The sequence below is a fragment of the Bidens hawaiensis genome, unplaced genomic scaffold (genome assembly GCF_021521415.1).
Source record: "Bidens hawaiensis isolate Kalapana, Puna unplaced genomic scaffold, B.hawaiensis_p1.1 tig00014412_1, whole genome shotgun sequence".
Classification (NCBI taxonomy): domain Eukaryota; kingdom Viridiplantae; phylum Streptophyta; class Magnoliopsida; order Asterales; family Asteraceae; genus Bidens; species Bidens hawaiensis.
This window is the reverse complement of record NW_027492252.1, coordinates 384,263-456,351: the sequence shown is the minus strand read 5'-3', so window position 1 is coordinate 456,351 and position 72,089 is coordinate 384,263. Positions and strand designations below refer to the sequence as shown.

General features: G+C 35.5%; 1 long non-coding RNA gene and 2 pseudogenes across 2 annotated transcripts; 2 read left to right on the top strand and 1 right to left on the bottom strand.

Moving 5' to 3' along the window:
* The first annotated feature begins 13,936 nt into the window (after positions 1-13,936).
* On the top strand, positions 13,937-16,678 carry LOC143546680 (putative cinnamyl alcohol dehydrogenase; annotated as a pseudogene). Its single transcript, XR_013137633.1, has 5 exons — positions 13,937-14,043; positions 14,200-14,313; positions 14,396-14,623; positions 15,211-15,649; positions 16,233-16,678. The product of XR_013137633.1 is annotated as a putative cinnamyl alcohol dehydrogenase (transcript).
* A 2,923-nt stretch (positions 16,679-19,601) lies between these two features.
* LOC143546689 (aspartic proteinase nepenthesin-2-like) lies at positions 19,602-34,772 on the top strand (annotated as a pseudogene).
* A 31,672-nt stretch (positions 34,773-66,444) lies between these two features.
* LOC143546679 (uncharacterized) lies at positions 66,445-67,823 on the bottom strand. The gene is made up of 3 exons (XR_013137632.1): positions 67,026-67,823; positions 66,557-66,651; positions 66,445-66,475 (listed from the first exon to the last, which is right to left on the bottom strand). It is a non-coding gene; the product is annotated as an uncharacterized LOC143546679 (long non-coding RNA).
* Between the last annotated feature and the right edge of the window lie 4,266 nt (positions 67,824-72,089).

Below are 72,089 nucleotides of genomic sequence, written 5' to 3'. Positions count from 1 at the left end.
TCATCATTTTTGAGGAACTTTTCTATGGAAGTCATCCAATTGGGACCTTCTTCAGTGATTACATCTTGAACCTCTAATTCTTGAATTCAAGGAGTTTTCAACACTTCTACCAACACTTTCTTGGTGAGGTGTGTAAATGTGAGGGATGCCAGTTTGCTCAGGGCATCGGCTCTTTTGTTTTGTGATCTTGGGACTTGTTTAATGGTGAATTCTTGAAACATGTTCATCAACTCTTTTGCCTTATCACAATACTTCTTCATGTTGGGATCTTTTGCTACATAGCTATCATTGACTTGTCTTGAAACAAGCAACGAGGCTGTGAAGACTTGTAGCTTTTGGATCTTCATCTCTTTGGTAATTTTCAGACCAGCGATCAATGCTTCATATTCAGCTTCGTTGTTGGTGGTCTGAAATTCAAGTCGGAGAGCATATGTGAATTCTAAACCTTCGAGGTTGATTAAAATGAGCCCAGCTCCTGACCCTTCAATGCTGGAAGCTCCATCGGTAAAAAGCTTCCAGGCTTCCGGGTCAGAAGGTTCAGTGGCAGTTCTATGTATTTCAGGAATGACTTGCTTCGGGATTTCTACAATGAAATCCGCCAAGACTTGGGCTTTGACGGCTTTTCTTGGGACATAGGTGATGTTATGTTCACCTAGATCCACAACCCATTTGGCCAATCGACCTGAATTTTCTGGTTTTTCAAGCACACTCTTGATGGTTTGGTCAGTGACCACTTGTATAGGGTGTGCTTGAAAGTACCTTCGAAGCCTTCTGGCAGTTCGAATTAAGGCCAGGGCAAGTTTTTCCAAAGGAGGATATTTGATCTCTGCTAGTTTTAATGTTTTACTAAAGAAATAAACGGGTACCTGAACTTTTTTTCGTTCGATGGTTAGGATCGCGCTTAATGCTTCTTCAGCAATCGAGAGATAGACAGAGATCAGTTCTCCTATTTCGGAGGCTGCAATAGCTGGAAGTGAAGCCAAGTGTTGCTTCATTTGATTGAAGGCTTCTTCTGCTTCTTCCGTCCACCTGAAATCTTTTTTATTGGTGCAACCCTTTAGTGTTTTGAAGAAGGGTAGGGATTTCTCAGCGAGCTTGGAGGTAAAACGCTTCAAGGCTGCAAGCCTTCCATTCAGACTCTCCACTTCTCTTTTGCTTTGTGGAGATTTAGTTTCAAGAACAGCCCTGACTTTGTTGGGGTTGGCTTTTATGCTTTGTTTCCCTACAATGTGTCCCAAAAACTTGCCTTCTTCGAACCCGAATGAACATTTTCCGGGATTGAGTTTCATGTTGTTCTTCCTCGGGTTTTGGAAGGTTTCTTGTATGTCATCGAGCATTTGATGCTCGGTCTTGCTTTTTATCACCAGGTCATCGACATAAGCTTCCAAGTTTTTGCCATTTCTCAGACCGAAAGGCATCTTTTGGTAACAAAAAATACCCTTGTCCGTGTGGAATGCGGTTTTCTCTTCATCTTCCACTTTCATGAGAATTTGATGATAACCCTTGTAAGCGTCGAGAAAACACTTAAAGGGATGGCCGGTTAGAGAGTCAACCTTGAGGTCTATCTCGGGTAGGGGATAGCAATCCTTCGGGCATGCTTTGTTTAAGTCTTTGAAGTCGATGCACATCCCCCAAGACTTGTCGGGCTTTCGAACCATGAATGGATTAGCAACCCAAGACTGATATTTGACCTCACGTAAGATTCCAGCTAGGACAAGCTTTTCAACCTCTTGGCATGCTACCAAGCTTCGTTCAGGAGCTAGGCTCCGCTTCTCTTGGACAACAGGCTTGACATCGGGGGTATTTTTAGCTCATACTCTGCAATACTTCGAGGGATGCCCGTCATGTCTTCCGGGCACCAAGAAAAGACATCGTTATAGTGTATCAACAACTTCTCAAGGTGCGAGAGAGTTTCTTTGGAAAGGCTTGTGTTTACCCGTACCCTTTGTTCAGGATACTTTGGGTTTATGATCAAGCCTTGTTCGTCGTCTTCGTTTCGTGAACTTTCCCCTTCAACCGTGTAAACCTATTGGGTGGGTTGAAGGGTTGCAATTCCCCTATCGGTGGGAAACTTTACGACACCTTGACCAACCGAGACAGCCGTTTTGAACGCACATTGTCCTGGCCTTCCTATGATTACATCATAGTTGGAAGGTATGTTGATAACCACAAAAGTGAGTGGTTTGGTTTTATTCATCTTGCCTTCGCTCCAGAGGCTTCAAGGGTATATCGGCGATACCTTCTATAGATGACCCGGAAGGTTGAAGCCTTGAATGCTCTTCCTTACTTAGGCGGTTGAAGAACCTTTCATACATGATCTCTGTGGTCGCCCCTGTGTCAACGTAGGCTTTGCTTGTTTTGAGTGTTCCCACGTTCGCTTCTACCACCAAAGGGTTTGAGAGTAAGTCACCTTGAGGTGGTGGGAAGCAGACGCATTGAAGCTCCTAAGCCTCCAAGCGTTGTCGTTTGTGGGGAACACCTTGGTCTATATTCACCATGTTCACTTCTTTGCTTTTTCTTTCGGCCATCTTGTCCTTGAACCCCTTTACCAAATGGGCCAATTCTCCGGACTTGACAGCTCCCTCAATTCTTCTCTTGAGTTGAAAGCAATCGTTGGTGCGGTGACCTTTTTCTTCGTGGAACTCACAGAACTGGGTGGGGTTTTCGTTTTTCTTGCTTTTGGGCAAGGGTCGAGGAGGTCGGAAGTTGTGTTTCACTTCTTCGGTGGCAAGGATCTCCTAAGGGGTTTTCATCATATCTTTGTTTTATCTGGAAAATTACCGTGGCATCCTTAACTTACCTCCTGTGTTGTGAAAAGTTGGCCAAGAATCATTTGCTCAGATCATCGAAGCTTCGAACACTTTGGGCAGAAAAGTCGTTGAACCATATCCTGGCTGATCCGACAAGTGTCTGGATGAACATTAAACAACATTCAGCTTGGGACCACTTTTCGATTCTGGCAGCACCGGTAAAGATCTGGAGGTGGTCTTCGGGATCCTCAGTCCTGTCATATGTTTTTATATGGGATGGCATCTTGATTTTCGTTTGAGAGTCATAATCGACGATTTGTTGAGAGAAATAAGACAGATTACCGGGCTTATAGGGCTTTGCAAGGTCTTCTTCTACCCTTGTAGCAAGATTATGACTTGTTGCTCCTTGGTGGGTACTCAGCACTTGGTTGATGAGCTGGGTCTAAGGGAAGTGTGCCATCATTTGAGCCATCATCTGAGGCATGAGGTTAAAGCCTTGAAGGCTTTCAGCAGTTGCTGCTGTTTGGTTTGTTCCCATGGGGGTGCTCATTGCTGCACTCCGATCCAAGGGCAAGGCCGCCATGGCCTGCTCCCATGTGGTGGCTGTAGGAGGAGGAACACTTGAAGCTGGTGACTGCCATATTTGTTCGAGAGTGGTTTCATGCCCGAGGGGTTGTGAAGTAAACAAAGGGAAGTCTGTTAGGCTTGGCCTCTTGTAGGCTTAAGGAGTTGGGTTAAAAGGTTGGCAGGTCACGCTTGGACCAGCTTCCAAATGAGAAGCAGCTGGTCGTGAACCGGTAAAGAGGGGAGGTGGAGGTCCGAGTGACAGTGAGGGTTCCGGGTCATCATAATCCTGCCTTATTCTTATCCCTTTTTCTCTTTCTTGGCTCACGTGTTGGTTAAGAAGAGATTTTAGTTGTAAGAAATGTCGTGCTACCCCTTCCGGTGTCAAGTCGACACGCTCCGGGATGTTTGTGACTCCTACATGAGGAGAAGGAACTCCAGATCGTGAAGGGGTTGGAGTTTGGAAAGGTGAAAACTCGGTGAACAAAGTTCCCGTCGAAGTACTGATATGCTAAAAGTAGTTATATATTTAATAACTAAAAATAAGCTATTCTAGACACTAAGTAATAATTCTAGACTCTTAACTTAACTAAAACTACTAACCGACAAGTGAACCGGTCGACTCTAGTACAGCTAAGTAAGTCCGGATATCGAACCCACGAGACTCTTTTAATTACGTAAACTAGCTAAATTAGACTCTACTAACTGACGCGACTATTTATTTATATTGTTATGGGGGGGGGTACTAAAAACTAATATCAAATTAATATTAAATTAATTACTATGACTTAAAAACGACTTAAACTAGGATTTAACTCAGTTGATAACAAGTAACCACCTAGGCTAGAATCTCTAATGCATCAATTATCAAATTGTAGGAAAAATGCTACGTTATGGAACCGGGATCTTAAACTATTCACTTAATGGGAAACCGAACAGGACCCTTGACCCTTTTCAAGAAGACACCTATGGAATCCTAATAAGCTATTAAAACTACCGGTTTTAATTAGACTCACTTACGATCGCTAATTTATTTTATGACAAGTACCTCGATAAGAAATCCTACCTTACAGCGTGGAAATCAAAGGTAGTTTAATGAACTCACTCGACTAGATAGACAAAGCTGATAAATCAAACCTAGACGGACTCCTTACAGAGAACTAAATCTAGCAACTTAACCAACCAAGACCTATCACATAATCTATCACCTTACATCTATTTAGATTAGCAACACACTTAGGTCTACTTGATTTATTAATATAGTTCCTATGGTATTATTGCAAATCAACCATAAATTAGTCAAAAACACACAGTAGATGACCTAACAGAATCCTATTATATGACAGACAATCACCAAGGAAACTGTGAAACAATAAAATTCGTCAAACAATCTTAAGCACACATATGCATCGAATGAAAATCAATAAACCTTTTACTTAATCATAAATCCATTCATGAAAACAAAATCCAAACCAAAATCCAAAATCAACAAAAGTTCATCATAAGCCTAGGCAGTCTAAGGGTTTAGCCAACAACCATACTCAAGAACAAAAGAAAATAAATTGGTTCAAATAATGAATTCATAAAGATAATAATAAATTCAAACCAATAGTAATGATATTTGGTTGAGTAGGTGTGGAACCCAGATGCTCTCCGTACAAACCAAGATGCTCTCTCTTTTTGTTGTTACCCTCCTTGATGTTGAACCCTTCTGTTCGTCTCTTCTTATTTTCGGCCGTCCGGTCCCTTCCTCATGTAATTGGCTCTCCTTAAATAATGTTCTCTGACTTCCGTCTTACTCCAATTCTTTTTTGGGCCCACATATATGACCTAAAATTCAAGCATTCAAGACAACTTTATTATTTATGGTTGCCAGTAAAATTACTCGCATTATATACCCCATGCATATGATTATTTTAACTTTTAGTTCACCACAATTATTTTCTTTTCAACTGATGGGTTCTAAACCATTTTTCTTTAGTTTTCTTTGTTGAAAGAAACTCTACAAAACAAACAAACAAATGTTATTTAAGTAACGAAATTTATATAATATTAATTCTCACAAGATCACATAAGACTTTAAAGAAGTGCAAAAATGAGATATATTTTTATTCATAGCCCATACTGAGTTTACTATTATTGTTATTATTATTATTATTATTACTCTTTGGTCTCAAATTTAGTTCAAACGCCTTGTATTAGCTCGTTGTCTCATGAAATATTTAAAGTTCAAATATAAGCCAAATAAGAGTAATGTTCAATAAAAATCAAGCTCAAAGTATTGGAAACTGTAGGAAATATTTATATAATAATATGTATATTTTAGACCACATCAAGTACCTCCCGGAGTGGAACAAGGTGTGGTCGCAGCCGGAATTTGTGGGCTAGCATTTGGTGTCGGTGTTCTTGACACTGATCAACTTCTTCGGGAGATTCACTTTCCGACATGACGATTTTGATGAAAATGGAGCTACACTATTTGTCTTTAAGATAAAGTAAACGGCGTAGCACAACGGTGGGCGCCAACTTGTTGCTACAACAATTATAAGACCAATGATAGTGAATAGACTAGTTAGGCTAACAGACTTCAAGGGTTACAGTTAACCTAACGCAGTTTGTCGGGTCCCTCTACGTTTGCAAAACGTAGAGAGAGGTTCACTAGTTTAGTTTTTATTTGTTATAGTTCACTAAGGATCCAAGACCGAGATGTTGGAACCAGTTTTTGGATGAGAGTTCTTAGTGAAGCTATGTAGTTTTTGGAGTAAGAAAGAAGCATGCAAAGTGCAAGCTTCTCTAGGAAGAACATCAGAGAGTATGTGTTAACTCCCAGATCTGGTGTACTTCATGACTGAGTTTACATTCTTTATATAGAGAAAGGAATGTAAGCTTTTTGTTCGATGGGTAAACTAGTGAATCTCTGTGGTAGAGGGCTGACCCTTTTATTCGCGGGAGGTTATTGACTTATGGTTAATGATATGTAATAATATACTTTTTTGTGCATATCCCCTCTTTTACGGCTGAGGGATGATGTGAACAGTTATTTGACGTGTTACTGTTACGTGCTTTTACTGTTCACGTACTTGTTTTTCTTTATTGGGCGGGAAAACGAACCTTTTAACCTTCTAACATTTTTAACGTTATTGTGTGAAAGCCATGTCACCCTAATGAAACGTAGTTCATCCCTAGTGCTAATTATAAAACCAGATATTAGATAAAAGAAGACCTGCGCCAGTTTGGATTAATAACCTTCTGTGTGCTTTAATTAGTTGTTGCCATTGGTTTCCATATTCTAATATCATCATCATCATCATCATCATCGTACTCAGCATATCCCACCAATAGCAAAGCTATGACAGGGTCTGAGGAGGGTAAGATGTAGACAGCCTTACCTCTACCCCATAAGGATAGAGAGGCTGCTTCCGGTGAGACCCCCGGCTCGATAGTAGTTTTGCATCAAGCCTTGGACATAAGGCACATAGCACTCAATCATCGGGACACCGGCTGATCGGTGCATGTACCCTTGTCTTTCGACTATCAACGCCACCACATGATGCCTGATTAACCTTCCGCCACTTTTAACGTTATTTTCACGAGATTAGTAAAATAACGTCAAAATTAGTGCAATTTCACTTTTGCCCACCCGAGGGTTCACACATAGTTAATCCAATTTATTAATATAACTTGTGCCATTCCTACAGAAAACAATGACCTCTTGAAAACAAAATACAAAGATATTTAAAAAATTAAACTTTTTTGGAAGATATGATAAATATGGCTAGAGCAGACATAAGTAATGGTTCAACGATTCACAACACAGCAGCAAAAAGAATATTAAGCAATAAAATTGTTGCAGGGAACAAAAATTATTACAATAAATGTTAAAACCTTGGAAACGCAGTGATTGTATTCAGTCCAAAAAAAACTCGATTTGCATTAACATTTCCTGTTTTTATTCCACCAACGACGGTTCCTATCATAAGGTAAGTCAAAATGAAGAACCAATTAGCAATATTACTTTCCTGTTTTCAACACTCAACCTAAAAAAGACCACTAAAGCTAATGCCACTTAGAAATCAAAGAAGCACAAACAAAAGACGATCAATTCAATAAAAAATAAACGAATAATTATATTCCCTCAATACTGGAACAGTTCATCCATAAAAGATCAATATGGGGTCATTAGGTCCGCTTACCAATAATTTAACTGAATCCAACTCTTGTGTTAAAACCCTTTGTAACTGAAACCGCTCTCTTTTGTCTCATACTTCACAAAGGCACAACCTGCCAACACGGAGAATAAATGTACGAAACCTAACAAACTGTTACCTGTTTCGCTCACTTTCCAAATACGAACCGCACAACGTCATTCATCAATATCGTTACTCTTCCGACTTCCATTAGGATAGCTACAATGGACAAGCTTTAGTCAAGTTCCCATTTCAAAATATACCAATGAAGTTTTGGCAAAAGGAGATTAAAGGAAAAAAGACTAACCTTTTGGGTACCAATGTCACAACAAAATCAATTGCAATCAGATGACGATCAATAATTAACGAAAAATAAATCTTAATCAAGTAATTTCGAACCTGGATCCAAATCCATAATATAGGTGAATTATGAAGACGACGAAGGTGATTGTGAATGAAATGGAAATAAGTTTGTGTTGTTTTGCATAACTGAATAGATTTATCAAAACAACAAAGAGAAAAACAGAGCATAATTGAATCTGTATGAATGAGATGAACCCTAAGCTTGAATCAGAATGATCGATATTTGGGGAAATAGGAAACTGCGGGGAATGGTTGGTAACAGACTTGTTAATGCTGGTAACATATAATACCTTGAATGCGCCTGTTGGAACTGACGATGTCTTGAATGCGCCAGAGATCAACATTACGGCGGAGACATGCCGGAGAATTAATGAGGGCATTGAATTTTAAGGCGTCTTAATGAGACTGATTGAATTTCCACCCGTTTCAACTAAAACCATTGATTGCGCCGGAGATCATTGATGTTATGACGGAGACTTGCCTGTGAACTTAATATTTATTTAATTAATACAACCGCGTCTCCTAAAATGTTTTATATGTAAATATATATATATAGATATAGATATAGATACTATAGTAAAGAAAAATCATATAATAACTAGGTTATTGTCTCGTGGGCGTCACGGGTGGAAATATAGAAATCGTCTAATAAACACATATAATTTCATATAATTTTCAAACGACAATATTTCCCGTCCTCGAAAGTAAGTTAATAGAACTTGTCTAACTTCGAAGGATAGACAAAGCCTATTAAATCAGATATTGGATATAATGAATTGTTAATCAGAAGATCATCGGAATTTGTACATTCATCTGTCGTCATTTGAAACCCCCAACATTATTTTACAAGGTGTAGGAAGAACTACTTGAAGTGTAATTTAAAATAAACATGAAGAAATTTATATACAATTTAACTATTTATTTACAAAAGTACCATAAAAAATATTAAAAATAATATCAATTGATATTAATCTTCACAAGTGACCTTCAAATTCGTAGGACTTTGAGAGATGGGTCTCGGCTGTGAAACAAAGTTTGTGTGGGCAGTCGATATATTTGTAAGTAGACATATTTGCACCGAGTGAGGCATTCCGAACAATCAAAGATTTATTCTCCGCAAGCCAAACATCATATTTAGGAATGCACGCCTTCCTTACATAGGCTTGCATTCTGTTGCCCTTCAAATTATTATTAAGATTAGTAAAAAGTTGTATGAATAATATAGTAGATTAATGAATGAGTTAACAATACCATTTCGTCTTGAACAATCATTTCGATGAACCAATCTTGCCCGGGCTTTGAGCTGTCCTTCAGCCGCCAAAGTCTCAAAATACGCACCTTTATGATACACTCACTGTTTTGAACATCCAGTTGGTTCAACATGGTGATAATTGTTGGCTCCATATTGCTAGTGGTGAAAATTTTAAAAAAACAAACAAATCAGTTACGAACAATAACACTTTTAACCAATAAAATTAATAAGAAAATGGAAGATATAAAAACAAGAAAAAGTAAAAACCTTCGTACAAAGCTAATCGTTTTTAATAAAGAGGCTATGATGGTGTAAGAATTAACCTATCAAATGTATGTATTTATACCAAATGAATTAGGGTAGACTAAATTATAGAAGGAAGGTATAAAGGTAATTGATTGCAAACATAAATTTAGTAAATTTAAATATTTTTCAAATAAGTTATAGTAAGAACGAATAAAAAGGAATCCGTAATTAATGGATTTTCAAATTTTGAAATTTCTATTAATTCAACAATTCCACTAAGGTTTTAAATTTATCTTTTCATATAATTAGATTAGTATAAATATTAGATTAGTATAAATGTCATATTATTTAATTTAAATGTTGATTATATTCTATTGTAAAAATATAAGTTACTAATTATATTATTTACAATAATATAATTAATCATTAATTATAACACCATATATTATGTAATGTAATTCATATAAGGTGTAAAAATAAAAGTTAATAATTTTGTTATATATATGTAAGTAAATTATTAATTATATTATTGTAATTATAAGTAAATCGTAATTATAAGTCATGGGTCAATGGGTCAACAATGGATTTGTAACTCAATTGTTATTGTTAAACAATAATAAGACAATGGATTTTGGTTATAATTCTTAAAAGTTAATGACCGTAATTAAGTAAATGGGTCAATGGGTGAACATCCGTAACTATAGTAGAACTTAATCATTGTTAAATAATTCAAATTTACATTCAAATTTACACCATAAGTAATACAATCATTAATTCTAATTTACAAATTAATTACATTCAAAGAATATACAATAATTAATTCAAATTTACAATTTAAGTAATTAAACCACTTTCTTAATCAAATGGGTCATCCTTTCCTAAATTTAACATGAATGATATAAACCTTTACAACTTTATGAATTTGATAAACTTAAATAAATATAATATTTTAACAAAATTTCAATATTTTATATCGGTAATCTCTATATATTACATATATACTATCCGTAATCTCTATATTAAATCCGTAATCTCTTCTATTGATGAAATATCAAATAATAATCTAAATTATATATTATATATTATCTAAAAAAATTAATAAAGGTGGTGAATAAAATCAACCAAAAATAATAAAATGTTCAAAATGAAATTTTGAAAATTTGGTTTTGGAAACTATAGCTACGATTTTAAAAATATGAAATTAATTAGGTTCCTATATAAATGACAATTTTAAGTATTCAAAATGAAAATGAAAGATAATACTTTAATAGTATTGATGAATCTAATTTTAATATATTATTGATTAATTTAATTAAGATGAAAATTAGAGAAGACCTGGATATAAACGGAAAGTATGAGAATCAACAAATAGGAAGGGAGAATTTTGACATAAAGCTTATTGCTTTAATAGTATAGTTAGATTTTTAAAAGAACCGTGAAATTAATTTTAATCTTAATTAATTATTAAAATTTATTTTTAATAATTATCATTAAAAGAACCCATTTTATCAAAATTTATTTAAGAATCAACTTTATTTTAAATTAATTATCAATCTTATAAGATAATTCAACTTCGTAATTGATTTAGCCAAATTGGTAAAACTTAAAAATTGTTGCTTAGTGCAAAATTCGAACACAAGGATGCGCCTTTGATAAAGCTCAAACAGCATTAGGCCTACCAACTCCACCAAGTTATGTTTCTTATATTAAATTTGAATCATATAATATATATACAAACCAATTATTGCTATAGTGTTTCGAACACACATATGCATGGCTTACAACTTTGTTTGTTATTAAGACTTTTTGAAAAAATACCAATTAACAGGCACATTATCAGCGCCTAAGATGTTATTATTGACATGAACAACACCAGATTAAGACAATAATATCTGCTTGAAATATAATAATGTGGGTTGGGTGATGGAGTCGTATAGAATGGATCTACTTGTTGATCTTGAAGCATGGCTACAACATGAAGGAAGGAAGCCATTAAAAAAAGAGTCATGAGGTCGTGGCACCCCTCCAACAATCAAGTGAGTTATCATAGCTTTATTATTTACGAGATATAAAGTTTGTAGAGAGAGGGAGAACTTGTTGGAATCATTAGAGGAAAATGAGAGGTAGAGGAACCCTGTGTTGTGACTTGTGTATATAAGTTGACGGATGACTGGACCGGGCCTCATCTGGGCCCAGATCCAAGCATTAAGTTTGACTTGAACATCCTTCACTCCTTCAGGGCATCAGGCCTTCATCACCAACTATTTAATAAGATTAATACCCCAAGGACTCATTTATTCAAGATTAGCCACATCTCCAAGTAAAGCCTCTGATGTTGTATCCAATGTTTTTAGATCCTGTCTGGTCGTCGACTCGGTCACCTTATCAGCTCAAAGGCCGGATCGGTGTTTAGCCCGAATGATATTATAAATAATTCAAATATATATATATATATATATATATATATATATATATATATATATATAAAATAATAGTAACCAAAAATAATAATAATTAAAAACCCGGCCAGGTTTTTAGAAAACAACCCAAATACCCTGACCCAGCCCGGTATAAGGACCGGGTCCCAGTCCAACAGGCCGGGCCGGATTTCAAGTTGTACTTTGTGGTTAAAAGAATTTTTTTTAAACAACAAATTCCTTTTAATTCTTGTCATCTATGGGGCTCGAACCTAACCCAAGTGGCGGAGCTACATTTACGGGATCGGGTTCGGATTTTCGGTTTTATATAGAACGTATAGTACCGTATTAACGAACGAACTTATTCTTATTCTTTTTCGGCGATCGAACCTATTATTATTTTAAAATGAAAGCAAGAGAACATTGAAGATATAGTTATAATGGTGTTTTTAGTTTTCACGACCGCGGAATAACTCTGGTTCTAAATAATAAAGATAAAGAAGAATGTTTAGAAGAAGACAGAGTATATATTAAGGCCATTCGTCAAAAGCCAAAACCAAGCTTAAATAACAACAAACTGAATCGAGAAGCGGCTGCTTTGCGCACACATCATTTAATTCAATAGTTTAAAGCAATTTTATAATATTTCTTATTTCCTATAAATTGTTTTATGATATATCTATTTTAGTATTTTTATCTTCTTTATTAGTTAATCAATAACCTTGAAAAGTTTCATACAATGATGTTAATTTATGTTATTGTTAAAGTAATCGGTTCGGTTAACATTGGCCTATAGAAAACCGTTAACTATTTGTTAACTTTGTTTTGTTTATTGTTTAACTTTGTTTTCTTTATTGCTACAATAACTTTGTATTTGTGTATTGTTTTCACAACTTTTATTGACTATGAAAAAAAAAAGAAATTATGTAAGGGCACATTTTTAGTACTCCTTCGGGACACACAAAATCGTGTATACAACCCTAAATAAATGAAGGACCGTAAAACACCAAACCCGTAAAAAACAATTCATTGTTCCGCCACTGCCTAACCTAAAGCCACCCAAGCCCTCCCAACCTAAGATGTTTAAAGATTCACCAACCCTATTGACGGTTAAAAGATTTAAACCCATTAATTAAATTAGATTATTGCACGTGAATCGTACCAATTAAATGAGCATGTGCCTACTTCCTTTGTTTTGCTAGTATAGTACATGTGGGGTTGAAAAGGTATATAACTAATAAACTTACTTTAATTACTTTTCTATTTTGTTTTGAAAATATAAATACAGGAAAGAACTTTACTTTTGTTTAAATGGTTAACTTACACAATTTCTAAACCTACTCTTAAATCTACACTATATCTAACATACTATATCTAACATATGACTAAGAACTCTCAATCGTTTGACGAGAAACAAATATATAAGCAATTTGATAAACACCCACTAACTATTTATGTTTTATATGTATAAACTGACAAGATATGGTGTGGTTCATGAAACATGCATAATCAAGTGTTATGACATTTTAAGAGAGACATTAAGACACTATACAACTTCACTATACGTTTTTTTAAAGGAAATGAAAACTAATTACCATTTTTTTAGTAATTATCTTTCATTTTCATTTCACTAAAATTTCCATCCATCAAACAAACAATTACCAAAAACATATATATTTTAAAACTTAAAATGCAGATGGTGGTCAACTATGATGGCCGACGGCTGCTATTTTATTTTCTCAATGAAACGGACCTTATCATGTTTTATGATAACATAACATATATTTATAGTTTTACTTAGTAATAGGATTTAATCTTATTCTGATAACTTTCTATACCATTTCATGCCACAAAGTTTTAATTTTTACACGTTAATGAAACCGATTAGAGGTGACGTGCCCGTACTCCAACTGGACCCCACCTGACCCTACCTGAGCAACCAATCTAGACTGTATATGATGAAAGCAAAACACCAATTTAATTTGTTTCGTTATGAGTAACTATATATGAAGGAAATTGACGTCCTCAATGTCTTCACAACCAACTACTTTAGCAGCCGTCTTTGAGTCCTCCTTTGTAACTTATATTTTATAAAGTTGTAACACACACTCACATATATAATGACACCACCTGCTTTCAGAAACTAGCAACATATTGAATTTGTTTGTTATATAAAATCAACGCATGATGGAGGGAAGAAAAGTTACCGGTTGGGCAGCCAGAGACTCATCTGGCATCCTTTCGCCTTACTCTTTCCATCTCAGGTCTATCATCTATATATGTCTATGCAATTTATACAACAAAAAAACTATGAGCAATCTTTAATTATATCCTAAAACATATTTACACGTAATATGTATATTCAACACGTTAAAGGATCATATGGGAATTATAATGACATGCTGGTTCCAATTGTGCAGGAAAACATATCCAGAAGATGTCGTGTTCAAAGTTTTGTATTGTGGTGTAGACCACACTGATCTTCATACAATCAGGAATGAAATTCACTCGACTACCTACCCTTTGGTTCCAGGGTGCGTACGGTTCCTAATTTTATTACCAAGTGTTTACTACTGTACCACCCCTTAACCGTATTATTAATTGTTTGTCTTGCAGGCATGAGGTGGTGTGAAAAGTTATTGAGGTGGGCTCGGAGGTGAAAAAATTCAGCGTAGGTGACATAATAGGGGTTGGGTGTATGGTAGGATCTTGTGGCGAATGCGCGCGTTGTAAAAGCAATAGAGAACAATATTGTAGCAACATGGTGTTCACTTATAATGGCATCTATAAAGATGGAAGTTTTACACAAGGAGGCTTCTCTTCTGTCATGGTAGTCCATCAAAAGTAAGCAATAACCATATCCCTAAAGCTATATTTCAATTATGGGCAGTGGCGGACCAAGAAATAATTTCGTAGGGGTCGGAAGAGAACCAATGTCAAAATTTTATTAGCCATCGATCGAGATTTTAACATATCTATGCATTTAAAAAAAATTTCACAGGGATCGGCCGAAACCTACACCTTTAGTGTAGGTCCGCCACTGTTTATGGGAAAGTTTTTGACTAATTGAATTTGACTTTTTAATATTTGCTGTTTGACTTTTTGTCTATATAAAAATAGCTTGATTATTTATAGTATGCTATATGCCAGCTACTATCCTCATATCAAATCTGTTGCTCCAATTTTTTTTTCTATATTAACTATCTTTTTACACATAGTACTTTTCATATTATTTTTTATTTCATTTTACAAATAACATTTTTGTATTAATTATTATTATTTTACAAATAATCTTTTTGTTTGTTGATTATTACTTTCTACAAAGAATATTTTTATGTTGATTGTTTTTATTTTTTAAATGATGTTAAGACTATTTAGTCGATATTTCGGGTCAATGTAACTATCTAATTATACAAAACTAAAATCTGCAGCTATGTAGTTAGCATACCAGAAAAGCTAGCACCAGAGCAAGCAGCACCATTACTCTGCGCAGGAGTAACGGCTTACAGTCCGTTAAAACAGTTCATTGGTTCTAAAAAGCCGATAAAAGCAGGAATCATGGGGTTGGGTGGAGTTGGTCATCTGGGTGTGTTAATAGCAAAAGCAATGGGTCACCATGTGACAGTGATCAGTTCCTCTAATAAAAAGAAAGAAGAGGCACTCACTCATTTGGGTGCAGATTGTTATTTAGTGAGCTCGGATTCAACTGAAATGAATAAATTAAGAATAGTCTTGATTATATACTAGACACTGTGCCAGTTAACCATCAGTTACAAGATTACCTTCCTCTTCTTGATGTTGAAGGAAAGATATTTCTCGTTGGTGCCGTTCCTGAGCCGCTGCAGTTCAGTGCATCCGGTTTGATTTTAGGTATGCGTCCTCGTTTCACATACAAGTAACTCATTCGATTGTTCGTAATTTTTAAGGGAGTTTATTATGCATCATAGTTATTGTTACGGGAAAATAACAAAAGTAGCTAGACATTTTGAGTTTTTGACTCAAAGATTTGCACTTGGATTTAACTTTTGCGGACACGAAGTGCTTTTCAACATTTTTTGTTGGTTGAAATCTAGCCTTTTAGCCAGCTACGCTTATTTGGCGTTGCAGAAATAGTGATTTGAATATGTCTATTTTTTTAAAGGCTAAAAGTTAATGACTATTTTGATTTTAAGAAAAATGTCTTTTTGGTGATTTTTTCTATTTATTATTTGATTTATTGTTTATCATTAAGTATGTTTGTTTGTCATTAATCTATCTGTAGTTTTAATACATGATAGTCAGTGACGTTTTATCATTTCGTTAGTTGGTTGCTTGGTATTTTCTGTATGCAAGAGATCTTATTTTCATTATTCAGCATGCTTGAAATAAAATATTTACCAATATCGTTTTTTAGTTGTTTTGAATGATTTGATAAACAAAATGAATTTAGACTGAAGTTTGTTGAAATATACAGCAAACACGTCGATAACTGGAAGTTTCATCGGAAGCATACAAGAGACACAGGAGATACTTGACTTTTGGGTGGAGAAAGGTTTGAAGACAATGATAGAAGTGGTGAAGATGGATTATGTGAACAAAGCATTTGAAAGGATGGAGAAAAATGATGTGAGGTACAGGTTTGTGTTGGATGTGGCTGGGAGCAATCTTGAGTGACAGCTATTTTCATGTTGTTTGATTTTACTAAATTCAATCAACTTTTCGTGTTTATGGAAAAGATAAATAATAATAATGAGCCAATAAAAAGAACTATAAGCTATTGTTTTCATTAATCATGCATCACATTCTAGTAAAAAGCAGAAGTTGCTAAATGGACCAAACAACCGCTGTTGTAATAAAATTTAACCTCAGTTAACATTGCGGACATTTGCAAATTCGAAAATCGTATCGAGTAAGGAAAATATGACCATATCCTTCATGAATTTCATGTTGAAAGGCTAGAATATCTTCTGAAACAGATGATATGGAAAATAAGAAGCAATTGTTAATTGCAAGTTTGCAACATAAATGTACAAAGATGCATGTATGACTTGTTGAAAAATTACTATAGAATGTTTCTTCACAACACGTCTGTGCATAAGTGAAAAATTACTGCTGAATATAAGTGCCAAACGCTTTTGAGTGTGTTTTCGGGATTCTTTTGACCTGCATTATATAAAAATGTACACAGTCTTAATACTACAATTGCAGGTATGTGAGAATTTAACAACTGGATGGATTTTCCCCTAGTTGCTACAAGTTTTTTTAAAATATATTATAGATAAAAGTACATTTCGTTATTTAATAAATGGAACAGATTGTCTGATATAATATTTCTATTTTTTTATTAAACTTGAGTTAAAAACTGATAAATGCAAAGAGAAATTTGATCACCTTAATAAGTGTACTATCTGCAAGAGAGTTGTACAAAGCATCCAACTTATCTATCTCATCAACGGATTATAGACCATTCTCCAAATATTAGCCCAACACACTTCTGTAATCCTTCATAGTATCTAAATAAAAAAGCTTAATTATTTGTTTGGACCCTGTATCATGACAACAAAAGGTTCAATTTAACTCGGTTAACATAAATAAGATCTAAAAAATAATAGAAAGAGAAATCACACGGGACTACCGTCGAGTCAAAACCGTAACAATAAAGAAAGGTAGAAAGTAATAGAACGAGAGTCATAAAATATCACCAAATAATCTTTGGATTTCACAAGAGGATTAAGGTTTACAACAGGTTTCTACTAAGTTAGAAACCTTGAAAAAAAAAACAAATTTGTTAAAAACCTATTTATCCGTGGAAAGCCCCATGAGGTTTCTAGTGAGCGTACATGCCAAATTACTAGAAACCTATGCCCATGTAAAAAAAGGGCTCCCACACTAACTACATTTTGAACAAACAAACCAAAAACTATATATACATACAATGCTTTACAATGATGATAATGAATGGCAAAGTTATTTATCAAATACAAAGTTAAAAGCGGAATTAACTTGGCAGAAAAAATAAGACCATGAGTAGTCATAAAGTCCCAACCCTGGGCGTTATGCGCCACGTGGCGCCCAGTCAGCGTTATGTTTTTTACAAAAACATGGTGTAGTCATAAAGCCCACCCCTAGACGTTATACGCCAAGTGGCGTCCAGTCACTATTAATTGTTTTTGCTTTTAAATAATAATTCAATTAAATATAAAATTATATCTATATCTTCCTTAACCCACCCACCCAAATATTATGTGCCATTCTTTTTACACCTTCAACTTACCTTAACCTAATTCTAGAGCCTCGTAAACCCTTCATCAATGTTCTATGGATCCCCCGTAATGACCCGTTCCCCAACCCTCTTCAACCCCTCATCTTTGATTTCAAGTCGTACATGTTGGAGCCATTCCGGTGAGATCCAGTCAAAATTCATGAATCCATGTTGGAAAAAGCTAATTTGAAGAATCAAGCCTTGAAAAATGAGCCACTTCTCGCGTTATATACAAAACGCTGGAAAAAAAAGAAATACCCAAAATGCCGGCGGGGGCGGTGTGCCCCCGACGTTATAGGGCAAAACGCCGGGACTTTTCATGGTCTAATAATAAATCAATAATATTAATAACAATAATAATTAATGTATGTGTTAAAAGATGATTTATTTTCTTGGCCCCTCTATTTTTTATGATAAAAGTTAACAGGGTTTAGGGTCGGACACAAAGTGAAAGGAAACGTAGACGCTACTGGGTCAAATTTTCAAACTAGGGTAACAACCTTTATCCGTCCTTTCACAACAAGAACACAAAGAGTACTTTATTCTTGAATTTATAAATTTGGATGGCCGATTTTTACAGACGATCCACTTGTTTTTAAAAAGGGATCACTTGACTAGGTAATATGGATTCGTGTGTGTATATAAAAAAGTGGCAAGATGGATTGGTTGGGTGTTGAGTCATAATTAATGAGTTTAAGTCAGGATGTATATGAGTCAGGATGAGTCATTTAAAAAAAATAGGATGGGTTAAAGTCAGTACGGGTTAACTAAACTTCTTTTTCGAATAGTGGTTAATTATGCATTATAAAAACGCGTATTGACGCCCGTTTAAGGGTCACGTGCACATCTACGTCCGGTTACGCCTTACGCGCGTATTGGCGCATGCACATGTTTCACGCGTATCGACTCCTCGTTAAACATTTTTCAACCCATTTTTATCTTGAACCCACTTGGCCATTCCAACTTTTTTTCATTCTTTTAGTTTGACCCAACCCATTCTAATTAAACCTTAAAATACTCATGAAGTTTTTCATGACCCAAATGGTTTACATTTACCTAGCCTATTAATATATATACAAAACAATTAGGGTTTGTACGCTTTCATCCTCAGCCATTGTATTTGCACTTTAGACGAAGAAAGGTTTGTTGTCTTGGCAATCGATTAGGATTATTAGGTTACATATGTATGTATATATGCTTTGATTCTTGTTTGTATTTGTATAGCTTATCCTTATAAATCAACAAGTTTTATAGTTTATCTCATAATCTCTGTATGTATTTTTGTGGCCTAAATCATAGTTGTCATCATATAAATAAATTTCCTTCCTCCAGATTTCTAAACCCATGATTTATTTTTTTAAATACAGGGGCGATTGATTGTCACAATGCCGTCGTCATCCGACGCTGATGACATGTTGGTTTTTGAGGACTGGATGAAAGAACACAACAAAACGTATATCAATGATGAGAAGGCAGGCAAGGCGATTCAAAACGTTTCAACAAACTCTCCGTAAAATAGAGAAAAACAATTCTTCACTTCCAATACCTCCTTTTTGGCTGGGGCTCACCGCATTTAGTGCCATGACTGATGAGGAGTTCAGAAGCGAGTTCTTTGTACCCGAGAGTTACTTTAGTAGTAGTGACGACGACAACGATGAGGAGCTTGAGCGTCGAGCTAATCTTTGCAAATTCTGTAAGTTATAATTATCATTCAACCCATATATATGATTCGATCATTATAGACATGTGAATAATAAATGTTAGATGACGATAAAACACATGATACCAAAGAAGATGTTACACCGCCTCCTCCGGTTACTGTCAAACGCCAAACAAGAGGTTGTCCCATTATTATTATTATTATTATTATTATTATTATTATTATTATTATTATTATTATTATCGTCATAATAATAATTATCATCGTCATCGTCATCCTTCTTCTTCTTCTTCTTCAAGCCAGATGATATCTTTGATAATAATAATTACAAGATTCAGTGATAATATTTGTACTATTTCTTTGTAAATAATAAATGTTAGGTGATGAAAAAGACACCAACGTGGATGTTACACTGTCTATGGAGCCGAAACCAAAAAACCCAAAAATCTAAAAATCATTGTTCAAGTAAGTTCTGTTCTCTCCTATGCATGTGACTGACTATGTGTATATATGGTGTACATCTAGTCTTTATGGCTCGGTTGTGCGCCTAAGTTTTGTTGTTTGGAAGTTGTCTGTATGCAAGTGAAACCGAAAACAAGACATGAAGAAATGAACTGAAAAAAACATTGTTTTGTGTTTGCAAATACATGTTTTCACCAAAGTAGCACATCACATCTTGATTGCACTATTTTAACCCCAAAAAACGCTCAGCATTTTAACCAAAATCTGTGCAGAATTTGGCTCATAACAATGCATAATTTTTACCCATAGCAGTTGCTTTCGATCCTCTTAATATACACACACGCATATCATGTTCCTTTTGTCTTAATTAGGAATGGTAAGCATTAAAAACAAAAAAATAAACCGTTGCTTTAGTTGAGAAGTTTAATCATGGTTTACTCATATAATTCTATCTGCTTAATGATGTGAAATGCAGAAAGCTTTCTCTTGGAAGGGGCAACTTCGCTTCAACAGCTTTCCGTAATGTTATCATCAGCAGTCTTTTGTTTTTTTTATTAAACTTGGTTGCAAAACTTTGATTATCATGTGTAGTATTTGACTATAGGATAGAATTCAATTGTGTATGAAGCCGTAAGTTAAATGATTCTGTTGTCTCATGGGTCGAGGTTTTTGCTTAATTTCTTTCTTTTCAGTTGTAGTGCTCTACTTACTTGACCATTTAACGACACTGACATTTTAAGAAGCATAATAAATTCGAGAAACACAAATATGTAGGCCCTGTTTGTACATGCCAACCTGTTCAGGAAGGCTTCCTTCCAGCCCAAGCTTTCTAATAGCTTGAAAAGCATAGCAACTGGCAAAAGAGCAAATGCTTTCGACTCGTTTAACAAAGATCACCAACTTTTGAAAATGCATTTGACGTATAAAAACTTGCTTTCAAGAATTATGCCAACATAAGCATGGGCCACATGCATGCTCTTTTGTGGTCCGGAAATAAGAATTGCTCAGTTAGTGTCTAGAGAACGTAACAAGCTTGTATGTAAACTTGAAATGGTCATTGGTTATGAGCTGCTGAGGTTGAGGTGGCATTTTCATCCGTGGCACAGTTAACAATTTGAGGATGTTTGTAGCTTTAGACATATTTATACATATTCAATTTGGGTTGGGGGGTGAGGGGACATAAACTAACTACTCACACTTACTCGGATGTACATGACTCAACCAAAACTAGAGACTTTAAAGGACCATCCAGATTGATATGAATAATATTCGTCATCGTGATTTCCCTCAACGAAGTTGTACAAGTAAATAAACCCGACTAACCCAAACCGATTAACCCGAAACCCTAAGTGTTGTGGCCTGAAAAGACCTGCCAATAAAAAGATATGAATTTGTTTCTCGTTGATGGACTGATGCAAACAAGAAATTCGCAGTGCCAAGAAGCGCGCAGCTTTACCATATCCATCAAACCCCTATCAACTCTTCTCTCTCTCTCTCTTACACGTAAAATCTTAGAGAGACATTCAACCATCAAACCCATCTCCAGTGATCGCAATTATGTCTTGGATCACCGCCTCAGAGATTTGCGCTTATTGTTGACATTGGGAATACTGTTACATATATATATATGCTACATGTCAACATTGTGGCAACCATCAGGTATTAACTAGTATTACAAATCATTTGCTTTATATGTTGTTAAGCGCTAGTTGGCCTGTGATTAATAGGGATTATTACCAGTAACTGTTTTCCTTTCTGTAACATGACATTCAACTGTTATTACCGAAGTTTGATCCGGACTCATCCAGCACCCACACACCTGTAAAATGCAACAATGATTACTCCTGTGATGACAACAGGGATCAATGCATACATGAACGACAGTAAAGCTGAAATGAGTTCCAGCAGTGGTGAAGACATCATATCTTTTGGCAACCAAAGCGACCTGCCACCTCAGCATGCAGTTTTCGGGAGTGAAAACAAAGAAACTGGTGATCTTTACACTCAGCATGCTGATGGAATAATGGGTTTGGGTCGTGGTGTAGTTGACCAACTTGTTGAGCGAGGAGTTGATTTTTTTGTAGTAATAGGTGGTTTAGAGAGACCCTTTATATTTTTAGGTGGTTTACCAACTTTTTTGTAAAAATGGATAACTCGCAAGGGGGGCCTGCGAGTTTTAACAACTAGCTATAAACTCGCAAGGGGGGGTAGCGACTTTTAACATAATCTGACACATTTTTTATCTTGCAAGGGTGGGTAGCGATATATAAACACATCAAATCTCTGCCAATGTTTTACGTACTATTCTCTCTCTGCATATTATGAATATCTCTCTCTGCATATTAAGAATAAGAATCTATACACTTTCAAATTGATTCCTTACCTATACTTTATATCAAATCATATACTAATATCCCCTTACATGTTTTGGATGAAAATTCTTGGTCAAACAAAAAGAAAAAGAAGTCACGTGAATTCATAGTTTGGAAGAGCTTACCAACAAATATATAAACTCAACTTCACATATAAAAATCTAAATCTTGTTTTGAAGAGAGAAACTCAATCTTACATTCAAAAATGTTTGTTGTTTTGAATGTGGGGTACTTTTAAAAATCTAAAACTTGTTTTAAAACTAGTATTACAAAAATGAGTTTGAGGGTAGATCCGGGTCCACTAGAAAATGATATTTTATTTGTTACTAATGAACACCGAGCTTATTCTTTGTTTACAGGATACTTGAAGGAAAATAGTGTATTGAATGTTAGGCGAGGCGATCAAAAATTTTGGGAGTCTCTTAGAGATAAAGCAATCCCACCAAGTGTTATGACATATCTTTTATTAAAGTTTTCTAACATATCGGTGACATGCAGGCTGATGGGTTAAATCAAATCTATCAAATGGCTGGAAATCTAATTGGATCTTTTCCAGCTCAATGTTCTCAACAATTCGAGCCAATACGTAACATGGCGAATGATTGTTTGGAAGTTGTTAATCAAGAGCACCATTTATCTTATCAATCAACACATTTGACAAGAAGTGATGTTAACATGGGAAACACTCATGTTCCTCAAAGAGTCCGTAATCGGGAAAGAACAAGAGGTGGTAGACGGGGTGGTAGACGAGGTGGTAGGACCGTCCTCTCAACCGGTGAAGATGAGGGTCAATCTAGTATTCAAGGGGATGGTACCAATTTCCAACATTATGATAACTCGGGTTTTCAACAACATGGTGCCTTAAGTTTCCCATGTGTGGGTTAATCTAGTTTCGAAGCCACCCATGCACAATACGCAGACACCTTAAATTTGAGTTTTATGGGTTCAAACATTAATTCACAAGAATGTTATATTCCCGACATGTCTTCGGCACTGCCTCAATTCCAAAGGCAGCCACAAACGTTACCTTTTATAAACCCTCGTATTCAAGAAGAATATGAAAATATGGGTCAATTTCTTAATCTATCACCATTTATGAACAATGACCATCACATCGACACTAACGGGAATGAAAGTGAAGATTAAACCAGGGAAAGTAACTAGACTATGTAAACTTTGACGGGAATGAAAGGGAATGAAAGTGAAGATCTATTATGACCTATGCCATTACATAAACCACATCTACGAATGATATCTTCGTCAGGATGATGAGCATCCATCTCATTTTGTATTCTACGTTGACGTCTTCTACCCACACTCGTTATAAACTTTGACGAATCTCCTATCATTCTCCAACCCGGGTCTGTCCAGTAATCTTGGTGATTAATTGGGTTAAAGTGACTATTATATTGTTCTCTATACGTAGCAGTCGTGTGCACCCTACTCACGATGTCATGTGGATCTTCTCCTCTAAGATGGCATACCGCAATGGCATGTGAACATGGAAATCTCAATGTTTTCCATTTGCCGCATGTGCATTTTCTATTCTTGTACTGAATTGTATAGTCATTGTAACATCTCGGATTTTTCAAACCCGTATTCGTTAACATTTAACCCGACTCGGAAATATTTTAGTTCCTTAATATTAATCAAAATCAAATATTTATAAGTAAATAAGTTTCTAATATTCATTTTATACCCTTAAAGTTCTTAAATTTATTTATTCTTGGTTTAGACTTTAAAATAGTCAATAATTGAACATTTCAGAAAGTTTAGGGACCATTATTGTCAAAAAAATCAAAGTTCCTTCCTTGTCTAGCCGGAGCACCGCGCGGGGAGACTCTCCACCCCTGTCGCGCACCGCCTCCACACCACTGGTCAGATCGTTTAACTTTATTTCGTTTCCTAACTCGTTTAAGGCATAAAATCGTTTTTTTTAGGCATGTTTGAGTGAATTAAGGTCCGAGTAAACATCATGTAACTAAAATACAAGTGCTAATTCGTTTCTTACCGCCCAAGACCAGATCTTTATGTATAAATCGCTGATTATTTCCTTAAAACGTGTTTTACTTGCTTAAACGGGCCAAAAAGCCCATAATTAGTTCGTGTTATGTATTCTTATATAAACAAGCCCCATTCATCTGCTGTAAACTTTATTCTAACCCTAAATAACATCCCATAGCCGTCACCTACCTCTGTTCATCCTCCAACCCTTTGGTTTTTGCATCTTCGTTAAAGATTCAAGACTTGTTCGTTGACCTTGCTTGCTTTAGGATCTTTGACTTTCGTTTCTCGTCAATCCTTTCACTTTCCGGGTAAGTTGTAAACTGTAGAATTGTTCATACACACTCCTTAGTCAATAGCCTTCAATCAATTTCTGAGATTGAAGGTTATTGACTGGTCAATTGCTTTAAAAACCCGATCAAGGGTAAAACAGTCAACAAGTTTGACTTTTCGTTTTCTCATGCTTCTGGTCGGATTCAACGTTCAGTCCAGAAGACTTTTCTTCTCATAATTAAAATTTAAGGGTTCTGACCAAAACCCGACTCCCGACTCGAAGTTCGGATTCTGGTCAGACTCGACTCGTTTAAACATTAAAATCAACATAACTAGAGTTCTACCCATCCTTTTGGATTGATTCCAGCGGCATTAAGTTCGTTTTTACTTATAGTTTCATATCACAAAGTTTCAGATTCTGATAATTAATCTCATTGGACGCGTATTGGACGACTCGCTTAAATCATTAGTTCGTTGTCGAATTATTAATCACTTGCCTTTCGTCTAAGGTGAGTACCATATTCCCCTATTTTACTTGTTTTCCATGTTTTGGGGACATGTGCGTAAATATATTTCTCATTATATACTTATACTTAAAACTGCAACTTTGTCTTATGTGTTAACAACTTATACCTTACTTGTTTATGTGCTTATTTGCTTTGTATGCTTTCGCATTCGGAGAGGTCCAACATAATCTCAGTCTAGTATGATCATACGCCAGTCGTTATAGCTTTGTGCTTCTCGACATCTCAGTTATACTTGCTTGTTTGGTTAATTTGTTATACTCATATGACTTGTTGCAAATACTTATTTTCTATATGAACATTTAAACTGGTGTGTTGCTCACTCAACCTTGTGTTGACAAAACCATTCTATTTTTAACGCATATGCAGGTTATCGTTGATATTCAAGCTGGTTTGGAAGAAAAACTTAGGATTGCACGCTAGAGAGAATAAACAAGATTATAGACTTTGATATATTTGTATTGTTTTATTTATTTGATATATGGATTTTGTATTTGATGTTTTTAATTATTTAATTAACTTAATAGATATTGTCACATTTAATATTGCATTATAATAACCTTTAAAAAGATGTGAGCAATCAGTTCGCCCCGGCATTTCCGCCGTAGGTTGGGGTGTGACAGATTGGTATCAGAGCCGAAGGTTTAAGATAGGTCGTTAGAAATTGCCTTAGACACATGTTTAGAAACACTATACGTGCCTATCTGTTTACCTTTATGTGTTCAAATTAAATTGTTTACAACTTTCTTAGATAATTATTATTTACTATCTATTGTACTATTATGCACACACACACAAACTCCGAGGCTATGCCTCAACATTCAAAGAAAACTTTTCAAAAAGTAGATTGCTTTTATTTTCGGGAAATTCCTTAAGAATTCTCACCTGTTGTTTTTACTCGCATACCTTAAGGCTAGGTTATGTGGCATGTCCCTATGATGAATGAAAGGGGAAGAGAAACTGTGAGTTGGGCACTGACAAAACGGTTCCAAGAACCAAAGTTAAGACGCTATTCCTCACATGTGTGATAACCTGACCACAGTACTCAACCCTATGGACCCGAGCGAGACCCATAAATGCCATATAACCGACACCTTATGCTGATTTTTAAACCGAATTCATGGTGGTTCGTGGCTAAACTCGGTTTTTCCGATTATTGTGTTCCATTATTTAAATGGTTAGTTGGGTGAAAAATCCATGGAACCCATGGGCACTCCTACTATCCATTTCTCAACTTGTTTTCGTGTTTTTGTTAGAGTATTCAAAGTGGTGGTTCACAAGATACTCCGACTACCCATATTTATTTCGATACTTCGTTATTTAGTTTGGTCGGTTAAACACCATGTAACGCTCATTGGGCCTACAAACTTCATTGCATTGTTAATTCATTAATTAGTTGGGACAATCAAATTGCCATGTAACGCTCATGGGCTGTCCAACTCAGCTGTTTTTCGTTAGTTCGTTGGGCCATTCAAATTGCCATGGAAAGCTCATGGGAGGCCAACATCCACAATTTATATTTCGTTAGTTTATTGTAGACTAAATCAAATCTAAATTTTAAACTGACTTAATTCCTTATGTAGTCATCACACATTAATCTTATTGACTACATCATTTAATAAATATTTACGTAATGTACCCCACTCATCTTATAAACTTTTACTTTTGATTCTCATGACGCAATTCCCTTTACTTCTCAAGGAAATGTTATTATAACTTACCTACATACTTAGACATTTTATTATCCTAATGTTTTCCTCAACTCATCCTTCATCTTATAAATCTCTATTTTTGGTTCTCGTAAAATGTCTTCCCTAGGAAATTATCGTAATCAACGCCGTTCACCTACTTCTCGTGATTGTTGTTCGACTACTAGAATCACCAAGGAGTGCTGCTGTATGCTAACAATCGACCACCCACCAATCTCGACAAAACTAAAATATGACGAACAAGAAATCTTATACTAACTCATATCCATATTATTTAAATTGCATTTTCTTATTTATATCCATATCCTTAACTATAATTTTCTAAGTACATTTAAATTCTTATCCTCAACTTTAAACTATAAATATTTTATTATCTCTTGTTTTTCTCAATATCATGATGGTTTTCACAACTTATTTTCCACTTTATAAATCTTCATTATTAAATTCAATTATTGTAAATTTTATTATTAAACTAAATTATGTATTCTCTAAATTTAATTTCTATTTCTAAAAAAAATTTCATTAATTTAACTTTTATTATTAAATTGACTTTTTGAACCTTCATCGTAAATATTTCAACTCTCTACTTTAAATTTTTGGAAAATTTTGAATCTTCACTAGTACTAATACATATACATATACGCATCCCCATTATCTCATATCAACTCATTCCCACAACTTACCCATCATTTCATTAAAATTTCATCATTGGTTCAACTCTCTAAATGATAAATTTGAATGTTTTAAATGATAAATTTGTAGTTGTTAGAATAGTAATGGTGGTTCATGCATTTCTAGCCTCACATTTATCTCAATATATTATATGCTTCACTTTAATTTAAAATTTATTATTTACTCAAATTTCCATTATTGGTGATTCAAATTACTTACTCCCTAATATTTATAACGATTTTGTGAAAAAGGAAAATCCACGAATTCCCAAAATTTAATCTAATTTATCAATTTCCTACCTTATATTTAATATAATTTTAATGGTTTAATTTGAATAGGACTATCTCGCTGAATCGGGAATATTCGCTTCCCAGTTTAATCTATTAACAATTTAATTCAAATACGTATATTTTTGCATTATAATTAGTATTTAAATTATTAATTACTAACTATTATAATATTATAGAACATCTTAAACGAATTAATCTAATCTCAAAATAACCAACTTGAAAAGCTATAAATTTATAATTAATTCCTCTTTAAATCACATAAATTCTCAACTAACTAAACTCGACACACCAAAATCTTCGTTTAAACTTATACTCTCGATCTTAAGAAATGTTATAAATTAAACCTTTGCGTAATCCATCCCCTTAATAAAATTCCTTTATCGAAGATTAATCAATTAGGATCTTGTATCTCCATCTCATTTCCTTTATTCTCGATTATCTTAAATAACACCAAAATCACCAAATCTATTTTCTTCAATTTACAAAATTTTACTTTTAAAAGCAAAAGAGGCTTTCGAAATCTTACGATTTTATTGATTCAACTAGAACATTTACTAATTATCATTTGAAATTATATTTAAAATTATCAAGACAATTGTTTTCCCTTAAAAATTTTATTTCAAAACGTTTGTTTCTTACAAAATGATGATTTTAATGTTTTATAACCCACATGATGGAACGAATTATGCGGACTATCCAACGATAAGACTAATTATGGTCCGGAACATAATTATTCAAAGTCCTCGCATGGAAATCATAATGCGTACAACTATGTGTTATGATCTAAAACTTAAGGTAGCTTGGGTAACAGTATGAATGATGAGATGATAAGGACATGGTGGATACGCCGCTGGTACATCCTATATATAAGTGCCCTTATCGGATTGCCATTTGAAGCGTTGCTTCGGTTATTGGAACTTCTATATTATGATATTTCTTTAAAAAGTTTAAATTGTTTTCAAAACGATAAAAATTTTTTTGTTTTCCTTAATTTCGGGACGAAATTCCATAAAGAAGGGGAGACTGTAACATCTCGGATTTTTCAAACCCGTATTCATTAACATTTAACCCAACTCGGAAATATTTTAGTTCCTTAATATTAATCAAAATCAAATATTTATAAGTAAATAAGTTTCTAATATTCATTTTATACCCTTAAAGTTCTTAAAGTTATTTATTATTGGTTTAAACTTTAAAATAGTCAATAATTGAACATTTCAGAAAGTTTAGGGACCATTATTGCCAAAAAAAACCAAAGTTCCTTCCTTGTCTAGCCGGAGCACCGCGCGGGGAGACTCTCCACCCCCGTCGCGCACCGCCTCCACACCACTAGTCAGATCGTTTAACTTTATTTCGTTTCCTAACTCGTTTAAGGCATAAAATCGTTTTTTTTAGGCATGTTTGAGTGAATTAAGGTCCGAGTAAACATCATGTAACTAAAATACAAGTGCTAATTCGTTTCTTACCGCCCAAGACCAGATCTTTATGTATAAATCGCTGATTATTTCCTTAAAACGTGCTTTACTTGCTTAAACGGGCCAAAAAGCCCATAATTAGTTCGTGTTATGTATTCTTATATAAACAAGCCCCATTCATCTACTGTAAACTTTATTCTAACCCTAAATAACATCCCATAGCCGTCACCTACCTCTGTTCATCCTCCAACCCTTCGGTTTTTGCATCTTCGTTAAAGATTCAAGACTTGTTCGTTGACTTTGCTTGCTTTAGGATATTTGACTTCCGTTTCTCGTCAATCCTTTCACTTTCCGGGTAAGTTGTAAACTGTAGAATTGTTCATACACACTCCTTAGTCAATAGCCTTCAATCAATTTCTGAGATTGAAGGTTATTGACTGGTCAATTGCTTTAAAAACCCGATCAAGGGTAAAACAGTCAACAAGTTTGACTTTTCGTTTTGTCATGCTTCTGGTCGGATTCAACGTTCAGTCCAGAAGACTTTTCTTCTCATAATTAAAATTTAAGGGTTCTGACGAAAACCCGACTCCCGACTCAAAGTTCGGATTCTGGTCAGACTCGACTCGTTTAAACATTAAAATCAACATAACTAGAGTTCTACCCATCCTTTTGGATTGATTCCAGCGGCATTAAGTTCGTTTTTACTTATAGTTTCATATCACAAAGTTTCAGATTCTGATAATTAATCTCATTGGACGCGTATTGGACGACTCGCTTAAATCATTAGTTCGTTGTCGAATTATTAATCACTTGCCTTTCGTCTAAGGTGAGTACCATATTCCCCTATTTTACTTGTTTTCCATGTTTTGGGAACATGTGCGTAAATATATTTCTCATTATATACTTATACTTAAAACTGCAACTTTGTCTTATGTGTTAACAACTTATACCTTACTTGTTTATGTGCTTATTTGCTTTGTATGCTTTCGCATTCGGAGAGGTCCAACATAATCTCAGTCTAGTATGATCATACGCCAGTCGTTATAGCTTTGTGCTTCTCGACATCTCAGTTATACTTGCTTGTTTGGTTAATTTGTTATACTCATATGACTTGTTGCAAATACTTATTTTCTATATGAACATTTAAACTGGTGTGTTGCTCACTCAACCTTGTGTTGACAAAACCATTCTATTTTTAACGCATATGCAGGTTATCGTTGATATTCAAGCTGGTTTGGAAGAAAAACTTAGGATTGCACGCTAGAGAGAATAAACAAGATTATAGACTTTGATATATTTGTATTGTTTTATTTATTTGATATATGGATTTTGTATTTGATGTTTTTAATTATTTAATTAACTTAATAGATATTGTCACATTTAATATTGCATTATAATAACCTTTAAAAAGCTGTGAGCAATCAGTTCGCCCCTGCATTTCCGCCGTATGTTGGATTTTATATATCGCTACCCACCCTTGCAAGATAAAACAATGTGTCAGATTATGTTAAAAGTCGCTACCCCCCCCCCCCCTTACGAGTTTATAGCTAGTTGTTAAAACTCGCAGGCCCCCCTTGCGAGTTATCCATTTTTACAAAAAAGTTGGTAAACCACCTAGAAATACAAAGGGTCTCTCTAAACCACCTGTTACTACAAAAAATTCCGAGGAGTTATAAGCAATTCATTTTCTTTATATTTGTTATGGTGGAATGGATGTTGGTGATGGTGCCATGGTTCCTGGTGGAATTGCTGCTCCTGATAATAAATATTGTGTATTCTCACTCGGACCCTACACGCAGGTGTGTTTTGTGTATCTATATAACCTATAGATTCAGAAGTATTGGTGCATCTCACACATTAATTTACTCTAGTATGGGGTGGCAACACCCTGTATTATATTAATATTGAGTTTACAAGAAATGTTAGTATTAGTGGCGACTAATGTTAGACAAGGGCACATGCACCAATCAGCCGGTGTCCCGATGATTGAGTGCTATGTGCCTTATGTCCAAGGCTTGATGCAAAACTAATATCGAGCCAGGGGTCTCACCGGAAGCAGCCTCTCTATCCCTATGGGATAGAGGTAAGGCTGTCTACATCTTACCCTCCTCAGACCCTACCATAGCATTGCTATTGGTGGGATATACTGAGTATGATGATGATGATGATGATGATGTTAGTATTAGTGGCGACATCATTAGCGGCGACTTTGAAATGTCGCCACTAATGCCATCTAAAATTTTGGGCGGTGCTTTTCCCCCGTCAGTCACTCTCTCCCTCATAAATCACTTACTTTTTTCTACTATCTTATTCTACTATCTCAAATTGTCAGCCCCCAAACTTAGAAACCCTCGCATCCTCACACCATCGCAGTCTCCGATTAACCACCGACGGCACACTTAGCCACCACAGCCAAACACCACCGCCGAGCACCACTTTCTTATTTCCAAACCACAATCACCGCCGACAGCTGCTTAATTACAACCACGACCACCTACCACCACTGCATCTGTCACCAAATTTTGAGAAAGTCGGGCTTTTAGGTAATAATACTTGTTACTTTTGGGAATTCTAGGTATAATACATGTTAATTTAGGGGATTTTAGATATAATACATGCTGATTTAGGGGATTTTTGATATAATACATGTTGATTTAGGGGATTTTAGGTATAATACCTGTTGATATAGGGGATTTTAGGCGTAATACATGTTAATTTAGGGGATTTTAGATATAATACCTGTTGATTTAGGGGATTTTAGATATAATACATGTTGATTTAGGGGATTTTAGGTATAATACCTGTTGATATAGGGGATTTTAGGCGTAATACATGTTAATTTAGGGGATTTTAGATATAATACATGTTGATTTAGGGGATTTTAGATATAATACCTGTTGATTTAGGGGATTTTAGGTATAATACCTGTTGATATAGGGGATTTTAGGCGTAATACATGTTAATTTAGGGGATTTTAGATATAATACCTGTTGATTTAGGGGATTTTAGATATAATACATGTTGATTTAGGGGATTTTAGGTATAATACCTGTTGATATAGGGGATTTTAGGCATAATACATGTTAATTTAGGGGATTTTAGATATAATACCTGTTGATTTAGGGGATTTTAGGTATAATACCTGTTGATATAGGGGATTTTAGGCGTAATACATGTTAATTTAGGGGATTTTAGATATAATACCTGTTGATTTAGGGGATTTTAGATATAATACATGTTGATTTAGGGGATTTTAGGTATAATACCTGTTGATATAGGGGATTTTAGGCGTAATACATGTTAATTTAGGGGATTTTAGATATAATACCTGTTGATTTAGGGGATTTTAGATATAATACCTGTTGATTTAGGGGATTTTAGGTATAATACCTGTTGATTTAGGGGATTTTAGGCGTAATACATGTTAATTTAGAGGATTTTTAGGTATAATACATGTCAATTTTGGTATAATTCATGTTAATTTTATGTTTATGTATGTATGTATATGTGTTTTCCTGTGAAACTTGTTTCTGTTGACCAGGTTCGACATTGATGTTGCTGACCCAAGGGTTCGACATTGCTTAACCAGTGGTATGCCAGTTATTGTTAAATTATTTATTTGACAATTCATGTTAATTATATGTTTATGTATTTGTGTGTATGTTTTTTTTCTGGCGAGACTTGTTTCTGTTAACCAGGTCTGACATTTTTTAAACCAACCTCTTTAACCTGAAACTCACTCTAACCTGACCCAGTTTGACCCGAACCTATCCCGACCCGAACCAAAATAACGTTTGTCGAATTGACCTGTTCCGGCACTAAGCCGTTTTGACCAGTGACCCCAACCTTCTGTCCTGACCCGTTTACCGGTATTAGTTTTAACTGATATGCGATTTTATGAAAGACTTGCAGATTACTACAAAATTAGGCTTTTTTTTATGAATTCAAATAGGTTAATTTTGATTACTAAGATGCCACTTGTTATTCTTTGGTATTAAGAATGTTATGAATCAAATGATTTGCAGATTCAGTTGGCAGATTATGATCTTCCTAATGCTCCTTTTAATATATCAGCCAGAGCAGTCATGTTAATTGTTGGATTTCTACCTGGCTCGAAGTCAAAATAATCCCACTTCTGAAGCGAATCGAGGGGGTTAGTAAATCTCTTATTTCTTTTACAAAACTTGAAACTTATCATGCTAACATAACTTATAAACTTTAATTATGATCTTTATAATTCCATGTATCTGGAACCGAATGTGATCATGATTGGCAAATTCGTAAAAGACATCACAGAGTTCTCAATTTCTGTTTCAGGGTCTCAATCCCTTTCTGTTTCAGGGTCCCAATAATCACTATTCAAAAGATATCTTCTCAAGTTTTCTCATTGATTGATGTACAAGTTATCAATAGGTAACGATTCTGTTCATGTCAAACTCGTTATCTCCTTTTCTATACCGACATTCTTGCTTTTGTGTTAAGTGTATTGATAATATGTAGTTTTGTTTTAACTTATAGTGAATACCTTATTTTGTAGGATCAAGTTAATGTTTCAAGACCCGAGACTTATAGCACATCCACAAATCTCTATATGGATTCGAAGAAGGCATCAAATGAAGGAAACAAAGTTGATACGGACGACGAGATATGGACTAGTTAGTTTATGTTTTAAATATTTGACTCAAAACAAAATGTTTGTGGTATGCTTTAATTGTTTCTTCTATGTTTGACTTAAACAAAATGTTTATATATCCATTGGTTGCGGTTTGTATTTGCACAAAATTTACATATATTTGTTTTGGTTGTAAAAAGCTGGGAATGCTAAAAGCACAAAACTGATACGTAAAAAATGAATATTAGCGACGAAATCTGAGGCAATAGCGGCGACAAAGTCGTCGCTAAAAGCCCCCCCGGAGCTGCAAACCGGATTCTGGTAACACCTTTTAGCGGCGAAAATGTCGCCGCTAATACTCCAGGTAGACCATTAGCAACGGAGATTTGGCGGCGACATAACGGCGACAAAGCCTTTAGCGGCGATTTTAGGGGTCTTTAGCGACGACTTTTGTCGCCGCTAAAAGTCAAATTTCTTGTTGCTCGAGTACTGTGTTTGATGGAAAACATGGAACAGTTTTAGACAGTGGTACAACTTATGCTTATCTGCCCAAAGCGGCTTTTAATATTACTCGTTTATGTTTTGTTAAATAAGAATCAAATATGATCACTATCTTGTGTGCAGGTTATGAAACAACTCCATGGTGTTCATCAGATCAAAGCACCCGAGCCTAGTTATAATGACATTTGCTTCTCCGGTGCTAGAAGGTATTATTTATTGTATACTAGTTTGAGGCCCGTGTATTACACGGGTAATTGATGAAAATTTTAAAAGAGAAAATTATGATTTGCCTCCATGTGCTTTAGTGGCACGCAACACGCAAAACTGGACTCGGGCCTGTAAAGTGCTCCCGCCCATAAAGCATAGGAAAACAAATTATAATTTTCTCATTTTAAAATTTAAACATTAAGAAATATACAATCAATGACGAAATTGTCATATATTGTTAATACAATTACAACTTACATTGAAATTACAGGAATTACAAAATAAACATTACATAAATACTTTACAAATAAGAACATTTCCTTGTACACTACATTTGTGTTTGTATTGGTCAGATTACCTTGTTTATCAAGAATCAAATTCTTTAGCATATGCCTACTTGTAACTCTTGACAAGGCAACATATAACCGTCCATGTAAGAACACGGGTCCTTTCAAGTAAAAAGATATATGTTGGTTATTTTTTTTATTGAATTGGATACTTTTAATAATATTATACTAACGGACTTTTAATACAAAGTATTATACTAATTGAATCGGAAGTTGAATGAGCATGATAAATTTGTTGTCACCAACCGATCTGTATTGAAATATTTCAAGTTTTTTTTTTAATTTATTACAATTAAAAGTCATATAATCAAGGAATATATGAAATAGTTGAAAGTATTACACAAGGAATGCAATTGGCATAAATATGAAAAAGACATACTAACCTGTTTGCCATAGTTGTGAAAACGTTGATTACTGTATGAGTTAGCAAAGTACCACATGATGTTCTTATAGTATATATAGTACTTGAAAATATTAGATAAAGAATGTTTTAAACTTTGAATACTAATCCCGTGTGATTAGTGATTATTTTAAGAAGTCGCGGTATTTAATTAAATTGATATATCTTTATCTCTATAATTATTTAAAACAATTAAAAAATCATGATTGTAGTTTTCAAAATAATGAAAGAATTCAGATTTACAGGAAACAACATGGTAAATGAGCTAAGCAAATTAAATAAAAAAACCGTTATTATAGCTTGATTATATTAGACCCTTGATCTCTTTCTTAAAAAAATCTACCTAAAATAATCTACTGATTTATATTTAGGAAAAACTTAAAAATCAAATCACTCACATTTATATTAGTTAAATAATGAATATTTATAATTTGATACACCCCGTGTGATTATATAATTTCATTTGGAAAGTTGTTGAAATATTAAACACATAGTAAACCATGATTTTTTCACACTTATATATGTATTAATAAGGAAAAAGATATAATTTAATACATGATTTTAAGGTTTAAAACTAATAATTATTTATATGATTAGAGTTTTCATAAGAAAACCAGAATTGTAGGTTTCCAAAGTTTCAGCTAAAACTAATAATGGTTTTAATATTTATCTAAAATTCTCTTAATTTTAAAAATATTATATAAAGTGATTTTTAATGAAAATGTCAAAACTTTGCACATTAAGCAAAATATAGTTAACACAAATATGAATAACGAAAAAACAAACAACTAATGGTATCTTAGTTATGAAAAAAAACATAATGAAAAGTTTTAAATAGCTAGTAAGTCGTGATTGTAGTTTTCCATATAAACAAAGAATTCGAATTTTTAGAAAGTATTGCAAATGAGTTGACCATATCCAAAATAATGTTTGTTAAATTTATGTTTTTTGAAAAAAAAGGCTAAACAAATGAGAATGGCTAAGGAAGTGACAAGTGGCACAAGTAAGTAGTTTTTTATTATAATAGTAGATAGAGTTAATTACATAAATGGTCCCGGTGGTTTGACAAAAATAACGGGTTTATGTTCTAACTTTGAAAAGTAAGATTTTGTGAACACATGCAGCCACTGGAGATTTTATCCTTGAATCGGATTTCAGATTTCAAATACTGCCACTAGGATTCAGAGATAATTTGGTTGGTGTTCTTATGGGAATTCTGAATGACCAATGATTATAATTGCTGTAATCAATTTCCTTGTATTTTCTCTCTATGAAAAAGCATCTAAAAAAAGGAAATCGTGTTACCCAATTTTAGTTCTAACCAGTTACTTTCATTTAGTAACATTTAAGTAAGATGAGCTACCAATTATGTCATTTGGCTAAAACTACTATTATAATACATAAAAATATAACAATAATCCAAATTATTTTAAATGGCGTTAAAGCCACAAAAATGGATATATTCCATCACAAGCATGATGTTTTTGTTAAACCAAAGAGACTGTTTATGTAATTAACTCTTGTATATACGTAAAAAATGAATGTTAATATGTTTCTTCTTTGATGTTTCACAACTCTGGAAAACATTCCCGTCTGTTGAAATGGTTTCCGGGATGGGACAAAAGTTGTTACTCTCCCCAGAAAATGACTTGTTCAGGGTAAAATTTATTATCCCTCGTGTATTAAACTCATATATATGAAAGTATTTCTGAAACTGATTAATGTTCCGTTTTTAATTTATGAAACATTCAAAGGTTAGCGGAGCGTATTGTCTTGTGGTTTTTTAAAACGGAAAGGATCCAACCACTATTTATTTTGAATAGATTACATGAATGCTCCTTTTGATATGTTCAGATATCACTTGTATTGGTCCAAACATTTGTATAAACGTAAGAAAATGGTCCCTGACGTGAATGGAGGTTAACTATTTTTGTTAATTTTTTATTAAATGACCAAAATAAATTTAAAAAAACCAAAAAAAAAAAAAAACTTTGTATATCTTTTTTTTAAAGTGTATTTTGGTCATTTTATAAAATTTAATAGAAAAGTTAAATTTCATCCGGTCAGGGACTATATGTGTTACGTTTACACATAAGTTTGGACCACTGGTGTACTTTCTCGTAATTGAGGATCAAAAGTGAAATCTAAACATACCACACGGACCGTCCATGCAATATTTCATTTTCTTGCTGTTTAACGCCTATGTGCATTTGGTCAACTAAGTACTATTATGATGCATATCTCAACTTCAGCCATCGTATCATTGTGCGTAATACATTTTTTATGTATGGCCGCGAACATAAAAAGATTGGATTTTTGGAAACCAACTATTCTTATATACGGGAAAGGCTTCATGAGTCTGGCGGCCACCCTCAATCAGCTTCACCATATGCATCAAATTCTACTGCTGACGTGTCTCCTTCTTTGTCTCCACAATATATCCCTCCAGGTAACATCAACTGCTATCTAAGTATGCTATAATTGTTGTTGTCATTCTTCTTCTTATTATTTATTTATTTATCATTTTGCAAGAGAAACATAAATTGGAAGTATTACGTTTTACATGTCATTCTCTCTTAATGACACAAAAGTAAATTCCCAAATCACAGAGCTTACTTCACTAAATGCTCAAGAGTTGCATGTTAATACTTCACAGGTAGTATTAACCTTTTATCTTCTTAGGGGACATTTGGTAAATGGTAATTGTAAACTTTATTTCAGGTTCACTTATTGAATTATACATTTGAAGGAAATGATTATGTTACAAAATGGTCACCAAACTCTGTTGACTTTATGTCTAATGCAATTGCATCAGTGAGTTCTTGATCATATACATTCACTGGTTCGATTATTCCCATGATTATGCTATGGGTTAACGTTAGTGGTCGGAGTGTCAGGTGTGATAACATGGTGGTTTTGGAGACGGAAGAAACAGTTTAATATGCAGTACAAGCCAGTGGATTGGACTTCTTCGTGGTTGTGCCTGAGCACTGCAGCCACTGTGATTTTCAGTATGATTCTGCACACCAACCGAATATTTTTGTTAAGGTATAGAACATATTGAAGATCTATAATGCTTTGTTTATAAAGGAGATAGTTTACACTTTACATCTTACATTAGGCGTATGGGAAAGATGTATTTAGTCTATACGTGTATAACATTGTAGGTCGAAACGGTAAGTAAAACATCTATTAGCATGTCAAATTTCAATCTTTTTTTTTGTTTATGGTAAAAAAGTTCTTGAGTAATGCGTTTTTGTTTATTTATGATGATTAATATTTTTTTTGGAGTAAAGTGCCAAAATGGTCCCTGAGGTTTGTTCAATAATGCGATTTTCGTTCAAAAAGTTTCTTTTTTGCATCTGGGTCATCAAGGTTTTCCATTTTTTGCCAATTACGTCCAAATAGTTAACTTCGTTAATTTTTATCGTTAACTTGGGGGCAAAACAGTCTTTTTTTTATTTGTTATTTATATTAATTATTTTAAAACGTATATAAACAAATATTATAAAATCAAACGTTTAATAAAAAGAAATATATGTCCCCCAATCTCCATACCCAGTTCGTTCGTCACCTACCACTACAGCCACCACTCCGGCCACCCTCCACCACCCAAAAAACAAAGCCAGTGCTACAATCTCTCTCCCTATTGATGTGCAGTGCAGGACATCATTTTCTCCATCATCAACCATACAAAATCAGAATATAAAAGTTCAAGATTCTCAATTTGACTAAATGAGTTTTTTTTTTTAATTGGGCCTTCACTTTGATTAGATCTAAATCTGAAGTGGGTAATTTGTGGTGGCCATAGTCACCGGAAAGGTTTCAATGGAAAATAAGGTTGTGATGGAGGCGATGGTTCTGCTTCTCCGGTTGCCAATTGCGAGACGAGACAGGTCCAGCTTTCGAATCACAAGCAAATAGATCGGAGATGAATGGTATAAGCCGCCGTCGCCATCCCTGACTTTTAGATCTAACGATAGATGGAATCGTGTGGTGTTTGATGGGTTAATCTGGAACCTCCGTTGATGATTTTGTGGTTTGGAGGAATGTTAAAAAAAAAAAACAAAAGAAAATGAAAAAAAGACTGTTTTGCTCATAAGTTAACGATCGAATGTAATTGACAAAAAGTGAGAAACCTCGATGACCCAGATGTAAAAAAGAAACTTTTTAGACGAAAATCGCATTATTGAACAAACCTCAGGGACTATCTTGACACTTTACTTTTTTTTGTTTTAGTGTTGGTATCTGTATGTTTGACTAATGCTATAATTATAGTTGCTCACATCGCAACATAGCAATTAGAAAATAAATAATCAGTCGTCTCTCAGGCCATCAAACAACAATTGCATATATTTGGCTTGGCCCAAATAACACATTTCTCTTTATCAAATTATCACAAGTCGGTAGACGATTAGAAGATTCTGCCATACCAAAACATTCACCTTCATAGAGACCCATTTATTTCAAACCAAGATGTTTTCATCGAAGCAAGCGAAAAACTCCCAGCCACTCCTTATTCATTTATCTTCACTCCTTCATATCTGAAATAGAAAAGTTTTTTAAGAAGCTCCATCAAATCGTTGACCACCTCCCCAAACACCAGTTGATTTGTCCAACACCAATATATAGTATAGAAATGATACCATTCGACTCGATACATCGATCCGCCGCAAGACAATTTTTAATCTTTTCTAATTGAAATAGACTAGGAAATTGATCTTTCAACGACTTTCTGCCAACCAATTATCTAACCAAAACCTCATCTTTTGACCATTTCTTACCTTCCCTTCAGTTAACCTGCTAACGACACTTGGCATTCTTCAAGACTCTTGTCAAGCTTCACAATCGTTCCCAAGTTCCAAAAAGTTTTTTGTGATGCAGAAGGCTGGGCCACGATCTAGGATTCTCATGTAAAGCCTTCACAACTTTCCTTCATAAGCTATTTTCTTCCAACCACCCGTCTTCTTTAGCCTTTAAAACCTTCTCCCACGAGATCTAACAAATTTTAGTCTGTCTTCGCTCCCGCCCCAAAGAAACCTTCTTCTCTTCGTATCCAACTTCTCCAAAATATTAATCGGAGACTTATATAACGAAAAGTAATAACTAGGGAGCGCTTCAAGATCCGACTTTATTAACGTCAAACAACCCCCCGTCGACAATGTGTGTATTTCCAACTTGTAAGTACGTTGTCAAACACATTGATTACCGGCTGCCAATTAACTAGTTAGACATGTTGATTTTACCTTACTATTTGCATTACATGTTCAAAAATCCGTGTTCTATTTTTGCCTCGAGAGTCGAGATTAATTTTGGTCTTTTTTTTATCACCCCTCAAGTTTATAATTTTGAATTTTAAATCCTCATATCAGTTCCTAAGTGTAATTGGTTGTCCAATAACACCTCAAATGCCAGCTAAATGATGTGTAGATTGGTTTGAAAAACACACACACAAAAAGTTAACATTAAGTTAAGATGAACATTCTTTAATAAAATATAATAGAAATATGTAACTAATATGGCACATCTTCTGTAACACTTTGTAACAAAATCTTTTTTATTTAAAGTATACATTTTTTTATAAATATAACGTAAGTTCATTATGTCATACACAGAGACATCAAGTTGTTACAACGAAAATAAGTTTAATAGTTTTTTCATACTTGCAACATCTATTAAAAGACAACTAGTAAACAAATTCAGTCATTCACCAATACAACATTGTTTAAAGACTAAAATTATTACACGCCTAATTGATTTACTGTAGATGAGTAGATCATAAGCATAGGGATCTCATCAAGTGTTTCAAGGACCCTTACAATTTGTTTATAGCAAACCTCATGTGTCAAAACAACTTCAACAAACCATATACTTACGGACACATGGTTTTTATAAGTAACAAGAAACGAAGTAAAAAAAAACGTCCGTCAATAGTTACTGACACTTTGATGAACGACACATAGATACAAGGATAAAGCCAAGCAGTAGACACTAAAACAAAAACCTTTGTTTTTCTTCATTTTTTTTTTAAAAAGAAGAGTATGACGGTTTGTTGTAATTGTTTGTTTGAACCTATAGTACAAGACGAGGTTTCTTTACTTTTAGAATTCGATTTTCATCTGTCTGCATTGTCCGTCACTTTTTAAAAAGAATGTTGTACAATAATAATTTAAATTTTTTTAGTTCTCAGTGTTTTATTTGATATTTATTAATAATTTTTTTAAAAAAATATCAATCCTCACGGAAAAGGAGGGAGGGATACATGGAAATTGAATAGTCCAAAGTTTATCCTCTCTGTCTTTGATATCACACAAATCTCAAGTTTCTTCTTTACGTGTTTGACTTAAACTTAAATAAGTATCACAAAGCATCAATATTTTTTTTAAATACTTGATATTCATAATTCTTTAATTTCACATACTCCTCTTTGGCATAACAAGATAAACATAAGTAGGAAAATTAGGAGAGTGTCTGAGTATGTAACCATATGATTTTAAAAACACTTCACATAGAATATGGGAACATTAAGAGAGTATGTAAATATATGATGTTAAAAACACTTCACATTTGTCCAAGTTCGTTACTTAAATGTAACTGTAGCAAATTGAGATTGTTTTGAACATATTTGCTCAATAGTATAGTTTTAATATTAGAATGAAGATATGTATGCATGGAGTTCTATTTGAGGGAGTACCTCAATACATAACATAAAATGATATCATTGAGATGATGAAAGTGTTGAAGTTAATAACACTATTTGATGTCTACATGTCGTATGTGTATCCATTGATTGAATTTTTTAAAAGGTGTTTTACACTTTATGTTGTAGTTTCGGTTGTATTATTATTTTGTGTTCAATATCTTCGGATAACACATGCAGTTTTACAACGAAATATAACAATATTTATCGTGACCAACAATTTTTTTTATATAGATTTTTTTAATGAAAAAATTACGTTAGAAAAAAGGATGATTTTAAATTTATAGTTCAAAAAGAAGCTTGCATAAGAAACAACTTGTGAGTTGTTACGTTTACTAAAGTCTAAGACGACACATCAAATGTATAACCACATCATGAGAGGGTCATGAAATAACGTTGTGAGTGTATTAAGATGAAATACACATGATTATTATATTTAAATCATTGAAATTCACTAAGTGTGAATTATAACATATGAATTAATATATGTTAATGAGAAGTTAAACTTCTTGAAAATTCGATAAGTGTGAATTAGAACATATAAACTATTTCTTGGAAATTCGCTAAGAGTGAATTAGAACATATGAACTAATATATGTTAACAAGAAATTAAACTTATTAGAAATTCAATAAGTATGAATTATAACATATGAATTAATATATGTTGATGGTGTATTTAACTCCTTGGAGATTCACCAAAAGTGAATTGTTACCTAATATCGTTAGTGAGATATTTATATCATTGGATATTCATCTTTGAAAATTCTCCGAGTGGGAATCATAAGAGATCTATTATGTTATTATTGTAATTGAATTTTAAGTAAATCTTAATAGATTTATTATTATATGCTTACAATAACGATGAATAGATAGATGTTTCTACTCCCATCCATTTTTGAAATATGTGAAAGTTTGTCTTTTATTTTGAGATAGTATCTCAATAAATAGTTTCAAGAGACAACAACGAAATGTATAAATCATTTTATGCTGGTGTGAATTCCAAGAGTTTGAGTGTCAATCTAGTTGACGTTATCTCAACATAATAGTGATTGTAGACGAGTAGCGTTCATCTTGTTGGTAATAAATGTATTCATCAAAATTATTCGGATTAAGACTTATAAGTCAATGATGAAGCCTTGAAGATCAAAGGCAAAAGAGTTATGTTCCTTAAATGAATGAAAAAAAATATTTTTGTTCTGCAAACAATAACTTGTGAGACTTTCCTGAATATTAAGGTTTGGGGATTGTGAATATGTCTCATAATTATGTCTAAACAAAGGGTTGAGTGTTTCAAAGTGATATTGTAATGGATGTGAAGGATCAGAATGATGCATCTTTTGTTCACATGCTAAAGGATTGTAGTCTGAAGCATGCTAGACTAATACTTGTTAATTATGGTGCTTCATGGAGACTAGTTAACGCGAAAATTTGAAGCATAAACACAAGAATTGTGTATCGACAAATTTATAGAAATTTTCATTCAATATAAGGTAACAATGTAACTTATGAGGATCTTGAGAAGACCTCAACTTTCTAGAGTTGCCTTAGAGAGTGATTTAGAATCATTCTAAGTTGCTGATGTTTGATAACAAACTTTTGACAACTATTACTTTATTAGTAAGCAATGATGAACTCATTGATACAAAGACATGGTCTTGTTCAAATCATGAGTGTCAAGTTGTCTTCATAAGTAATGTTAAACAGACAATATCAAAATGCAAGAAATGTTTGGGGGGGGGGGGATCTTTTAAGAAACTACCATTTAAAAGCGTGTAGAAATGGTAATTGATATGATTTATCAAATTTGTGTAGAAAGGAAGAACCTTTCTTTACCTCATTATTTATCCAATAACACTTAAATGTGAAGGTGTCTTGCATTTGAACTTGGAAGGTTTAGCAATGAGAATGACATGTTGTGAGGCTAAGCATAATATATTATAACAAACCACCAAAATATATTAAAGGAAAAAGTAAGGAAAACAAAGGAGAAAATTCCATCCCACATTGGTGGAGGAAGGAAAAGGAGAGCCTTCCATCATGGTATAAATAGGAGTGTAAGTCCTTGTCCCACATCGCTAGATTATAAAACTAGTAAGTTCTTTATAAGAAAGAAAATTTATATGTTAATGTTCTTATAAGACAAATCACACCCAGTTGTCCTAGCGGAGGGTGCGAAGCACCCGAACGCGCACGGGCACGGGCGAAGTGCGATGGGCGCAATGTGGTGCTTTGATGGCACACTTCGCACGCTCGCATCGCCGCGAGCCGCTTAAGGGCCACCTTAGTATTTTTGTCTCCCATCGCGATACGCGACAGGTTTGGGGTTAGCCTCATCGCGTACCGCGATGACGTGTAACCTTATCCAAATATATGGCGGCGTAGCGATAGGCTGATATAGCTACCCATCGCGTACCGCGACGTGGAGGTTACGCAAAGGACACGTAGCCTGCCACGTGGCGTGCCCGTAGCAGGCCTAGGGCTGACTCGACATAGCTACAAGATTCTTCGCGATACGCAACGGCTTTCTATTTATGGCCATCGCGTACCGCGATGGGGTCCAGAACTTGCTATAAATAGGAAGCCAACGGGACATTCATTCTTTGCTCAAAATCTCACATTCTCTCTGAATTTCACACAAATACATAATATTAAGAGTATAATATAATACCCAAGTTATCGTAACGATACCCGATCGAAAGAAATATACACGAATCCGAAAGCTCTGCCTGTTAAGGTATGACATTGTGCCATCGTGTAAAGTTTCTACTCTCGTGGTTATCGTTATGATTATTGGTTTTATACTAATCTAGTTATAATACTACAATGTGTTTATCCTAGGTGCTTAATACCAGGAGGTGTTCTTTAATTGTAAACTTGCAAGGTGAGACATTCGAGTTTTTGTACCACTCACATTTGTGCGAGACAACTATTTTTCAGACACTGTCATGGTGATTTCAAAACCTACAAAACCCATGATAGATTGTCTAAATATTTTTAAATGTATTTATAAAGTATTTTAAATACATTACAGTGATTAAGTCTCTGTAGACTTACGGGATGGTTACTACTGGTATTGTGGGGTTTTGTATACAAGGCTTGCCCCGGCTATTACACATTACTTATTGGACAAGTGTTAGCCAATAAGTAATATGACCACAGTTATAGATACGGTCGAGTGACAAGTACCTTTCGGTAATTTGTAAGCAGGCAAGTGTAAAAACATCTTAATGCTGTAACTGTAAAATGTGTCATTTACAAATAAATGTACTCACCAGTATTTCTTGCTGATCAAATATTTTAAACATGTTTCAGGTGACTTGTTAGAGACAAAGGAATGATGCCTGCGGGCTTCCATCTTCAATAAGTGGCTTGTCACCAGAATAAAGAAACGTGTTTTGTAAATTAGGGTTTGACCCTATAAAACTTATGTTTGTAAAAAGGGATTAAATTCCCGGTTTATTATAATAATAATCATGGTGTTTTTATAACTCTGATCATTTTTCCTAACTACGGTTCTGATGAAATATTCCGCTGCAAAATAATTTAATAAACACCGATACCACCAATCAATGTTCATGGCTCCCCTCCCGGGGTATAGGGGTCGGGGGCTGTGACAGATGAAGTGGTATTAGAGCCACTGGTTTAAGCAATATGGGTATTTAAATTATACCTAATCTTTAAAATGAATGTTAGGAAGTACATGCATTAACCTATGTGCTAACCATAAAAATAAGATTTTAACCACACTGAAAATAAGTACTATTCTCGTTTGGAGTTCATTGTTTTATAACTTTTTATTAACAGCATGAGTGAGCTAGTTGATGCTTTTGAACACATATCCGTTAACTCCACGGATACAGAAAAAGGAGAATGTAGTCAACAACAACCTGAACCCATGATCTTTCAAGCCCAACCTATAGAAAAACCAAAGCCTAAAAGAAGAAGGCTGAAAGACTGGCAACGAGGATTGAGAAGAAATAAGAAAGGAAAAACCACAGTCAAACAACCAACTCAACCATAACCTGAACAACCACCACAACCTGAACAACCAACTTAACCACAACCAATTGAACCACCACCAACTTTACCACCACCCATGTCAACAATACCCATGCAGGATCGGCTAGGCAGATGCCTAAATGAATGTGAAATCTTCCAACCAATATTCAATGATATAGGTGCAGGAAGTTCCAGCAACCCTAATATGTCATCCCAGGATCCAAATAATACCATGCTCCCTGATAACATCATCAGTCAAGCTCAAATGGAAGAATGGTGGACAAATGATTGGCAATATCAAACGATGATGACAAACCCCCTATGCACCGTTCCAAGCTGAAAACGCAAACTACCCCACCATGACGCCAGAAATGTCGACAGAGCTCCGTCACTATGGAGACGAATTGGTGGATACCTCCAATAGACTGAGGAATATTGGGGAGACCCTACTCTGGAAGTACTATGACCGAGAGCCTTATATATAAAGTTATATATATAATATTTATATGTTTATTATCGTAATTTCTTTTGTGTAAAAAAAAAGTGTAGTGACGCATATATATAAACAAAGTGTGTACATGTAAAATATAGTGATGCATATATATATATAAAGAGTAAATGTCGCAAAGATCGACGATTTTGACATATTTTGTGCCTATGTGTTATTTTATACTTATGTATTCTTAATATCTTATTATTTGATTACGATATTAATAATTTATTTCTTGTATGTAATTCAGATGTCGAATGAGCACAATCGTGAAAATGAGCACAATCACGAAAACGAGCATAATCATAATGAAGAAAATCGTCTGAATATGAATGCCACTGAAAATATGATAGCTCTGAAAATCACTGAAGCAATTCCTTTAATTGCCGATGCTATAAAGCAACCCATTTCTGTAATTAAGCAAAAGACCGAGAGTAATAAACGTAAGGCTAACACTGAGGCTAGTCATAGTGTGAATGGAGAAAATAGCAACCAGTTACCAAAAAAGACAAAAGTTCACGGTTGTACTTACAAGGATTTCTTAGCTTGTAAACCAACCGAATTCTCTGGAAATGAAGGACCTACTTCAGCACTACGCTGGTTAGAGAAGACAGAAGCTATAATAAGAATAAATAAATGTTCGGAAGAAGATAAAATATTATATGCTTCTAACCTCTTTATTAATGAAGCAATGGAATGGTGGAACACAGTCCTCCAGTCCAAAGGAAGTCACATAGTCTATACTATGACTTGGGAAGAATTTAAAAAAATAGTAGAAAGAAAACTTTGTCCTCCTCATGAAAGAGAAAAAATTGCTACTATGTTCTTAAATCACAAAATGGAAGGTGTGAAGTGTCGTGAGTATACGACAAAATTCTTCGAATATGCAAGAATGGTACCGGCTTTGGCTTCGCCAGAATCAGTACTAATTTCTCGTTATATTTGGGGATTAGTAAGTGAAATCCGCGATCTGGTAAAGTCAGCTAGACCTCAAACTATTGAAGAAACAGTTGAACTAGCAAATACCCTGACAGAAGGATTAGTCAGAACTCAGGAAGAAAACAAAAAGAAAGATCTAGCCCTGAAGATTACCCAATAGTTTCAGAAGAAAGGAACAGGGCAATCCTATGCTCATCCTTTTTGTAGAATTTGCAGAAAAAGGCCTTCAGGGAGATGCGCTTTTAAGAAAACTAAGTATTGTAATTTTTGCAAAATGGTTGGACATACAGATGAAGAATGTAGGAGAAAAGAAAGCCGTGTTTGCTATAACTGCGGAGAACCTGGCCACATCCGTCCAGAATGTCCAAAGCTGATAAAGGTGCCTGAAAATAAAGCAAAGAACACAGATGGGCCTAAGAAGAATGCACGAGCTTTTCAGCTTACTGCACAAGAAACAGCAATGATTCCAGACATCATTGCGGGTACGTTCATTATCAATAATATTTACGCTAAAGTATTGTTTGATTCCAGAGCAAATCAAAGTTTTATAAACACAAAGTTTTGCCAAGCCTTAAATCAACCATTAACCAAACTTAATCAAGTCTGCACGGTAGAGATGGCTGATGGAAATTCCATTCATATTCATGAAGTACTCCAAGAAGAAAACAAAAACTTATTAGGCCACCGGTTTAAAGCAAATTTACTCCCAATGAATCTGGCTGGATTCGATGTTATATTAGGAATGGACTGATTAGTAGCCAATCATGCTCGAATCCTATGTAATACAAATTCTGTTGAAATCCGTACGCCAACAGGAAAAATCATTACCATTTAAGGAGATAAGATGCTCAAGCCTAGGAAATTCATATCAGTAATGAAAGTGGTAAGCTATATAAGGAAACAAGGCGTAGCATATATGATTTCTGTAATCATTAGCTCCAAAGGAAAAGAGCTAAAAGAAATTCCTGTAGTATCGGAATATTCTGACGTCTTTCCAGAAGGTTTACCTGGACAACCGCCTGATCGTGAAGTTGAATTTAGAATTCATATAATACCAGGAATAGCGCCAGTTGTTAAAGCACCATATAGATTAGCGCCAACAGAGATGTTAGAATTAAAGAAGCAATTAGATGAATTGCTAGAAAAATGTTTCATACGACCTAGCACATCACCCTGGGGAGCACCAGTGTTGTTTGTCAAAAAGAAAGATGGGTCAATGCGTATGTGTATCGATTATAAAGAATTGAATAAAGTCACAATTAAGAATCACTATCCCTTATCGAGAATTGATGATTTATTCGATCAACTCCAAGGAGCTCGATATTTCTCTAAAATTGATTTACGCTCAGGATACCACCAATTAAAAGTGCAAGAAGAAGATATTCCTAAAACAGCTTTTAGGACAAGATATGGTCATTATGAGTTTACAGTCATGCCATTTGGGTTAACCAACGCACCAGATGCATTTATGGATATGATGAACCGAATATGTAAACCATATTTGGATAAATTTGTAATCGTTTTTTTAGACAATATACTTATTTATTCCAAAAACAGTGAAGATCGTGTCAAACATCTTCATACACTTTTGACACTATTGAGGAAAGAGAAGCTTTACGCTAAATTCTCAAAGTGTGAGTTTCGGCTACAGGAAGTATAGTTTCTAGGACACTTGATTAACCATAAAGGTATTCACGTGGACCCTGCTAAAATAGAAGCTATTACAAAATGGGAAATTCCTAAGACTCCTACAGAAATTCGAAGTTTCTTAGGATTAGCAGGATATTATAGACGTTTCATTCAAATTTTTTCCCGAATAGTAGTTCCGTTAACCAAGTTAACGTGTAAGAATGTCAAGTTTGAATGGGGACCAAAGCAAGAAGAAGCTTTCATAACTTTGAAGCAAAAGTTAACAAATGCCTCAATACTTGCATTACCAGAAGGAACTGAAGATTTCACAGTTTGTTGTGATGCTTCTAAGTCAGGATTGGGATGCGTATTAATGCAACATGAAAAAGTCATTGCTTACGCATCTAGACAATTAAAGAAGCATGAAGAGAATTGTACAACACATGACTTAGAATTTGGAGCAATAATTTTTGCCCTAAAGATCTGGAGACACTATTTATATGGTAGTAAGTTTACCGTATTCACAGATCATAAAAGTTTAAAGTATATCTTTGGGCAAAAGGAGCTTAACATGAGGCAAATACGCTGGATGGAAATTCTTAGCGACTATGATTGTGAAATCCAATATCGGGAAGGCAAGACTAATATAGTGGCTGATGCATTAAGCAGAAAAGAGCATGAGAAACCTAAAAGAGTGTGAGCCTTAAGGTTAGAACTTCAAATCAATTTAATTGATGAAGTAAAGAATGCTCAGAAACAAGCAATAGAAGAAAATAATATTGCTGATGAGAAAAGAAATGGTACCATTGATCTACTTGTCAAAGGAAATGATGAAATTCTCCGAATGGGGAACAGGATCTAGATACCAATCATAGGAGGATTACGAGAAAAGATTCTCGAAGAATCCCATAAATCCAAATACACAATGCATCTTGGAAGACATCAAATGTATCAAGACTTGAAGAAAATCTATTGGTGGATAGGAATGAAAAAGGACATAACTAGTTATGTTTCAAAATGCTTAACTTGTTCACAAGTTAAAGCAGAACATCAGAAGCCATCCAGATTACTTCAACAATTAGAAATGCCAGAATGAAATTGGGAATTAATAACAGTGGATTTTGTTACCAAATTACCTACCACAAGAAGAGGTAATGACACAATCTGGGTGATTGTGGATAGATTAACAAAATCAGCTCATTTTATACCAATGAAGGAAACTTTCAATATGGAACAATTAGCTAAGCTATATGTAGACAAAGTTGTCTCGCTACATGGAGTTCCATTATCCATTGTATCGGATCGGGATAGCCGTTTTACTTCTCATTTTTGGAAAAATATCCAAGTAGCTATGGGAACAAAATTAAACTTGAGCACAACATATCATCCACAAACTGACGGTCAAAGTGAAAGGACCATACAAACATTGGAAGACATGCTGAGAGCATGTGTAATAGATTTTGGTGGAAATTGGGATGACCATTTACCACTAATAGAATTCTCCTATAATAACAGTTATCATACAAGTATTAATGCTGTCCCATTTGAAGCCCTTTATGGACGAAGGTGCAGAACTCCAGTTTGTTGGGCAGAAATAGGAGGAAAACAATTATCAGGTCCTAAAATCGTACAAGAAAGTACTGATAAGATAAATCAAGTTAAGGAAAGATTAAAGACCGCACGAGATCATCAGAAAAGTTATGCGGATCATCGACGCAAACCATTGGAATTTCAAGTTGGAGACAAAGTGCTACTGAAAGTATCTCCATGGAAGGTAGTAATCCGATTCGGAAAGAGAGGAAAGTTAAGTTCACGATTTGTTGGACCATTTCAAATTATCAAACGAATTGGACCAGTAGCCTATCAGCTAGAATTACCAGAGGAAATGTCAGGTATACATGATGTATTTCATGTAAGTAACTTAAGCAAGTGTTTAGCTGAAAAATCACAAGAAGTACCCCTTCAAGACACAAAGGTGAATGAAAAGTTGAAATTCGTTGAGAAACCTTTACAAATTGAAGATAGAAAGGTCAAGAATCTCAAGCATAAAAGAATAGTTCTGGTCAAAGTGAATTGGGATTCAAAACGTGGACCAGAATATACTTGGGAATTGGAATCCGAAATGAAACGGAAGTACCCGCACTTATTACAAGTAAATCTCGAGGACGAGATTCAAAATAAGGAGGGGAGACTATAACAAACCACCAAAATATATTAAAGGAAAAACTAAAGAAAACAAAGGAGAAAATTTCATCCCACATTGGTGGAGGAAGGAAAAGGAAAGCCTTCCACCATGGTATAAATAGGAGTGTAAGTCCTTGTCCCACATCGCTAGATTATAAAACTAGTAAGTTCTTTATAACAAAGAAAATTTATATGTTAATGTTCTTATAAAACAAATCACACCCAATTGTCCTAGCGGAGGGTGCGAAGCACCCGAACGCGCACGGGCACGGGGGAAGTGCGATGGGCGCAATGTGGCCCTTTGATGGCGCACTTCGCACGCTCGCATCACCGCGAGCCGCTTAAGGGCCGCCTTAGTATTTTTGTCTCCCATCGAGATACGCGACAGGTTTGGGTTAGCCTCATCGCGTACCGCGATGACGTGTAACCTTATCCAAATATATGGCGGCGTAGCGATACGCGATAGGCTGATATAGCTACCCATCGCGTACCGCGACGTGGAGGTTATGAAGAGGACACGTAGCCTGCCACATAGCAGGCCTAGGGCTGACTCGACATAGCTACAATATTCTTCGCGATACGCGACGACTTTCTATTTATAGCCATCGCGTACCGCGATGGGGTCCAGAACTTGCTATAAATAGGAAGCCAACGGGACATTCATTCTTTGCTCAAAATCTCACATTCTCTCTGAATTTCACACACATACATAATATTAAGAGTATAATATAATACCCAAGTTATCGTAACGATATCCGATCGAAAGAAATATACAGGAATCCGAAAGCTCTGCCTGTTAAGGTATGACATTGTGCCATCGTGTAAAGTTTCTACTCTCGTGATTATCGTTATGATTATTCGTTTTATACTAATCTAGTTATAATACTACAATGTGTTTATCCTAGGTGCTTAATACCAGGAGGTGTTCTTTAATTGTAAACTTGCAAGGTGAGACATTCGAGTTTTTGTACCACTCACATTTGTGCGAGACAACTATTTTTCCGACACTGTCATGGTGATTTCAAAACCAACAAAACCCATGATAGATTGTCTAAATATTTTGAAATGTATTTATAAAGTATTTTAAATACATTACAGTGATTAAGTCTTTGTAGACTTACGAGATGGTTACTACTGGTATTGTGGGGTTTTGTATACAAGGCTTGCCTACTGGGCTATTACACGTTACTTATTGGTGTAGGTTCCTAGCCGGATCTACACGAAGTATCTCGTACTACGTAGGTGTGGAATCCCTACGTAAGACGATACGAGTGTTCGATGCGATATACGTTAAAACCAAGCACAAATACACGTTACAATACTCAAAAGACACGTTGTATTGCAACTCCTTTAACACGTGATATGCAAATCACAATTACACGTTCTGAAAACTTTTTTAACAAAAGCCGTAGCTAAGGCATATATAGTTATCTACAACTTCGCCTAACAGACTAGGCGAAGTTGTCTATAACTTCGCTTGTCCACAAGTTCGCTTATATTAGGCGAACTTGTGAGACAACCTATACAAATCAAAACAAAACAAACTAACACGATTACAGACACTAGATACTGAACTACTGACATAATGCACCAACAGACTCCCCCTTGGCAGTAGCTTCATATCTCTATCTTCAATCACGTGTCTTGTAATCAAAAATCTCGAGTCACTCGTCTTTAAGCATGAACACCTTCTCTGACACAAACGGAAACTACTCTCTGATATTTCTTGGCTTCATCTTTCCATGCAGGGATATAGAATGTCTTTTTCTCATCTAGCACCTACAAGTCGGCTTGAAACAAATTCACCAAGTGCATAGGATCATACACTCTCAGCACCTCTTGTTCATCTTCATCCTCCATGACCGCTTCTGCTGTTTGACTGTCGACATACCACCATTTCAGATTCTTTAGAACATCCTTGGGCATTAGTTTCATCGGTACTTCTTTCAAACATCGGATAGGCTTATGCTTCATTATCATCCAAGGTTTGCCATCAGCTCTCATTCCTCTGTCTTTATCTTCAACGAGCTTCCCTTTCTGCGGCTTTAACAACTCAAACTTTTTCTCTTTTATACTTTCTTTCCACACGATCTTTCCAATAATCCTAGCCATATTATCATCACTCCTGTTTATCAACCCCAAGTTGGCCAAATCCTTCACCTCACACTCCGGCAAAATATTCAACGATCTCAACAACCTCCTGAAGTACTGGACCCCATCGAAACGTTTAATCACAAAAAGCCTCAGCTGCTTATCATACAACCGGCATATAATCCTCTTCTTCGATTCAGCATACCCTTTGATATTATAACTCTTTTTAAACATAGTAGGAACCGCTGGTTTCTTTGTCTTTACGAACCATTGAGCGTAGCCTTCTTTCCATCTCGGCTGCTCTTCCCATTCAGTCTCATCTCTTCCCATATCATGACCCACATTTGTCTTATCAACTTCTGGAATCTCATGCTCAACATTTTCCTCCACAATCTCTCCCTCTTCAATCTCACTATCAATTACAATGTCAGCTCCTATCTTTTCAATCTCTTCAGCTGGTAACACATCGTCGTCTCCTACAATATCATCGTCCAACATCTCCTCATCATCCACTACCACCACATCTTCACCCCCTGATTCACCTGTTGCACCAGCTGACTCCCCCTGAGATGTGGAAGTCCCAAGAGCTTGTTCAGTTCTTGGCTACTCACCACCTGCACCTTTCGATGCATTGGGATCATCATCTCTATCGTTACTCTTCTTCGTCCTCAGCTCATCGCCCTTGCAACTCGTCTCCCCCTGAGATGCTAAGAACTGCTTTAAAGCATAAAAAAGTTTACCGTGCTCAATCAAGAGGGACAACTGAATTTGATTTTCTGCAACAAGGCGTTGAATAGCGTCAGTCTGGATTAGGTTGATTCTTGATTGTTCTGTCACGACCCTTTCAAGAGCTGCTATCCTATCTGAGTCAGATAAAGTTGCATCAAAATCAAACCTCATATGAGAAGTGTCTTGAGCATATGGTGGAGAAATTCCCAAGGTAGCCGGAACATCAGATCAGGCTTAAAAGTAACCGCAGGTGGTATTGTAACAGATAATCCCGCGGTGGCAACCACAGTCGACTCAACAAATCTTGCCACAACCTCCGATGGAGTAAGAGTAGGAGGTGTCAAGGAAACAATTTCTGGAGCCGACAACTGAAAAGTAGTGGGTGGAATGCCAAAGGAAGATGATGTAGATACCACGGGAACATCCGAGGTGATTGGTCCTGTCACAGTCATGGACGCAGGGACCATAGTCATACCAGATAAGGCGGGTGGAGAGAAACGAACCACCCTCGAGCTTTCACCAGCTCCCGATCCTTCACCAGTTCTAACCCTTTTAGATCGACGAATCAAACGACCCAACTCATCCTCAAAATCAGACTCACTGTCATCTGTATCTTTCTTTCTTTTTCCATGAATTCTTTCTTGGGCGACCAGTATCTGTCTTGCTTCAGCAACATCATCAGCTGAGGAGTCAGAGTCGGTTCTTTTAGAATCAGCTACAGACGTAGCTATCATTGACACTTCAACACCAGAAACCTCTGCTATTGAGACCTGAACCTCTGCCTCAGGATCAACTCGTTCCATATCGAAAAATCCTTGGCCACCAAAAGCAGCTTCAAGGTCTACTTGTTCCTCCGGTGCCACAACAAGAGCAGCAGGCAATTCTTGCTGTACCACAGGTGGTGGTTGGGAACCAACAGCCTGTTGCGGTGCCGGATCCCGAAACTCGTCCCCACGAGGAGCAACATACACCGGGTTGATCAAATAACCAAAAAGCGTAGTATGTCGTGGACGAAGCTCTGGTTTACTTCGAGCACTCGACGCTCTGCACTGTGCGAATATCCTCTTGCTAACGCTCTCTACATATCGAATGGGACGGCGCTGAGGTAGCGTAGGTGCCACATGATTCAAGATCATTTGTAAGAATCTTGGATACATCAAGAATCTTTCACGTGCTACCGCACGTCTCTGACGATCTATCTCATAAAACACCATCTGACTGAAGCTGTAACGCTTGTTGTAAGTCAGTGTTGTCATTGCCGACTGCATCGTCGCACCCATCCCGGCCATACCAGCCTTACGACCCGACATGCATACGATCATCACATGCATGAGAAAACGCCATTGATCCAACAAAAATCCCTTACGTCTCTGAGTGTCACCCAATGGACCAGAATAGCCCATTCTTAATAAAACACCATCTCTGATGAGAACTGCACCTCTTGATTGTTAACTGTGGCGCGCATGACCGGCGGTTCGACTCTACAATCATATTCAACTGTCTGCCAGAAGTCTTCTATGTTCGGCAGAGAAATGGGCAAAGTTGTAGTAATAGCATGGAAGATACGCGAGCGAATGAGAAAAGTGATGATCTCGTGATAATCATCAACACCGCTAGCATCCGGGTCCAGTGTTATGTACATATTGTGCCCCGGAAAGAACTAACGGTCGTTATTACCACATTCGTCACCACCAGCACCACCGGCTCCTGCTACAGCTGCCATATCTGCATAACAAACGGACTAAGTTAGAAAATCGTCAAAGCAAATCATAACTTTGCCTATTACCATGAGCGAAGTTACGAGAAAATTTAGTGTGCATGCGAAGTTAGACATAGGGCGAAGTTGAGCACAACTTCGCCTATACAATAACTTCGCCTGACAACAGATTAACTTTAAAATAATATGAAAAGCACAAGGCGAAGTTAAGTCTAAGGCGAAGTTAAGGATAACTTCGCCTAACCATAACTTCGCCCCTTGAACAACTTCGCCCCTGATTAGTTAAAAATTAAAGCAGCAGGCGAAGTTAAGCCTAAGGCGAAGTTGAGAACAACTTCGCCTAAACTATAACTTCGCCTGAACTGAAACGACGACAGTTTAGTAGGCCACTCGATGCTTGTTTGGTGAATTTGGTGATTGTGGACAATAAAAACATGTAACTAAAGAGATCTCGACGACCACATTAGTTATGAACACGTTAAAAAGGGTTTGAAAAGTGGGTGTTTAAAGGTTTGCATGAACGAGATCTCGAATCGGACCAAAACGGCATCTAATTAACGTGATCGACATGAATTATAAATCATCCGGACCCTACACACCTTTAACAAGGATTGAAACTGAGATATAACAACACGAATTGATTCGAGAGGTAACTTCGCCGAGGGTTAGTATGATAACTTCGCTGGGTTTTGAAAAATTATGTAAAATGTTTGACTAAGTTGACCCTTATATAGGGCTGAACATTACACAGGCGAAGTTAGGGTTAACTTCGCTTACCCTTAACTTCGCCCTGTAACAAGTTCGCCCTTTCACAACTTCGCTTAGTATTAAACTTACAAAACAGACCCTTATAAATTTGAACAAAGTGCAACTGTCTTTCAAAAACTTCCGTTAAAGATTTAACGTTACATTCAACTACCAAGTAACCAAGTTTTATACCATAAAACGACATGTGCAGTGAAAATTTTCGAAATAAAGTACACGGGATCAAATTTCAGTCTTGACAGGGACTAGCATGTTTTAGAAAAGATCCGAACAGGAATCATACTAGTTAAGTGACTGTCACATAGATCCATGTTCAGCGGTATTATGACTTAAAGAAACAGGTTGTAAGCAGGTAAACGACTTGGTATGGTTTTCATCGCTTCTGTGATACGGATTAGGTTCAATTAAGCTCAAAATTTAAACGGACAACACATCAGAGATTGTGATGCCTCCCATCTATTCTCAAAGCTTATTTGACTTTCCCCGAGTCACCCCGAGTTGACCTCGACCCGTAGTGTCTGATTAAACAGTAAGTACATCTTGATCTTTAGAGTCTTTTTCCCGTTCTCTTTCTTGCCTCTTGATTGATAAGTATAACATAATAGGCTTCAGAAGGCTTAACATCATCATTTTTTTTAAATAATAAAGATTTACATAGCTTCAAACAGTAGACTACTGCAAGTCCCGAATCTGGATCACTGCAGGTACTTGACACACTATCTTCTTGGGAATCAGAACACTCACGGGCTCGTGTATGACTGGGTAATCGCTTTTCTGCGTATCATTCGGAAAGATGTATATGGAGACATACACAACTCTTAATGAGTCTTCCCTTTAAATCGAGAAGATTTAGTTAGTATCACTTTAACTTTTACGCACCATAAAAAGCTACCATAACATACAATGACTGTTCTAGAGTCTTTTAGGCCTAATAACTTCACTAGTTAAGCACACAGAAATAGTTTGTGTATCACTTTCCAAGGTTGGATCAATTTTCTTAGAAACATTGTATAGAGTCTTCTTTCGAAGTTGTAGACTTGAAAAATTATATCATCTCCTAAAAAACAATTTAAATTCTATCGCCCCGATCAAGTCAAAGTCTTTAGGTAAACGGCTATCCTGAAGATCCAATGGATCAGCTGGACCGACCACATACGAATATGTGTCCTTCTAACTAAGTATGAACGACTATTTTTCAGCGAAAGAATAAAACCACATCATAAACCGCCCAGTCACTTTCAGTCATCCGGTTAATGGCTATCCTCATAATCTACTGGTAGAAGTGAGGACCAAACACATCCGAAGATATGTCCTTCAAACTGAAGCAACCGACATAATTCTAAGCGATAGTGACGTTTTTTTTTAAGTAAAAACGAAAAATACGGTTACTCGGGATTGATCATCCCATTAAGCTCAACGAGATTTTGAAAACGAGTTCTGTCAAACGCTTTATTAAAAAGATCAGCGAAATTATCTAACGAATCAACCTTTTCGAGCACTATTAATTTCTTCTCAGCACAATCCCGTATAAAATGATGACGAATGTCAATGTGTTTAGTTTTGCTATGTTTTACGGGATTGTTAGTTACTGAGATTGCAGCAGTGCTATCAATACAAATAGGAGTTTGAGTAAAATTCAGACCGTAATCGCGCAATTGCTGTTGTATCCAAAGAACCTGGGAGCAGCAGTTTGATGCTGCCATGTATTCTGCTTCACAGGTAGAAATGGCTACTGAGGTCTGCTTCTTGCACTGCCATGACACCAATCTTCCTCCCAGAAACTGACATCCGCCGGTTGTCGACTTCCTGTTCTGATTGCACCCTCCATAGTCAGAGTCTGTGTAAGAAACCAAGTCCAGGTCTCCCCCTTTCGTGTACCACAATCCCAGCTTAGGCTTGCCTTTGAGATACCGCAGTATTCTCTTCACTCCCTTCATGTGAGATTCCTTTGGGTTTGCCTGAAAACGAGCACAGAGACAAACTGCAAACATAATGTCAGGTCTAGATGCAGTTAAATACATTAAAGAACCTATGATTGCTCGATATTGGGTGGGGTCCACATCTGCATCACTGTCTGAATCAGTACCTAGTTTGTGGTTGACGCAAACTGGAGTATCAAATGGAGTGTTGTCCTCCATCTTGAAGCGTTTGAGAACGTCTTGGACATATTTAGTTTGATGGATGAACATCCCATATTTCTTCTGATCAACCTGCAATCCTAAAAAGAAAGTTAACTCACCCATTGCACTCATTTCAAACCTCTTTTTCATGACTTCTTCAAACTCTTGACACATGACGACTTTGATGCAGCAAATATGATGTTGTCTACGTAGACTTGAACTAGTAGAAAATCTCGCCCTTTTCTCTTTACAAACAACGTGCTGTCAATCTTTCCTCTTTCGAACCCATTCTCAAGTAAGTAATCAGATAAGGTGGCGTACCAGGCACGAGGGGCCTGATGTAGTCCATATAGCGCTTTACTCAGCTTGTACACATGATCAGGAAAGTCAGGGTCAGGAAAACCCGGAGGTTGTTCAACGTATACTACCTCATCGACTTTACCATTAAGAAAAGCACTTTTCACGTCTAATTAGAATACCTTCATCTCATTGTGTGCAGCAAATGCCAAAAATAGTCGAATCGCTTCCAATCTTGCCACAGGAGCAAACACTTCATTGTGGTCGATTCCTTCCTGCTGATTAAACCCTTTAACTACCAGCCTCGCCTTGTTTCTTATGATTATTCCTTTCTCATCTCTCTTACACTTAAAGACCCACTTTGTGCCAATAGCATGTACATTCTTCGGTTTTGCTACCAACTTCCAGACTTCCATCTTCTCGAACTGAGCTAACTCTTCTTGCATGGCTTCGACCCACGAGCTATCCTTGAGAGCCATTTGATAATTCTTTGGTTCAATCTGGCTGATGAAGCAGGTGTACAAGCATTCATTTAAGATACCCATTTCTTTAATGCTTGCGAAAACACAAGTGTGCTCATTCAAGCTTCGTCTTGTTTGTACACCGTCAGACAGATCACCTATCACATTCTCTAAAGGATGATTTTTGTGAACTCCAGTAGTCGAAACCGTACTGACTTCCAGATTGTTTTCCAAGTTCGAAGAGAGTTCATCAATGGGTGATTGATGTAGAGAGTGAAAAGGATTGTAGAATTCTTCCTCAGTAGAGGCAGCAGGAATATCAGCGGTTCTTGACGAGGAGGGATAACACTCATCGTATCGTGGACGTTGCATAATATTTTCTTCCTCATCATACGGAAACTGTGAAGCAATTTTCTCATCAACTTCTGCAAAATCCAAGTAAGGCATATTAAAGGATTTGAACAGTTTATCATAGTCAAAAGCTTCAGCGGGTCCCGTGCTGGGCATTGGTGGTTTGTAACTCGTGATGTCGATGTTACATACCACTTCAACCTTGCTGTTCGATAAATTAAAGACTCTTCTGTTGGGTGTCCCAACAACATATCCGACTAAAATACCTTCGTCGGCTTTCTCACCAAATTTAGAGTTTGTCTTTAAAATCGTACATGGGGACCCGAATGGTTCGAGACCATTCAAGTTTGGCTTTCGACCATGCATAAGTTCATAACAAGTTTTATTTAGCCTTTTAACAGTTAAAACACGATTAAGGATATAACAGGCTGTGGCAACTGCTTCAGCCCAGAACACCACGGGAAGTTTAGCATCAGCCAGCATGGTTCTGGCTCCTTCAATTAGCGTCTTGTTCTTCCTCTCAGCCACCCCATTTTGTTGCGGAGTATACAGGGCGCTGTACTGGTGGTGTATCCCTTTCTGTAAGCAGAACAGCTCCATCTGGTAGTTTTTGAACTCTGTCCCATTATCACTCCTGATGTACTTAACCTTTCTCCCCACAATATTCTCAACCTTAGTAATCAAGTTAATTACCAACTGAACCGTCTCATCTTTTGTCTTCAGAAAGTATACCCACGAGTATCGAGAGTAATCATCGGTTATTACCAAGCAGTATGTCGTTCCACCTAGACTCTTTACATTCACGGGACCGAAAAGATCCATGTGAAGTAGGTCTAGGGTACTGACAATTGAATTAACCTTCTTGGTGAGATGAGGTTTCTTGTGTTGCTTTCCCTTCTTGCACAATAATCATTGGTCTTCAAAGTTGAAATTTTTTAAGGGAACACCAAGCACCAGCCCATTCTTGACAATGTAGTTCATTTTTCGAAGATGTATATGCCCCATTCTTCGATGCCATAACTCGGACTCCGATTCAGTTGCTTTTGACAGAAGACATGATTCTTCTGTTGCCATCTCAGTTGACCTCATATCCATGACGTGTGTGTTCTTTTCTCTTGGAGCTTTCATCAACACCCATGCCTCTGGTATCTTGAAACCAGGATACAGAACAATTGCTTCATCTTTGGTAAAGTGCACTGTGTACTCTTTGTCACAAATCTGAGATACGCTCAACAAATTATGCTTCAACTCTTCTACAAAATTCACCTTTTCTAACTTCATTTTACCATTTGTCACAGTTCCAATACCAGTAATTCTACCACCGCTATCTCCAGCGAAACTAACTCTTCCTCCTTGAACAGGTTTCCATTCGTGTAACAAATTTTTGTTACCAGTCATGTGCCGGGAACAGCCACTGTCCACAACCCACAGATTGTTTGCAGTCCTGTTCAACTGTTCCTGCACGATTAAAGAAAAGGATTAAAATCTGGGGACCCAAGACCTACTGGTCTTGGGTCAATTAAATCTGTTAAACGGCATCCCGTATTGAGAATGATTTCTGTAAGTTCTATAAGGATACCTTCTTGAGAATTGACTATGAGGCCATCCAAACCTTAGTGGATTAACTGAATTATAATTGTTGGTTCGATTGTTAACTGGGAAAAACTGAGATCGATTTCTTTGAAATCTTGGGTTAGTCCAATGTCTGAATTTTGGAAAGTTAGCATTCTTACCATTATAGTAATTACTGTTAGTTTTATTCTCAGTTTTCGGAGGCCTCATACCTCTGAATCTCTGATTTAGAGGACAATCAGCAATCAGGTGTCCTATTTGATTGCATCTGAAACAGCTCCTGTGTTCAACTTTCGTCTCAACAGTTGTTTCAGATGTTGAGGTTGCATTACTATTCGTTTGTCTAACATATGGTGGAACAAACGGGTTTAGGGGAGAGTTCTTTTCAGTTGGCTTATATTCCTCCCCACGTTTTAGTAACACTACCTCTTCTTTTATCTCACTAGATTCGGATGTCTTGTCCGAATTTGATGAGACAGAACTAGGAACAGAAATCTTAACATTTGAAACAGGCTTACATGTTTCGCTTTTACTAACTTCAGGTTCTTTAATCGAAACTTTGACAGGAACTGTCTGACTAATTTCAACATCAACAGATTTCTGATTACTAGGATCATACGTATAGTTATGGTTATATGGTGGTGGAACCTCAGAAAACCCAATTCCCCCTTTGTTAACTGGGGAACGTTGAACACTTACGATGTGATCAAGCATTGCTGAGGAATTTCTAAATTGTTCAATTTTTCTGTTTAATTCCACCACTTTTACCTGGTAATCAGCTATCTGTTTATCCCTGTCAGCAATTAGTTTTGTTTTTTCCTCTAACACTTCATAACTAAGATCAATTACTTGTATTTTTTCAGCTAGACTGGCTTTTATTTTTACCGAGTAACTGTTTTCTCTAGTTTTAGTGTAATGATGATCTTCTTTTAACGTTTTAAATTGAGCGTCCAAACTAACAAACTGATCAGTTACTATTTTCAATTGTTCAGACAGATTTTCACATTGCATACAATGAAGTTCAGAACTTACCTCAGGGAGCTGATCGTTCACTTATGCCATGTAAGCTTGATTTTCTCCCGTCACTTTCTCACTTCCTGCAGTTTCGATGTTCACCAAATTTGCCTGTTCGAAGACTTCCTCAACCTGTAGGTTCCAGTTATACCCACTATTGTGTCTAGATACCATAGCCTTATTCTCACTATCTCCCCCATTCTGTTGTGCAGGCCTGTTCTGACTACGTTCGACTCTCTCATTGGTACATTCCTTGGCAAAGTGACCATTTTGTTGACAGTTGTAGCATCTAACCTTTGATTTGTCAAACACTAGTCTTTCTCAAACGAACTTTCTGCCTTTTTTCTTCATGAATCTCTTAACCCTTCTTACTATCATAGCCATCTGCCATTGCAGGTCCATCTCTTCTAGATCATCAGCATCGATCTGATCATAGTCTTCATCTAAAGTTGCAGGGTCGACTATTTTACCTTTGATGTAGTTTTCGTAAGATGCAATGAAGGATGCATAGAGAGCAAACTGTTGTTCAGCTGATTTAACACTCATGGGCATCTGCGAATAGTTGTTGGTCGGAACATTTGATGAAAAACTACCAGTTGTGGCTTGAGGTTTTGAAGAATTACTTCCTCCAGCTACAAAACATACATCACCATCCATGTTGAGAGTCACATGACCATCATGAGTTGAGTTTGAGCTTGAGTCTCCCTTTGAGTAGTATGCAGATGATTCTGACCTTGAACTTGAACTTGAACTAACTTTTGCACCGTACACTCCCGGATCCTGAACCTGATCAGTTGGTGTCTCTTTCCGAACCATGTTTAGTTCAAAAGTTTGTAATTTATTGACTGCTGTTTCCAAATCAATATCGGCAAACTCTTTATCTTCTCTCATCAAAACCGTGTACATTTCCTATTTCGGTGGAAGAGCATCAAGAAGTTTCTCTACTATCTCCTCTTCTTTGTATACAATGGAGTAATTGCTGAGTTCGGTCATCAGGTGATAATATCTTGTGATGATATCATCAAGTGATTCATTTTTCGAATATTTGAACACCGAGAATTGGGTTTTTAGTAGCTTAATTTTGGATGCACATATCCCCACATTCCCTTCATATCGATTTTCTAGCGCTTCCCATAGCTCTCTAGCGGTTTTGTATTTCCTGAAGGTGTGAAGAATCTCTTGTGGAAGAGCCATGGTGATAGCCGCATGAGCTTTACTCTCTGCCTCATACATTTTCCTCTCCTCCTCATCCATCTTACTGTACTTCTTTATTTGATCACGACCCTCAAACAAGGCCGTTGGTGGAATGTATCCATCTTGTATGCACACCCACATCTTAGCATCTTGATATTTAACATACTATTCAAATCGATCTTTCCAAGCAACGAAATCAGTACCCTTAAGCATTTTCGGAGCCTTAGTTGCTGAACCGGCTTCAACTTCCATTTTCAGTAGTTCCGTGATGTTTATCGAAGTCATCGTTGAAAGAAACACAACTCAAAACACGAGGAAAGTATAAAATAATTTTTTATTATTTTGAATAGTGCCCAGTAGGCGAAGTTATGCTTAACTTCGCTTAAGCTTAACTTCGCTGATACACAACTTCGCTAAACCTTAACTTCGCTTGATGTTTAACTTCGCTTCTTGACAACTTCACTTAATTCAAGCGAACTTGTGAGACAAGCGAAGTTGATGATAACTTCGCTTAAACTTATATCTTCGCCTAAACCCTACAAACAGTGACGGCAACTTCGCCTGATGAACACAAGGATTTTGCAGGTTTTAATTTGTCGTATTGCGAGGTATGCGAAGGTGTAATGGGTTATATTTGATATTGGTAGATGAGTAGGACACAAAAACTCGGTATTTCAACGTAAACTCGTTCCGCGAATAGTCGAACGGAACGATTTCTACACTCGTGTGATAATCCCGAACCACACAATCACGAGCAAAAGCTCTGATACCAATTGTAGGTTCCTAGCCGGATCTACACGGAAGTATCTCGTACTACGTAGGTGCGGAATCCCTACGTAAGACGATACGAGTGTTCGATGCGATATACGTTAAAACCAAGCACAAATACACGTTACAATACTCAAAAGACACGTTGTATTGCAACTCCTTTAACACGTGATATGCAAATCACAATTACACGTTCTGAAAACTTTTTTAACAAAAGCCGTAGCTAAGGCATATATAGTTATCGACAACTTCGCCTAACAGACTAGGCAAAGTTGTCTATAACTTCTCTTGTCCACAAGTTCGCTTATATTAGGCGAACTTGTGAGACAACCTATACAAATCAAAACAAAACAAACTAACACGATTACAGACACTAGATACTGAACTACTGACATAATGCACCAACAATTGGACAAGTGTTAGCCAATAAGTAATATGACTACAGTCATAGATACGGTCGAGTGACAAGTACCTTTCGGTAATTTGTAAGCAGGCAGGTGTAAAAACATCTTAATGCTGTAACTGTAAAATGTGTCATTTACAAATGAATGTACTCACCGTTATTTCTTGCCGATCAAATATTTTAAACGTGTTTCAGGTGACTTGTTAGAGACAAAGGAATGATGTCTGCGGGCTTCCAGCTTAAATAAGTGGCTTGTCACCAGAATAAAGAAACGTGTTTTGTAAATTAGGGTTTGACCCTATAAAACTTATGTTTGTAAAAAGGGATTAAATTCCCGGTTTATTATAATAATAATCATGGTGTTTTTATAACTCTGGTCATTTTTCCTAACTACCACTACAACAAAAAAGTCTTTTTAGTACGCACAAAAGTGTCATAAAATGCTATTTTATAGGACATTTCATTTAATAGGACCAACGAGAAAAGAGTTTCATATAAAGGGGTCGTAATAATTCTCAGAACTCAAAAAGCGTCCTAATATCCCAAATAAGATTATAAAACCAATTTTATGGTCGCATAATATATTCATTAACAACCTAAAAGGCGTCCCAATAAAAACATATTAGGACACTTTTTCAATGTTTTTAAAATGTTCTTACCTACCTTTAATCTTTTAATACACATACAAGCGTCCTTAAAAATTAATTATAGGACTTTTATGATTTAACATTATAGTACCAAGAAAAGGTCCTAATATCCCAAACAAGATTATGAAACTAAATTTTATGGTCGTATAATATGTCTATGAACAACTTAAACGTCCTACAAAAACATATTATGACAATTTTACAATGTTCTAACGTTTAATAGGACAAAATTCAAAGTCCTAACATATCATATTATACGACCCTTTTTAAACATCCACACACAATTTTATGATACGATTATGGACATATAAATATTGAAAGAAATAAAACTATATTATATTAAATAAGCTTATTCATAACGAAAACACTAAACATAAATAAGTTATAACATCATCCAACATAAGCTCTTGTAACACTCAACAAAAAATTTTAAAAGCAATAAAAGAAACAAGCACCATAAAATCCCGAGTCATCATGCGTCCTCAATCCTCACGAACTACCTACAAATAAACCATCCATGTATAGCATTAAGTTCCATGTTTTTAAAATTATTCGTATCACAAGTTTAACAAATATATACCGAGATGAATGGACAAGGCCATGCGATGGATGCACCAATACGATCTTGAATTGTGGAAAATAACCCATATGATCTCACCAACTTTTCATTCATTTATATTGGTACTTCACACCATTTTGGTCCAATATCTATACCACCAACTAGCTCATTTAGGTCTAGGCTTTTCACCATCCTCTTGATACATGCTCATTTTAGATCACTAAAGATTATATGGTCATGTTTGGATGAAATATTCATGTAAAGATATTAAAATTTGATAACAGTAAGATGAGTTGCTATTAATTTTGAGAGCACTCTTAATGGTGTACCAAAGGGTAACTTTCAATCACCTATTAAATCTGCTTATGTTATTTTGACCTATGAAAAAAAAACTCATATCAACCGAGTAAAATTAATCGGGTCAAAATTGACATCTATAAAAAGTCAAAGGAAGCTTACAAGTTTGGGTGCAATATCAATTTCAATATTTCCATCTGTCCGTGTCCAGGGTTGATAATTTATAGTCTTCAAATTTTGCATTAGGTTGAATCGACCTCATGGTTGCAACAATACACAAAAACAATGTTACAAGTACCTGGTTTTGGACAAGGGGTAGGGTAGCAGCTGTAAATATAGCATATTGCAGCAACTAATAACTTAAATCCGCCTCAATTATACCTTCAAGTATAAGACAACAAAAAAATAACGCTTTGATATTAAATGTGAACACCATAAAATCAAACCAGCTTTTATAACTGAACAAGACCCATAAAACTGATGCCCAATTTATTTGTATTCTTTTCTAAGAGACACTTAAAGTTTATAACTAACCTTTATATAGAGAGCGATATGCATTCTAATAAACTTCAAAATGCAATGATATTAGAAGATGATAATGATAGTGTAAACTTCAACCGAGAAAACTTACAGCACTACAAGAATGGAAGTAAGAAATATCCTATTGTGATTCATATGCTTGCCTCTATCAGTTTGCTCCCACCAAGTCAACCTGTTTTTGGTGAATATTATAGTTAAAATGTGCTAAGCAATTTGTTTTCATTGATGTTGATAATAGGACCACTAGTACATAACTGTATGCACCACATATGAATTATTATGAATATTAGTAAATGAAAACAAAACCGTTCCAAGTTATTTCGCACTAATATGATGAAGCATCCATCATTCATCAACATAAATAACAAACACATATACTAGGGCCATCAATTTCATCTTTATCTTGTTAAAAAGCTTAACTGCTTTCCAGAACTAATTGACATACTAACTATGTATACATTAGGCCAGCTCATCAAAAACTAATTTTTATCCTGTTAGAAAGCTTAATCCCAAATAGTCGCAGAGAAATTCCGTTAAAACACACATGGATAATCAGTAGAATTTCCCGTCTCTCTAGTATCCTAAAAATAATAACATGAAACATTTATGCAGTTTATCATTACCTGTATACCTAGCAAACTGGGTGGGTTGCATCCGACGGGGTAACGAGTCAGGCCGGGTTATAACTGGTTCCAATTACTAATACACAAGAGTTTTCGAGGTAGCCAGAGTTACCTGTCATAAAAAATATTCAAAATAGCCCATAAACAACTAAGGATTATCTCCAACAAACTTGTACGTATATCCATCAACATAAAAATACTTTTGCAACTCAACAATAAAGTTAACCTTAGTTTAGTCTTTTATTGCTACTCGGAAATTTGATTGGAATACTAAAATTTTGGGTGTGACTGGAATACTTGCAGTTATTGATCTCCGTAATAAGTTAAATCAAATTGATAAAAATAACAAATAAACAATCAAATTGATAAATATTGTAGCGCGATGTCACACCCCGACCAAAGGCGGCGGAACATGCCGAGGTGTAACGATTGCCCATAAGCGCATGACACTATTTAAAGCGACAATATTTAACAAACTCATTTCATTTCACAACATAGAAAATGTCACATAACCAAATATTCATAAGTCAAATACAACAAAATATCACAAAATATAGCAAATCAAATATTGTTCATTTTTGCTAATATCCTAACGGTATTTGTGACGTTTTCTTCACCGAACTCCATAATCAACCTAGATGCAAACCTGTAACATTTCATAAAATAAAGTTTGTCAACACAAAGGTTGGTGAGCAATTCATAAGTTTGAATATATAGATATATAGTAAGAAAAGCCACAAAACTAGTATACAAAACCATAAATAATGGCTATAAACTTGGATAAAATAGTTATCGCTAACATGTTAGCGACACCCAACTATAAGGGGTTGCCAAATAGTTTAGGATTTTATAGTTATCGTTAATTGCATTACGTTAACGACACCTTGCCATGAGGGGTTGCCAAATGGTCTAGGATTTATAGTTCCACCATTCAAAAGCGATAAACATATAGACAAATAAGCATAGAACACCAAATCGAGCAATTATTCAAGTAAAGTATACAAAAACGTTTGTGTTTTAAGACCCAAGTATGAAACATTTAGTTTAGATAAGATGAAATGTCACCCCCAAAACAAAAGATAGAAAAACGGGGTATGAAGTTACTCACGTTCAAGTAATAAACTTGAAAGATTGATTATTTGGAGATTTGCCGGAACGACGAGTTTAACGTATGAAGCCTAAATAAAAGAAAGTCTTGGATTTAGAAAGGTTGTCTTGAAGATCTTTAAATAAAATAATTGTTGCAAAAATTAATCAATTAAAGTTCAAGGTTTAAAATGTAACTATTTAAGAATTTATAATAATAACCCTTTTAAAAATGTAAGTTTGCTCATAACCGGGTTAAAGTATCTAACCTTAATATTTACTTAACCAATGTTAAGTAATAAGGTGGGGAAAATGCTAAAATGCAAGTTCCATTAGGCTAAAGATACTAAAACGGGTCTTTAACGAGTGTTCGGGTTGTTGGTTCGGGTCTTGACGAATAGTCAAACCCAAAGTCAACTTTCCAAAATATTAATTGTTATGAGATAACTCACAAAAACTTTATAAGGCTTAACCAAGTATGTAGATCTATTGTTTAGAACTAACAACGTACGTTAAGCGAGTGTTCGGTTTTGTCGGTCCAAACTTTGTTATGAGGTCAAGTTGGATCCAACATTTCCAAGTACTTAAGAAAATAATAAAAATCAGTTTGTAAACTATTTTTAAAGAAATATACAAGTCTTGATAGCTAAAAACACACGTGTGTGTCTTAAGCGAGTAAAAATCGGATCGGTTCGGTTTCCATCTCATAACAAGTTCATAGATGGATTCCACATACCCATATATCATAGATCTTGTATAATAATGTACAAATGAAAATATTTAAGTTCTACAACTAAAAGGTCAACAACAAGCCTTTTTAACCAAAGTTCGGTTTGGTTCGGTTTCCATCTCACAATGAGTTCATCGATGGTCTCCACATACCCAAGACTTGTAAATGTGACTAACAAACTAAAATGAGCAGAAGTTAGGCATAAATAACATGTATAAATAAGTTATGTGTGTGTATATATATATCAAGAACTCGAAGTCCTCCATGAAGCTTTGCCTTATGACGTTTGAAACTTAACCAACCGGAGTCGATGAAGTAACTAACAAAGGTAACAAGGGGTGTGTATTATATATATGTTGTACCACCATATTCAAGAGTTAGTAATGTTAGATGAACAAGTTAGAATTAAAGATAAAACTCAGTTTGATTTTGTCATAAGACATTCACATGCATAAAACACGTTTAAAAAACAAGCGAGTTAAACCATTCAACCATTAACTCCTAGGTTGATCCAAATACAACCCATTAGGTAAACGGGTTTGGGTGTTAAACTTAAACCAACTATATTAGTGTTAGCTTTATGTCGTGACATAAATTTGCACCCTTGATTATATTTGATCCTTTTGTTATGACCAGTAACACTTGTTGTGATGCATAACTACTTATGACTCATTCTAACACACATTGCTAAACACAACATATTAATGTCAATGTGAGTTAAATAACGGTCCATGACAATGATCATGGTCAATAATGGCTTGGATGATACTGTTGGACCAGATACCAGCTCGTGTTAACTTGGATTTTTAAAGGGATCGACATCTCTTCAGTGTGTGTCATTTTGGATTTTGTTTTATGGTTGTTCGTAAATCAACTACAATTGTTAGATAGCTAGAGGTAACCTTTCCCTTCCTAAAAGGCCCTTGGCAATCATTGATTGGATCTAATTGATATGATTTCATAAATCTATGTGGCAAGGAGATGGTGGTCGCCTTTATTTTGTGAGGTACTATGAAGAGTTCATAATAATTTTTTGTTAAGATGCTAGTAAAAAATAGAAAGACTTGGTTCTTGAAAACATAATATAAGTAGATATTGTTATCAAAGTCATAACGGGTAGGCAAAAAAATTTTTAGTTAAACCATAGTCGATCACAATTAATATACATAAGAATCATTGTCAAACATAGATCGATTATACATAAGAATTATTGTCAAACAATAATTGGATTGGGTAAATCATAATTATTATTATATTTTACACTAAATTGTTGTTTAGCAATCTTATACTGAACCATTAAGAGGCATGTCTGTCTTTTAAAAGTAAGCATTCCTGAAGTTTCTTTATCATTATCTTTATAATAATAATAAAAAAATACATTTTATTTTATATAAAGTTAAATAATACATTTTTACATCTTTAATAATTATCTTTTCTTTCTAAGTCCCAGCTCATTCCCCATCTCCATATCTATAATTACACTACAAGACACTACATTTCTCTCATGTTTAATTAAATAATATTTTTTATATATTTATTATTATAGTTTTCTCTCTGCTCTGCTCACAACTAATTTAACAAATATTAAAAAAATATATAAGGACAAATAAAGTTTTCCCAAATTTACAAAAAATCACTACATTATCTTATTCCACCATATAAATTACACTCACAACCACTCAAACCTCACCTTATAATTTACAAACTCTTTTCACATAAATTTAAAAGATAGATTGAGAATACTCTAATTCACTTATTTAAATTTAAAATCACTAAAAGACTATCACATAAGCCTTATGTTAATTTATATTAATTTTCTTATCTGAAGTCAAATATTGTCCTACATTTATAAAATTCCCTCCTATTAACCGATTTCCAACCACTGGGTCTCCCCAGTGGTCGGGCACAATGATGGTTAGTTCACTGCCCTCCACTGAGGTCACAGGTTTGAACCGGAGGGCCGTCGGAGTTTTCTATTAGGGTGTATTAGTTGCAGAGGGACGAGGGTATCCCCCTTTGCAGTTGGTACAACATATGTCAAGTGGCAGGTGGCCTGAAATTTTCTCGGAGAACGCCTAGCCAAACTCAGATGCCAAGCGTGGGCCCAGTTAAGACAACATAGTCTTGGCCCGAGTGGGGCGGTTGTAGCTTCCGTATGGAAGCTGCGACGATCCTGCATCGTTAAGAAAGTCGCCGTTCAAAAAAAAAAAACCCGATTTCCCTCCAAAATTTTATCTCCCACCATAACTTAAAACTAATTAATATTAAATTCCCAAAATTCCCTCCCAAATAATCATTTTCACACCAGCTTTTGAACCAAAATTTATCTGACTTCTCCAAAACTTAAAGCCACAGTACCGCTCTTATTCTTAGTAACCTTGCTTCAATCCTCTGTTACTTTTTTTCCCCTTTTTATGTGTTTCCTGCTTCAAAATTTTTTTCTTTTTCTATGTTTGTCATTCACGAATTGAGGTTATATTTAAAATCATTTGTAGTTTACTTTAATAGATGGAATCATAATCACTAAAAACAGATATACGAATTGATGAAAATTTTTTTTTAAAATAATTTTGAGCCAAAAGTATATATCTAATTTTCCCTGTTTATGATCAGAATTATTTTATGTTGTTTTTTTAAGTTTTGTGTTTCATTCAAATACCTTTTATTGTGTGCTTTTATTTATGTCCAGATAGGATTTAGCATATTTTTAACTATA